Source organism: Panthera uncia, assembly GCF_023721935.1.
Source record: "Panthera uncia isolate 11264 chromosome B3 unlocalized genomic scaffold, Puncia_PCG_1.0 HiC_scaffold_1, whole genome shotgun sequence".
NCBI classification, from domain to species: domain Eukaryota; kingdom Metazoa; phylum Chordata; class Mammalia; order Carnivora; family Felidae; genus Panthera; species Panthera uncia.
Window position 1 is genome coordinate 34909007 of NW_026057582.1, and position 72089 is coordinate 34981095.

The window sequence follows — 72089 nt, forward strand, 5'->3', positions numbered from 1 at the left end:
AGTTCCAGCCCCATGTCAGGCTCTGTGCTGACAGCTTGGAGGCTGGAGCCTGCTTCAGATTCTGTGTCTCCCTCTCTCTCTGCCCCTCCCCCACTTGTGCTCTGTCTCTCTCTCTCTCTCTCTCTCAAAAATAAATAAAAATGTAAAAAAAAATTATAAAATAAAAAAAGAAGTGTTTTCAATTTAATAAGCTCTGTTGTGAACATTTTCATAGCAAAAAAAAAAAAATGTTTTAAAACTTGGAACCCCCTCACCAACCAAGTGTTCTCATTTGTCTGTTCTCCTGCCTTTTCCTTGTCTACATGCATCCATATTTGGTGTAGAGCTGTTTTCCCAACATAGATAAGTGTTCCACTTTCCTTACCAGATAACTGCTATCACTCACCCTTTCATTCTGTAGTGCAGTGGTTCTAAAAGCTGGATGTGCGTCATTTAGAGTGCTTGCTTAAAGTTCACGTGTCTGGAGTGAGACTTGATTCTATGGAACTGGGCGTCGGGCACAGGATTCCATTCCCCTCCCCTGATACAAGACCTTAACATCTATTGACAATATGTTTCTATACACATGTTACAAGGTAATATAAACAAGATGACAGAAAAGCAAATCGCTTTACTATTCTCTTTGGGGCTGGTGAAAACACACAACTGCCACTCGAGTCCCTGAGCTGTCTCTGATGGATGCTGGATTTTCTCCATTTGCCCCTCAGATCCACTCTTTACCCTTCTCCACCTGCTCTTTTCCCCAAGAGGCTGCACCACAGGGGTTTGCACTGATGGGCTCCCTTTGCTCTCCATCGTCTGGGAGGATAGGCCGACAGCTTGGCATATTTATTTCTCTGCTTCCTTCCTGTGATCCTGCCCTCCCCTTCGGCTTTCTTTCTGGGTCCCCTTAGCTGGTTCTGCCCCCCTCGCCCTATTAGACCTATTGGTGCTAATGGTTCCTGCACTTACCAAACCAAGAGGAGGGCACCATTCCCTCTTCTTTGTCTAAGCCCAGCCCATACTTTGTAAACAGTGTCTTTATTACGCTTTTCTCAAATGATTCACTCTCAGGCTTTTTTTTTGCCAGGACCCTGATTGACGTAACCTTTAGAACACTTTGCTTTTATTACTATTTCTAAATTAATATGGAGAAAATTTTTAACTTAATTTTGCCCATGCCTAAGCTTCTGCAAGTGGGATTTTATTTTCCCTTGGTAAAGCTAGAGTAGCTGATTTAAAATTTTAAATATAAAAAAATAATTTGTGGCTTTGTTGGGAAAAGTAAAAACCTGACTACGGTTGCTTTCAAGAAATAACTCTGGGGACATAGGAAAAAAAAATCTTATAAACTCTGCACCTGGAACAAGCAGGGCCCAGTGGTTTTGATGCACGCTGGTATAAGGAGCATTGGGTAAGGGGGCCCTTCAGGTTCCTCACAACACAGCCGCTTAAGTCATCAGCATCCCTTCCAAAGTGCCAGGATATTCCTCCTTTAGGACCCATACCAATGAGTTTGAGATAAAACAATTTTACGTGAAAGCCCCAGCCTGGTGGACAGATTTGGGGGAGTCTATCCTTAATGTCTGTTTTTGAAGTCCAGGAAAGCTGTGCATGCAATTTTTTTTTTTTAGTCTTAAACTCAAGGCTTTTTCTAAAATACACATTCCTCCGTATTCCCTATTTTTAAAATTACCTATTTTCTCCCATGCTCAGCAACAGCTCCTCCGTGAAGCTCTTGATCCTTGTACATCTGGAATGAGAATACCACAGGTGGCACTGCCTTGGCAGGTGGTGCTGTGCCCAAAGGAAGCCCTAGCCTGGATTCAGTCCCACATCTTCTCTCCAGCACGAGCACCTGACTCAGCCTCGGAAGTGCAGAGGAGGTTATGGGACGTCACTTTGCCCTAGTCCACTTCCTCCGACTCTAGTCCTACCCACTTACCCTCTCCCTGGTCTAAATGGACTATCTCCCAAATTCAGTCACTTTAAAGATGTTCAATAGGAGACTGATTATAAATATAATGTGCTCATTATTGTTCTGAGTTCCTCATTAGAAGCTATTGCCGAAGGGCGCCTGACTGGCTCAGTCAGTAGAGCATGTGACTCTTGAACCTCAGGGTGGTAAGTTCGAGCCCCATGCTGGGCATAGAGATCACTTAAAAAATAAAAAAAGATTTAGGAAAAAAAAAAAGGAGCGATTGCCAAGTCCTGCTAAATATTAAGCTTTGTTGCTGTTGTCCATGCCCACCCCCTAGAAGCGTCTTTTGTGGATTAGGCTAGGACAAGTTCCAACACGTGGGAACTATAGAAAAATCTGGAACAGAGGCAAAAAGTGACATTGGGAATCAAGTCTGCTTTATCTGTGTGTGTTCCCTGCCCTCCTCCACAGCTTTAGACTAGCCACTTCTTGACAGCTTACCTTAGAAATGCCTTTGGTTTTCCGACCCTTATCTGCAAGAGCTTATACCATCTCAGCTTGAGATTCCAAACACTGGTTGTCAGTCTGCCCTGGCTTCTGTCCTCCAAACCTTCCCAGTGAGCTCTGAGCAGCAAGCTGTTCCCTTGCCAGCTCAAGCCTGGCCTCAGCCTTTTTCTGATGAAAGGCAGGTCCTACCTTTCAGCTTCATCTGATCCAAAATAATGAACAGCCACAGCCTCTCACTCCCCAGTAAGCAGTAGCAGTCATTATCAAATGTTTTGAGGCAGGTGATGATTTAATCAGAGGATTGTTTAGGGAATATATTTGTTTAAAAAACTGGCCATCACGAAATACAGACTTGCCCCTGGGGTCTGTGGGGACCAGGGCATGAGTCCACAGGAGGCCCACATCACATGTCAAAAAGCTATAAACCAAACCAACAAACTATTAAATAAAAAAGTTCCACACACACCCCTCCCGCCATACTTAAACCTTAGTAACAATGTGGCAGGCCAGGTTCAAATATAGAATTATTGAATTTCTCCGAGTTCCATGCTGGGTGGAATGCTAGGGGGAAAGCTGGTTGCTGGCCCCCGGCCCATTCTCAGTTCGAGCTTTATCCCACAGGGCAAGGGGCCTTGAGCACATTCAATGGACGTGTCCAAGCTCCATCCACATCCCCACTCCCTCCTCATCCTACCCCTCTCCAACAAACAACTACCCATTAGGCACCTTTCAGGCCTAGGAATAAGTACAACAGTGGTGTGATCTGTCCTCAGAAGAATGTACGTGGAAGAAAGGCTGGCCCAGGTCCAGGAAATAAGCTCTAGAAGGGGAGCAGGGACTTTGGGTGGAAACATCCCATTGGCCCTATGGATTCCTTACCCCATGGAGAAGTATAGCCAAAGTGGGCTAGAGGGGAGCCCGCTAAACATGGGACCCAAGGCAGAGGGGATACTGTTGAAATAAAATTGCTTGGATGAAGAATACAACCAACAGTAAGGAAATCACTAATGAGGTCATGAAGGCCTCAGGTAAGATGATAACCCAAGAAAGGAGAGGAGGGGAAAGATACGAGATAACCAGGAAGCAGACGTGAGCAGACAAGGAGAGAGGAACAGACCAGTACTTCAGCCAACTCTGCCTGCCTTCCTGGGAGCCTACAAAATCCTGGGTTCAGCCCTGGCAGAAACCTACCCTCGCTTCTGCACTTGGCTTTGTAGACACTTGATAATGTAAACCTGCCCTTAGCCTAAGCTAGTTACTATTCTTGAAAGAAAATATGTCTCAACAACATATTACGTGGTCAGTGGTGAAAGAAACAAAAATTTGCCCAGAGAGAGGGAAAGTAAAGAAAGAAAAGGGCTAAAGACAGGTTTGGGGGGATCATAAATTTGCAATGCAGAAAGAAAAAAAAAAGAAAGAAACAAAGAATTGTCTAAGAAGTAGAGGGAGAATTAGCTCACTAGGGTGAGCATTTAAGAAACAGGGGCAGTCAGGTGGAAGATGAGGCCTGAGAAAAAGCCACGGAACCTGATTACTTCACGGTCACTGGTGACTGTCGAGAAAGTATAACTAGAGACAAATTGTGGGTAAATGGACACACCCAGGTGTGCTGGGGAGATTAAGCAAGCTATAGCTCTTCTCGGATGGCGGAGATCTTTCTCTTTCCCTGGTACTGGCAGCAGGTATCGCTACCCCTGCCTGCTTCCTCACCTCTTCCACCAGGCATGCTGGTGAAGCCTGGCACCCTTAGGGTCAAGGCTGGTTTGAAATGTGTCAGAGAACAGGGAAAGAGATGCTGTGATACTGGAGGGGACTCCATAAGGAGTCACTGGAAAATAAATACCAAACAAACAAGCAAAGAGCCACTGGATTCTTGGGGACCCCCAGTCTTTACCTAAAACACCTGGAATTCCATTTCCTCTTGTTCGGCATTGTTTGGAAACAAAGACAAATCCCAGACAGGTTATCAGCCTCCACTTCCCCAGCAGCCAGCCCAGACAAACCAACTTCCCATCTTCTCTCAAGGGAGGTGTGTGTGTGTGTGTGTGTGTGTGTGTGTGTTTGTATGTGTGTGTGTTCATGCGTGTATGTGTTTTGGGATGTGGGGGAGCATGATCCCCTACAGAATCTTTCTCCCAAGTCTCAACAATTCAGGAGCAACAACAAACAAGTAAAAATAACTTTTTATTTTAAGGAACCACATCTATGGCTTCCTGTTCACACAGCTGACAGCAGAAGAACCTGGGCTGTGAAGGGTGCAGAGAGTTTTCCAGGGTGGTGGATTGCTTATAGCTAGAGAAAATGAGCAGGAAGGATAGCCTATGCCCAACTTGTCCACAGTGACAGTTGCCCAGCGATAGTCACAGAAGAGAGAATTTCAGATGTGTGAGGAATGACCCTCAAGATACAACAAACACTCCAATTGGCTTCCTCTTCTTTGAGCCACCCTACTCTTACCCCATCCCACTCCACCCCACCTCACCCCCCCAGCCACAATGCCCAACGTGAGTGCTCTTCAGGCTGGGTGGCTCCCAGCACACCTCCTGCAAGGGGTAAAGGGAAGATAGAGTCCGATTACCTTCCTCCAAATGTTTATGAAAAGGGAACACAGCAACATATCATCAGCACCCCCTGACAGTGTGTTCCATGGAAAAATTTAAAAATTACTGCTCATTAGAGAAGTAGGAGAGTCTGACCTTTTCCCATTGATTTCCCCCCGTTTTTTGATTCAAATATTTGCAGCCCCTGGGTGTTGGGAGCCCCTCTTAATTTTCTCTATGGGGTCATTCCTTGAGGTCTTTCCTCCTTTCTCAGGAGACAGAATTTTTTTAACCCATGGGCTAAGTCTGAGGAACTGGAGGGAGTTTGCTAAACCACAAACTACTTGCACACATTTCACTGGATCCTCTTAATTTCCTTGTGGAACAAGTATTGTTATCTTTACCTCACAAAAGAGAAACAGATGTTCTGAAAGGTCCAGTGACTTGCCCAAGGCTTCTCAGATAATGAGTCCTGGAGCCTCGGATTGAATTTCTGCCTCTGACTCTAAACTCTGTGCGAGGCCAACCAAATCTAATGCTGGGGGGGGGGGGGGGGGGGGGGGGGGGCTGGCTTGGGGCAGGAGTGTGGGTGGGAAGTAGAACCCCAAAGCTTTGTCTTTCTCTCCTTTCAGGGATCCCAGACATTAGGAGTAGAAAAACATATACTTCAAAGAGAAAGAGAAAAGAAAACATATTGGCCCCTGAAGCACTGGCTTTAAATTTTTTTGACTGTCACCAATAATAAAAAATAAATTTTATATCTTGACCCAGAACATTATATAAACAAATTACTATATATATATATACTATATATATACACTACTTATATACACACTATATATATATATATATATATATATATATATATACATACACTATTTATACATATATAAAGTTTCACCAAGAGTGATGCATTCTGATTCTGATACAGTTTGTTCTACTCTATGGTATTCTTTTTTTTTTCCCTTTTAATAATGGTTTTTGACTCACAAAATTGATTTCACTACCCATGAACAGATCTCGACCTACAGTCTGAAAAAATGCTGCCTTAAAGCATAAACACATTCACACCGCCCTTGTATAAAGAGCCAAGTGGGATGGAGCCCAATACATAATATGTGTTCAGGAAATACTTGTTGAACTTCTGGACTTTTAAGGAATCAATAATCCACAAATTAAACAATTTGTTCTGCAGACCCTTCAGTTTGCTGTATGTGGAAAGATAATCCCAATTCCAAATCTCAGCAGACAAATCATTCACAAACACAAAACTATAAATTGGTCTCTGTTGTGAATCTGGACTTGAAACTCTAAAATAAAATACTAGCAAATAGATTTCATTCAAGGAGCATGAGTTAAGTAAGTGTCTGTACTGTGCCCTGTCCTAGGGGCTAGAGAAACAGAAACAAATCAGACCCAGTCTCTGCCCTCAAGGAGCTGGGGTGTGGCAGGAGATTGAGCAACGAAATGTGAGTTACAATGCAGTGTAATGGGGGCGGCACAGGCTGCCATAGGAGACGAAGGGAGTTAACCACCCACCCTAGAGGAGACAAAGAAGGTTACCTCCCAGCCACCCTAGCCTATACTTGAAAGATGAATGACAGATGGGAGGATAAGTAGAGGAGGGCCATATTAGGCAAAGAGAATACCATATGCAAAGTTGTGGCAATCACAGTTGATTGTCCCCCTGCAACCAGTCCACATGTCTTGTTGGCAGCACCCCAATTATTTGAGAAGTGGGGGTGGGACAACAGAGTGTCCACTTGTACTCATTATAATTCAAGGGAAAATCCTGATTCACATGAGCCAAATATGATGGTCTCAGGCTCCTTGCCAGTTATTAGTTTAGGAACGGACATAAAACTCAAGTCTGACTAATGAGATTTAAGGGCATATTTTCTAAGAAGGGACTTCAAGAAAAGTTTCCATGTTCTTAAAAAGAGGCAAATGGTAGGGCGCCTTGATGGCTCAGTCGTTTAAACACCCGACTCTTAATTTTGGCTAAGGTTATGATCTCACAAATCATGAGTTTGAGCCCCAAGTTAGATCCCCCCGCCCCCCACCCCAGCACTGAGCATCTTTCCCTCTCTCTCTCTCTCTCTGCCCCTCCCCTGCTCACAGGTACACACTGTTGATCTTTCCCTCAAAATAAATAAAAACTTTTTAAAAAGTGGCTCATGGTAAGAAACAGCCATTCTTTTACTGGATTCTGTATTGCCTCAATGGGATGCCTGGCTATGATGCAGTCTTCTCGAGAGCAGGAGGTAATCAAGTCGGAGGGTGGCAATCAAAAAGACAGAAAGACCAGGCACCTCGATGCCGTTGGTGAGTAGCTGAATTAGCCAACTCTAGAACTACTGTATCCCAGGAGATGATATCATGTAAGACAAAAGATTTTCCTTCCTCCTAAAGTCAGTTGAGTCAGGGTTTTAGGCAACTGGCAATCAAAATGAACCTGAACTGATAACAGAAGCTATGGAGATATAAAAGGAATGCCCTGGTTCTGCAAGGCAAGAATTGGATACAAAGTCCAGATCATGCCAGCTTCAAAATGAGATACAAATGACTACTGAACTTATGGAAAACTCAACCTCACTCTTAAAGAGAAACACACTTCAAAACCCAAACAGGGGTGGGGGTGGGGGGCGCCTGGGTGGCTCACTAGGTTAAGTGCCCGATTCTTGGTTTCCACTCAGGTCATGATCTCAGGTGATCTCAGGATCATAAGATAGAGCATGGATCTTGCCTTAGGATTCTCTCTCTCTCTCTCTCTCTCCCTCTACTGCTGCTTTCGGGCTATCTCTCTTAAAAAAAAAATCTAGTCACTTAGCAATTAAAAACAACAAAAACCAAATCAGATGCCATTTTGCATCTCCATATTGTCAAAGATCAAAAAGCTTGATAATCTGCCATATTGTCAAGGGGGAAACAAGCAGTCCCGTTTGTTATGAGGGGATCATGCAGAGTACAAATCTTTGAAAGGCAAATACTAACCATCACCTGACAGCCCGGCCATCCCTGAGGCCAATCTAAGGAGAGACAATGTGACTGTCAGGCTGACTTGAGCATTCTGATCCGCTCAAAGATTGTATTTGTAAATTGCTAAACCTCAGCGTCCCATTCTGTTTCCAGAGCAACTCTTTCAGCCCCCACCCCCTTCCCTCCTTCACCCCAACCAGCTACGGACCCAGTTGCAATGCACTGCAGGCTGGTTTGTTACATGTGTCTTCTGTGAAAACCTGAGACAATTTTCTATGAAACCCAATCTAAGACACTATATATGTGTGCAAACATACATACATTTCTTTACAAAGGAAGCTGCAAAACCTTCTGTGTTGTCTGAAAAGACGTGAATGAATGGAAAAATAGATGTTCCTGGATAGGAAATAAATATTACATAAATACCTGTTTCCTACAATTTCAGTTATAGATTTAGCAGACTCTTGTTTAAAAAAAAAAAAAAACGCAGAAGGATGTTTTTAAACATATGACAAAAAGAGAGAAAGGAAAATTCTAAACAGGCAAGAAAGAAAATGTGTTGAGGAGTGAAGGAGGTATTATAAGGAGGGTGAACAAGATCTATCAAAAGTGAAACGTATAAAACAATAAAAGTAAGATAGCGAAGTCTTGGTGTAAGAATAGATGGATTCCTTCAATATAATAGAAAGTTCAGAAATGCATCCTAATTCTGATAAAAATTTTAGTATATTATGAAGATGTCAAAGTACAATGAGATAAAGATTTTTTTTCTATAAATGGTGGAGGGAAACTGATGAACAATTTGGGAGGAAGAAAAGAATTTAGATCCACCTTTTACACTGTATGTCAAAAAATGAATTCCATTTTGTTTGCTTGCTTGTTTATTTATTTATTTATAAGTAATTTCTACACCCAATGTGGGGCTCAATCTCACAACCCTGAGATCAAGAGCCGCACACTCCACCAACTGAGCCAGCCAGGTGCCCCAAATTCTATTTTATTTAAAGACTTAAGTGTGCTTTAAACTAGTAAGTCTAGAAGAAAATAGCTTTAAATATCAAGGTGCTAGTGGGAAGGCCCTTCTGGTGTCTTTCTATCATAGTAGTGTACTGTATTTTCTCTTTATCACACAAACAACTTCCTGAAATTATTTGTGTTATGTTTCCTTCATTCCCACCTGTCTTTCCTCCACAAGATAATAAACTTCATGAATATAGTATCACTATAGAGAAAAGATTGAAGTACTTGACAACATGAAAATTTCAGAAAAGAAATTTTTCATGTTAAAAAAAAAAATCACCAAAATAGGGGCACCTGGGTGGCTCAGTCGGTTAAGTCTCCAACTTTAGCTGAGGTCACAATCTCACAGTTTGTGGGTTTGGGCCCCTCGTCAGGTTCTTTGCTGACAGCTCAAAGCCTGGAGCCTGCTTTGGATTCTGTGTCCCCCTCTCTCTCTGCCTCTCCCCCACTCAGGCTCTGTCTCTCTGTCTCTCTCTCTCTCTCAAAAATAGATAAAACATTAAAAAAATAATAATAAATCACCAAAATAAAGGACAAACAACATACTAGAAGATATATTTACAAAAAATATGAACAAAAAAGATTAATGGTGTTGTTATCTCAAGAATTGGACACCACTTGATAAGAATCTTATTAAGGCTTTGGCTAATATTGGAACAAAGACTTGTAAGAAAACAATTCACACAAAAATATGAATAAATGTGTGAAAAATATTTAATGCTACTAGTTATCAAAGAAGCAGATTAAGAGAAGTACAGTATTTCTTTCACTAAGTTAACTAAATTAACTTTACTAAATTAACTCTTTTCCTAAATTAACCCAAAATTACAATGTAAATTCCCAAATCTGAAGCTGGTGATGTTGATACCTTTATTCATGGGAGTAGTATCATAAATGGATACAACTGATTAGGAAACTAATTTAGAGTACCAAAATGCCCTTTGACCAAATACATCTCTTTTAAAAAATTCATGGGGCGCCAGGGTGGCTCAGTTGGTTAAGCCTCCCACATTGGCTCGGGTCATGATCTTATGGTTCATGAGTCGCGATGGGCTCTGTGCTGACAGCTCATAGCCTGGAGCCTGCTTCGGATTCTGTGTCTCCCTCTCTCTCTGCCTCACACTCTGTCTCTCTCTCTCAAAAATAAATAAACATTAAAAAAAAATTTTTTTTTAAGTTAATTCGTTCATTTATTCATTTTTAAAGTAGGTGTTATGCCTAAAGTGGGCTAGGACTCACAACTCCAAGATAAAGAGTCACATGCTCTGCCAACTGAGCCAGCCAGGTGCTCCCAGTATATCTCTTTTAGAGAATGGATCTAGAGCAGTGCAGCAGAAGCACCAAGCCATTGCCAAAACCCAGCATTCCATTCTGACTTGGCCTCCCTTCCCACACCATGTTCTTATACCAAAGGCTCAGGGGAAAGAAAAGAAAAAAACAGATCATTAATGATTGTTACATTAATTACATATTGAATTGATAATATCTTGGATATATTGGCTCAAATGAAATATACTATTCAAGTTAATTTGATCTTTTTATTTTCTTTTACTTTTTTAATATGGCTACTAGAAATTTTTATTTTATTTTATTTTTATTTTTTTTTATTTTTGAGACAGAGAGAGACAGAGCATGAGCAGGGGAGGGGCAGAAAGAGGGGGAGACACAGAATCTGAAGCGGGCTCCAGGCTCTGAGCTGTCAGCACAGAGTCTGACACGGGGCTTGAACTCACGGAGCGTGAGATCATGACCTGAGCTGAAGTTGGACGCTCAACCGACTGAGCCACCCAGGCGCCCCTAGAAAATTTTAAAGTACCTATGTGGCTCACATTTGATTTATTTTGGACAGCTCTGTCCTAGCATTTTCCTAACCTAATGTGACCAGCATCCTGGGGAATCCCCTTATTTCTAATTGGCACTATTCTTTGCATCTAGTGTTATGGCAAGGCTGGCTTTTTTTTCTACAAGAAGGAGCAAGGCAGACCAAGGGGGTGACTCAGCAGAGGAAAATGCTTCTGCCAATACTATTGCCCTGATGACCTTATCCCATGCCTGAAATTCTCAAATGAGCCACGATGTTAGGTTGGGTCCTCGAAATGAAAGGAAGTTACCTGGTAGTGATTGCTTTCCCAGACTTACAGTCCTTTGTAAGGGCTGGGTCCTCCACTCGGGTCCATCCATTATGCCACCACACAGATCCACCAACGTGAGCAGGTTGTATCATGCTCCTGCTTCACATGCTCCAATAATCCTTTCTTTCTGCCTACCGTGGCCCAAAGCCCACAGACCTGGCCTTGCTTCTCTCTCTGTCCTCTTCTTTCTCTTCTGTCCCTAGACTCTAGCCACACCAGCCTCATTTCACCTTCTCAGCCTGGGCAGCTTCTTTCTCTCTCTAAGCCTCCTGAACGTACCATTTCCCAAACTAAAGTGGTCTCCCTAGTCACTTCTTATCACATCAGTGTATTCTGGTTCCTTCATCACACATATAACTTCCTGAAATTATTTTTGCTGTGCTTCCTCCACTACCCACCCATTTTCCCTCCATAAGATAATAAACCTCATGAGAAGGAAGATCCTGTCTACCTTGTTCACCGCAGCATCCCAGACCCTAGAACAGTGCCTGGAGCATAGTATGGGCTCCACAAATATTTGTTGAATGAGTCTATGAATGAATGCCAAATTATTCCACCTACTCTTCCCTAGATATGCTTTGAGTTTTCTTTTCTCAAAGAAAATCTTGCCTCAAAGTGTCTTTGCTTTTGCTATGTCTTCCCATCTACAATCTTTATTCTTACCTAAAATGACAGACTTTCCACTTCAAATACAAACCACCCAACTCAAAAGCATTTGATGAGAAAGAGGTTTTTTGGTTTTTTTAATCACACATAATTGGGAGTCCAGAAGTGTTCCAGGGGTTGTCTAACTCAGTGCACTGCTTAATGATGTCCTCAAAGAACCATGGTCTCTCTAACCTTTCCCATCTGCCACTCTTACGTGCCGGCTACTGACCTAAGCTTCCCCCTTTATGTTTGCAACATGGTGCAACTCAAGCAGCTCAAGCACGATGTCCTTCTTACAACAACATCTTAACTCCAGAGCATCTCAGACTTAGAGAATTTCCCAGAAGTCTCTTCTGCAGCGTTCTCTTTTAGTTTCATCGCCCAGGATTATAGTACATGCTGCCCACTTCTAATCCAGCTCACTTCTAAACCAATTACTGTGAAGAGCAAGGAATGCCCATGATTGGCCTAAAGAATCAAGATGAGCTTCCCTCTGGCTGCGGCTGTGTGAGATCCTGGTTCCCGGGTATAGAGGCTGCTAAGACAATGAAAGAGTGGGATTGGGTGGGGGGATGGGGTCCAGAAAACCACTGAGAGTCTTTACAAGCCACAAAACCCTACTAGGTTTTCAAAGTACAGCTCAAATCCTGGGTCTTTCATTAATCCTCTGATTATCTTAAACAGAAGTAGTCACTCCCTCCTATGAATGTAAAACCTTGAGCTCGGGCCAAAAACTTTAGAGTCATTCCTAATTTCTCTCTTTATTCCTAACCCCATACTTTAGCTATCTTGTCTACAAAATACGTTCAGAATCCAATCTTATCTCACCCCCCCTTGGCTCCTATTACCCTGGTCTAAGCTACCATCATTCCACCCCCGGATTAGTGCCTGCTCACAAGCCTCAAGCCTCTCTTCTTGCACTCCTAGAGTCTGTCCTCACACAAAGAGATCCTTCCAATATGTATCTCAGATCCTGTTACTACTCTGCTCAAAACCCTCCAAGGGCTTCAGAATAAAATCCAAAGTTCTCACTGTGGCCTGCAGGGCACTCGGCGACGTAACTGCCACTTCTGTAACCTTATAGCCTATCCACGCCCTCTTTCTCACTGCCTTCCAGCCACACTGGCCTCCCTGTCCTTCTTAGAACACACCAAGCACACATGGCCTATGCACTATTCAGCTTGCTTGGAAAATTCCTCCCGATATACTGATGGCTTGCTCTTTCTTTTTCTACAGATTTTGACTCAAATGCCACCTTATCAGAGAGGTCTTCCCTGACCTCCTATATAAAAAAAAAAAAAAAAAATCACCTCACTCTGCTTCATTTTCCTTCAAAGCACTTGTCACAAGTTGATGAATTATGTGTTTACTCAATTACACTCTGTCTGGTCTCCTTAGAACCTAAGATCCATGAAGCCAAGGGTTTTATCTATTTTGCTAACCGGTTTAGTCTCAGTGCTTAAAACAAAACACAACCTGTAATAGGGGCTCAACACATATGTAGTGAATAGTTGCATACTCCTTTAACCTTTATCTGTTTGGTTCATTTGACATGGCCTCAAGCTGTTACCTTTGTGTGTGCACACAACCTGTCTCTTCAACAGGAACAGAAGCTTCTTAAGGGTCAGAGCTGAGTCTGAAAGCACAATTCCTGGCATAAAGAGGGCACTCAGAAGTTTATGTTGTTGACAGATTTAGAGAGGAAACACATTAGAGCAATAACAGCTGTTATCATTTTTACCTGCCCTGTACTTGGCAGGACTCTGAAAAGATGAAATATGGGACAGGACAGTACATTTAGAACAGGGTGTGGAGTTTGGGATCTGCCCGAGAAGATGGTCCAAATTAACTCCTTGAAGAAGAGGAGGGCGGCATCTCTCTGATACTGAAAGAATACAAGGGTGCCTTTCCTACGCCCACCATTTCCTCTAGAACTGGTCTTTGCAAGTTTGTTTAGGATCTAGCAGTACCTGCAACTGACTAGAAACTCACTCCTGTTCATTGGTGGCAAAGGTCTCTACTTAACAGATGCTAAACAGAAGCCGTGCAAAACTAAGACTGGTTTAAAGTCACCTAGAGTCACTGCTCAAATTTAAGGGAGGAAACTCTGGCCTACTCCAGGTCCCACCCCCCAGCTGCAGCATACTCCAACCTCCCAAGTTCGCTTTGGAGGTCCCAAGAGGGGTGTCTGAGCCCCAGGAGAGGAGATCCTGTTAGCCCATGCTCTCACGTCTGCACACAGCACTCCCACGCTAATTCTAGCAGCAAGGTCAATTACCAGACTCAAGGGAACCAGACCACTTTCACATGTCGGTAGCATTACATTTGCCAGAGGAGAAAGGGACAAATGAGGAGACAGAAGACAGTGCTTTAAGCAGAAGAAGAAAAAGATATCATTGGAAGTACACGAAGCCAAAAAAGCAAGTGCCAGGAATAACTGTGAGCATTGTCTGAAGCCAAGTCTGTGCAGAAGGGACCCAGGTGGAGGAGGCAGGCGCTAAGGTGGTCTGAGGACGCAGAGCAAATGCCCCATGGGGCGGGGCAGGAGGAGAGGGACATATTTTAAGCAACCTTAAAAGACTCAATTTAGCATCCTGCAGGAAATGAAAAGCAGATGGATTGGTTTGGAACTTGTTTACATTTTGCTGGCCTCCTGAGGCTTCCCGGGCAGTTAGGACTGGAGAGAAGGGGTGTTTTAGGCAAATATTGACAGGGTGTCCATTCTGAGAGAATGGGGCCTCTCTTCATTGATTATCTGCCCCCTGAGAAACAGACGTCGAGACGGAAGGATTCTCATTCCTCCAGTCTAGCGCAGGTCTGGCTGGGATAGATACCAATTTGATTTAACTACGGGATCTGCTTGCACCTTCTTAACCCTTAACCAAGGGTTAACACACCTTCTCTCGCGCTGTCACATAACACCCTACTGAGCAGAGCAGCAGAAACAGAGGCCTGGACATGGGGAGGATACAGAATGGTTCACACCAAAGGTCCTGAGGTTTGTAGAAGGCTCATTAGGACACAGACTACTGGGTCCTACCCCCAGAGTTTCTATTCAGTAGAGCTGGAAGGGGCCCAATGGTCACACATTGGAATCACCTGGCAATTAAAATATACTGAAAGCTGGGCCCTATTCCCTAAGATTCTGACATTAACAGTATGGGGTGTGACTTGGGCATTGTTTAAAGCTCTCCCAATATTTCTAAGGCACAATCAAAGTTGAGAATCATTGATCTTCTTGTCTTTTGCCTGCCATTGTTATTATATCCTCGGCTTAATTTCAATTTACCTTCATAACATAGCCTCTGGCAGGTAGGACCACAGGAGACCACAGGATCCAAATTAGGCTTAAACCTAGATTTGGGGGAAAGGCCTAAAAAAATATTGCTCTCTGAGACACAGACTATCAAAAATTTATGTAAATGCAGGCAGTTACCCTTTTATGTAATCTGTCCAGGAAATAGCACTCCTAAAAAATGTTGCGTAAGTAAGTTGCTGCTAAGAGGCGGCAAAAGTAATCATCTTTAATGCTTATCGAGCACTTATTATGTGCCATGTACTTTTCCTAGTGCTTTCATTTTAACCTACTTAATTCCCACAATAACTCAATGCCATGGGTACTGTCATCATCCCCCCATTTAATAAATGAGGAAACCAAGGTACTGAAAGGTGAGGTCATTTGTCCCAGATCACACAATTAACAAGTGGCAGAGCTGGCTCTCAAACTTCGGGGTACATCTGAATTACCTACAGAGACTATTCAAAATACAGATGACTGGGCCCCATCACAGACCAACTGGATCAGGATCCCTTGAGGTGAGTCTTTACCAAGATTATTTTTAACAAACTTGCTGGGGAGCCGGCTGTTCACCAAGGTAATGAGACCACTGTTGGCATTTCAAATGAAGGCTTTGGAATTAGATTATCCTAGGTTTAGTTCTTTCTCCACCACTTATAACTGGAATCTTTGAGCAAGTTACCTATCTTCTTTCTGAGCTTCCATTTCTCACCTGGAAACGAGAATGGTAGTAGTTTGGGGAATTGTTCTGAGGATGACATGGGTCTAAGGCACTTAGCACAGTGACGGGCCCGTTGCCAGTACACCAGAAGAACACTTTGAGGCATTAACCGGGTCTTCCCTGCTACCATCAACACCACACACTTCACTGCCCTCCCCCTGCAGTCCAAGACATGCCCTGTCCCAGGGAAAAGTGGGGTTGATACAGCTGGAATGCCAAGCATAATAAAGTCAGTTGCTTAGATTTTGAGATTCAAATGAGATTGCTGAACACAAGACCTAGACTTGGGAGAAAACTATTTCTGAGCATCCAGTAACTATTTGGCTCTAGCCAGTAGACAAATAAGACTAGTGCAAAAGAACGCTTCCCCTTCTCCATCCAAGGTAACCATACCTCAGGCACCATAGCAGCGTTACCTGCACTGCAGGGATGTGCGGATTCCCAAAGATTACCCCCATCATCTTCCCAGGGCAGACCGCCTCAGAAGAGAGAGGACTGTAGTGAGGGATAGAACACCAGATAAGCTTTGAGGAAACTGAGAATGGTGGAGGTTTTTGTCTACTTCCTATCTAGGGAGGGTAGCTAACCCCATAGATGTGCTTATGCCACAGTGAGATGGAGTCAACAGAGAAGAGGTGGTTGTACGGGTGATGGGAGAGATGAACTCAATGACGGCCTTGTTTCCTGTGGCCCCCAAGAGGTGTGGGAGAATAAATGGACCCTCTCAAACCCTGAAAAGGGCTCAGAAGTTAGTTAGCCAAGAGTGACAGCCAACAGCCCAAAGGAGTCCTGTTGTAGAGGAACAGCCATGGATAAGCTGAGCCAACCAGATGGGTATGCAGCCACCTTAAAGGATAACTCTGGATGCCAGTGGGGAGGGATCCTATGGTCAAAGACAAAATGGGGCAGTTATTCATCTCAGGAGCTACCAGCTCAGAGCACATGGTGTTATATGGTTCTCTCTCTCAGTCCCCACCACTGGAATTTCATCTAAAGGTGAGCAAGACAGAAAGTGTGAGTGGGAATTAATCTCCTTGGTAGTTACTGGATTAATTTTTCTGCATCAAACAGAATGGGAGTGTAAGATAAAAATTATGTTCTGTTTTAGAAAATCAAAGATACAAATGTACCCACCTGAAACTAGCTTGGAAAATTAACGTATACTAGTTAAGACCATCGAGTTTCCTAAAGCTCAGAAAGACATCTACTCTGACTCCCTACAAAGGAGCACAACAATATGAAATGGATTTAATCAGCAGATATCTTGGGGATGGCAGTATGTCAATGATAAGGAATAAGTTTTTGGTAACTTTAAACGTTTTTTTAAACTAAACGTTGGAAAAGGAGAGTTGAAGCCCAGCATTATTGCAGCACTGGCTGTGGGGAGAGACACTGTGTTTGACTGGGTTGTTATTCTAGGTTCTGGGTGGTGTTCCTGCAGTCAAAAACCCAGCGTTTTCTATGTTCTACTGCAGCCTGGATGCATAGCCCAAGAGCCTACTTAACTTGCTTTGCTACAATTTGGTATTCACCAAACAATGACAAACTTGGTTTTCCAAGCACCAAAAGAGAGTAGGCACAGGACTCGGATACATGGAAAGATGTGGCCTGCTCCGTAATTCACACATCGGTGTTCTGATTTAGAAATAAGTCTCTGGGGAGTTGATTAATGGAAGTGTCCAGGATAAGGTTGCCAGATGCCGCAAATAAAAAGACAAGTATTGTGTGGGACTATTTATACTAAAAAATTTGTTCATGGCTTATCTAAAATTCAAATTTAACTGGGTTCCCTGTAGTTTTTCTGTCAACCCTACTACAGTCAGCCCCCTGCCAGGTGGATGGATAAAATGGACGTCCTACATGTGCAAGGCTGAGGACCAATGCTGTTTCCAAGACCACCACCGCCAACATAATGCTACCCAACAGAGCACCTACCTAAGTAACCAGTCCAAGGTTAGGCTTAGTCTCCCTCTCACCTCATAATCTTTATTCCCTCAAATCCTTCTCTTCATTTATACACAAAGTAACTAACCTCCTAAAGCTTCTCGGGTCTCTTATCACCTGTTCATTCTAAGACCAAATTTACAACGTGGACAATAAATGCATAAAATTGAAAGCCACTTCTCGGTGGCATCTAAGGAGGTAATTAACATTATCAACAACATCTATTATGTTACAAGATTATTTGCTTCCTCACAGTAACTAGTTACATATGATGTTTTATTAACTTTCAACAAAGACATTTTCTAGTTCTTGACCTGAGTCTTACTTTTTCCCTTATTTTTGCCTCAATCACAACCCTAGCCTTTACCAAATCCGTTGCACACTGGGATCCCCAGCCTTCAGGTTACCTTAAAGAAAAGGGAATTGACTATTCCCTGTAGGGCCACTTCATTTGTGCCTAGGGAAAATTGAAGCAGGAAGAGATCACAGAAGAAGCAGAGGAGCAGATTTGGTTTATGATTCAATGAGCAAGGAAAGATCTTGGGCACCTGCCTGGCTCAGTCAGTAGAGCATGCAGCTCTCAAGTTCAAGCCCTGCATTGGGCATAGAGCTTATTTAAATAAATAAAAGAGGGGTGCCTGGCTGGCTCAGTCAGTAGATAGAGTAATTCTTGATCTCAGGGTTGGGAGTTCAACCCCACAATGGGTATAGAGATTACTTAAAAGTAAGATCTTTGGAAGGAAAGAAAGAAAGAGAGAGAGAGAGAGCGAGAGAGAGAAAGAAAGGAAGGAAGGAAGAAAGAAGGAAAGAAAGAAAGAAAAACATCTTGCTTTTTTTTTTTTTTTTTGAGCCAGCTCTCCTTCTCCACACTGACATATCATAAGGTGCCAGTATCTTATACTTGACTATGGTTTCCTTTTGCCGTCTACTAAAGAGGTTTCTGCCCATTGAGAGACCATATAGATTCTTTATCCTCAGACCAGTTGGAGCTAAGTTCATGCTACTTGACTCAAGACACCGTCAAGCTCCTCTATTCTAGACATAAAGTGCAATTTTTGCTAAGGAACTAGACTTTCTGGTGAAGTGTGATTTAGGCCATTCCTCTAGAATTCTGGTTTTAATTCATTGCCGGCATTTCTGAAGTAGTTTAGGGTGAACCTCTGAGATAAATGAGTCATCTTGGTCCTTCTATTTCTTCTGTTTCCCATTATTTTCCAACTTAAACATTTCAGGACTAAGGATTAATATATCCTCTCAGCGCTGGCAACGGGCAAGTCATTCTGTAAACTATATTGGGAAATTAATGGACTTCCATTTGGGAAGAAGTAAACAAAAGTAGATAATATATATGTCTGTTTATCTATAGACACACAGTATTGAGAGCTAAAGAATGGTGGCATAGTTCTAAGCCAGGCTTGTCATCAGGTTAAAAAAAAAAAAAAACAACCAGCCAACCACCAATTTGGTTTTTTTCTCAAGCTGTCAGCTGAAAGCCAAGAGAAGTAAAATGTTAAATTGAACCTAAAGGAGATGTGGAGTTTTTTCGAGGTGGGGGTTTTAAGAAGCTGAGAGGATGCTATATTTGCTCCCACATTCCCCACCAAGTCAACTTTCTTTGCGTGGAAGTGAAGTCTGCTCTCAGATTCTGGGCTCCCAGGGGAAGTTGGGAAGCTTCTCTGCCCCCACTGCGACCATGGTCTTATGGTTTGCTTTTACAGGTATGTTTAGAAAATTTCCTCGGATTAGTCACTTGGATGGTTTGGGGGACAGAGACAGCTAGAGGCAGCCAGAGGCTTTGCAGGCTCCTCCCTTCCTCAGTGGGCACTTGACAGCAGGCGAGACCAACTTCGTTATCAACCAGCGTTTGTTCTCCCGCCGTCCAAAGTGCAAACATTTCTCCTTAGCTACTGCACATGAACATTATGAGAAGTGTCCAGCCCCCTTCTGTTTCAATGTAGCCCTCACACCACATCTGATATTTTGATAACTAACCTTAGGTCAGCACCCTACAGTTTGTAAGACACTCTCATACATATGATCTTATTTGATCCAGTTGCCCACAAGCCTTATCAAGGTGAGAGACTATCATGAGCCATCAGGAAATAGGGGAAGTGTGGAAGTTCTCCAGAACTTGCAGTCAGGAAAAGCCATCGGTATTACCTTAGGCAGAATATCAGTTTATTTGATAACTGAAAAAAACTACAAGATAGTTTGCACAGTGTGAACCCATTTATGCAAAAAAAATATATGGGTATGGCTATATATGTATAGAGATAGTTTAATTGTGTACATTCACATACACAAGCATACAGATATAGGTGTGTGTGTGTACATTCAAATGTTGATGTACAATTTTATAACGGGCATTATTTTTATGTTGTTACATATTTATAATATTTATATTACATTTGTTATGTTGTGTTATGTTATGTTTTTATGTTATTTGTTACATATTTATAATAATTTATAATTAAACATAATAAGGTACATTTAAGGAAAAAGCTTTCTGTGGTGATCAGCTCACAGTGCATACAAATATTGACGCATCATGTTATAGATCTGAAACTAATATAATGTTATATGTCAATTGTACCTCCATAAAAGGTAAATAGAATAATAGATAAATAATCTGGGGCAAAAAAAAAAAAAAGAAAGAAAATAGCAAATTGGTGTTAGCATTTCTTTTTCTCACCCTCAATTAAGGGAAGTAAGGTGGTTGTTGTGTCATTAAAGGTCAAGGTCATATTCAGAGGAGCTGCCTGAGAAGGGGGATGGAGTCTAATAGGAAGATGAGGACCCCACCCCAGCAGTTTTGTCCCCCCTGCCTGATACAAACCCTGTGCTTGCCGAGTGCTAGCATGAGAGCTGTGTTGTTGAAGAAAGACATCTTCTGTTCCTGAGAACAACTCAAACACATCTACATGTGGTCCAGTGCACATCTGAATCAGAGCATCAAAAGTATCAGATGTTACATATGTTTTCTCTGGCCAGTTTAGCAGACAATCATGGGGCTTGCATATGTTAGAGCTGCAATAGAAAATGATGGCAAGTCCTGTGCCAATTTCCAGGGAAGTAATGTGATGTCGTGGGAAGAACAGGGTATTCGAATCAGGCACTTTTGCGATTGAACATCAGCATCGCTACTTACTTACATATGTCCATGGGCATGGTCTTAAGCCCTCGGGGCTTCAGTTTCCCTCTCTGTTAAATGTGACCAATAATACCTATATCACAGGATTGTTTCACAAACACATCTCAAGTTTCGCTCTCTAGACATGATGCTGAATTGCTGGTTGTCAGAGCTAGGAAGCACACACCCGGTGACCAATCAGACTTTGCCGGTATCCCACATTCACTGCATCAGATTGAATTTCCACCTCTTTGTGTACATCGTGGGGTCACTCCCGTGGCATTTGCAAATATGAATAAATTGGGTGTGTTTTCTTATAGCTAGGAAATGGCACTGTTTGTCAATACTTCCACAAACAAATGAACACACTAGAGGCTGAGGTTCTGCAAATAAACCCCACATGCCTGTGAAATGAAGGATGCTTTGAGAGACCACTAGACGAGGGAAAAAGACTCCCACGGTTGGCTCCCTTTCCTTTTCTAACGTAATCTTCATTAGAAGTCCTCCGCCCACCCCTAACCCATCAACTTCCAAAGACCAGGAGTAACATACCTGAAGAAGTAGACCCTGAAACACTACGGGTCTTCCTAACAATCTGGGGGATTCCTTAGAAACAGGAGGGTTTTGGCGCAAGAAGATTCAATTTGCAAAAGCTGCATAGTCTCTTCGGTCCTCCATTTCCTCAGCTGTAAGAGAAAGAATTAAGGATTACCAAATTCTGTTCCAGTTTTGGCGTGTTACGTCTAGAATCCTCTCGCTCAAGTCTTCGCTCCTGTATTCCCCTTGCTCCGTGTACATTTATGCAACCAACACCTCTTCCCTGGGTCGGTGCAACTGCCTCCAGTCATGCTCCTCCATAACCATGCTACACGTAGCTTGCAAGATGATCTTTCCAAAATGTACATCCACCTGAAGTGTTTTGGTGGCTCTCCATTACCTCCAAAATAAATTCCAAATTCTCTGCACAATCCTCAACGACTTATCTATCTGCCCAGCAGCATCTCCTGTCATGTCCCTTCTTATGCAACTCTGGGCGAACAGAACTCCTTAGAGTTTCTTTCTTGCCTCCATGCTTGGCATATACGATCTCCTTGAATGGAATGTCCATCCCCATGAACACCCTACATCTGCCAAGCCAATCTTTCCTTCAAGGTTAACTCAAGTAGCACCTTCTCCAAGAGGCAATTAGACGCCTCTCCTCTGAGCCCCAGTCAGACCACAGGGAAATAATTCTGTCATAGTACTCATCACATAGCATTAGAGTTGTTGTTTTCTTAAAAAAAGGCTGCCTTTCTGCTCTGGCAAAGGATTCAGTACTCAAAGCATCACCAGTACAGATGAAACTCAAGAAAGGAGGAGGTATGCAGATAGATTCCTGTTCTCCCTGGTCCTGGTGAGGCAGGGCCAGGTTGGGGTGTAGCTAAAAACACCTAGGGCAGTGCTCCCGAGGAGAAATCCCTAGTTGCTCTTCCCAAGCTTGAGTGGGGCTTTGCTGGATGGTGGTAATGGAGGGGAATATTTTGGGGTTCAGATACTAAGCAATATGAGCTTAGGGGCTCAGTGCTTAGGGAAGTGCTTGAAATGTTCAGCCAGAGGCCTTGAGTTTCCTAGTCTCATAGGAAATTCAGGTTGGGTACAGCCAGCCCCTCCAGTTGGAGAAAGAGGGAGCTAGCCCATTGTCAGGCAACCCCAGAGAAAGCCCCTAGAGCCATTCGTTGGTCAGTCCTGCTTATGACAGCATACTTCCTACCCATATCCCCCAAACCTAGCTAAGTACCCAATACATAAAAGGTACTCAATAAATATCTAGAGCTACCACTTACCGAGTGCCTATTGCATGCAAGCAACTTGACATTTTATTGCTAGTTCTCACAATGACTGTGCAAGATAGGTGTTATTAGCTCCATTCTATAGATGGGGAAATTGAGGCCAAAGAAGGCTAAATGATGTGCCTGAGATCATTTCAGTACTACAAGGTGGAGTTGGAATCTGAACTCTAGGATTCCAAAACCATTGTTCTTGTCCCCAGGTTGTGTAGCCTCTCTATATGAAGCACAAACACCCCAAACCCCCCCCCCACCCCACCCCCAACTCTCCTTCCCTATCTCTGTCTCTATCCCTGTCTCTCTGTCTCCAACTCTCTCTCTTGTCTATGGGTGGATACTCCTCCCTCCTTTTCCTGAAGTCCAAGCCTTACTGCCCTCCTACTGAGATACGCTTCTCCAGTGGGGCCTCCTAACTCATCTGCATTGTCACAGGCTGGCCTGGAGTTCTTTACCTACTCCCAGTCTAATCTAATCTCTATTTTCCAAACCCCATGTGTACTTGAAAAGCAGTTGTTAGTAAAAGCTCCAGGTAAAATGAAAGGTAAATTAGGAACAGGAACAACAAGGAAGCTAAGAGCCAGGAGCCAAACCTGGTTCCTTGGCAGGGCCCTTGGAGACAGAATGACCCGAGGTCAGTCAAGCCTGGACCCTGAAGCAGGAAAGGCCTCTGGCCTTTTCACTCCACAAGAGGTCCAGGGACCAACCCAGAACATGATGACTCTGGCAGAGGCAGCTGCTGTATTCCCCAGGGACTTGTAAACCCTAACAATCACCATCTCTCTCCCCCTCCTCCTCATGAAAAGCATTTATTAAATAGCCTAATTATTAAACAAAGCAGGTGGAAAAGAAAGATGGGAAATTGGAAGGTTGAATTGAGCTTTTGAAAAAGCCAGAAAAATGACTCAGTGTGAGTAACACCTCATTTGGAGAACAAAGTGGATGCTCCTGATCCAGCCAGGTGCATTGTTAAACCTGTAGGAGAGAGATACGGCAACAGACCATTTTTTTCCTCTCTCAGTCCTAAATGCTGTGAGCTCAGAGCTGAACTGGCAAGCTTCTAGAATAAATTCAGAGGATTTATTCTCTCAACAAGGGCCAGAAAATGGACAGAATCACAGGAAAGAAAAATACACAATATCCGTTCAAATCAATGTTTAGAATATGGGAAGACATTTTATTATCGAATTAACTAGATCATAAGCTCCTTGAGATAAGAAATTGTGCTCTGTTTATTTTTGAATTCTAAGATGGAGTCCAGTGCCTGGCATATAGTGGATATGCTGAAATGTTCGCTGGAAGAAAATCGAAGGCAGGAGCTGAGTCTCACACAATTTTGTCTTCCCCTCAGTGCCCAGCTCTAAGTGAATGAATGATGGGGGCATTAATCAATGAGAAATGCAGAGTTTTAGATTTGCCTTTGAAGGAAAACGTGTGCCTTTGCAAGCAATGGTATAATTTCCCTAATTATGCAAGAAGTCTGTGTTCACGTCCTAACATCATCTTGATTTTACCCTCTGAGAAGACAGAACTTTTGCTAAATGAATCTGGCTGCTAAAAAGAGTCAGTTCTGGTGGCTTTTCTCCCTCCTCATGATGAGTCAAACAATCCTGAACATCGAGAGCCATCAAGGCATTTCTTTTGTTCTTGCCTGGGCTCTGGTCAGGCACCTGGGATTCCTGTGAGAACTGGTTTAATTTGCCTCCAGCTTTTTTAGTCCCTCCCTACTCTCTGTCCTCTCCTCCTTGTTCTTTGTCTTGCCCCTGCTGAGTTTTGACTCTCTTCCTGCACCAGCTCCAGCTTCTGCCAATCCAGTAAATCTCCACTCTCTCCATTTAGCACATTTGCAGAGAGACTCCCGTCTGGATCATATGAATAGCCAAGAAAGGACACAGAGTGTGTGTGTGTGTGAAACTGAGGCAGGAACAGGTAGAGGCAAGAACTTTTCTCCATGAATGTCCTAAGCAGAGGGTGGTGGGACATGGGGGGGGGGCTTTCTTTCCCATTCACATATTGAGACAGGTGCAAGTCCCTAACGGGCTTCACTTGGAAGGCAAGGTGTGCTCCGATATAATACTTCCCCTCACAAATACATAGAACCTCCCTATTTCTTAGCAGAGGGACAGAAACTTACAGAAGTTAGGAGACCACCCCCTCCAAGCTCAGCAAGGTACTGTTCCAACAGGCTCCCCTCACGGGACCTCTCCATCTTGGCATTTATCATACCGTGATAAGTTATTTGCTCATATATCATTTTCTACTCTATGTTCTGTGTGCTCCCTGAGGGCAGAAGCTGTGTCTTTCATTTTTGTAATTTTCAAGGATAAAGTCCTCAATAAATGTTTGCTGAATTAATGGCTTGCCCAAGGTCATCCAACTAATATGTGGCTGAGCTGTGAACAGAACCAAATTCTCTGTCCCTCCAAATCCTATATCCTTGCTGTCTTACTAGGACACTTTCTGGAAGAAAATGCCAATTAAGCATTGGCAGGTTTATGAACTTTATGGAGAGATTTTCTTTTTAACTTTTATTTTCCTTTCTTCTTGATATTGTTGGGAACTGCAGACATGTACTCAGAGCTGAGCCAGGGTAAGGTCTATGTTCCTGTTCCTGAAATAGCTGAATTCATCACCTCTTCAGAGGGGGAAGCTTTGTCATGAAAGTGAAGGCTGCAAATCTCCACACATGGCTTTCAAGCTCCCTCTCCTACCCTCCTGCCAGGTGTGAACAACCACTTTGAAGTAATTTGAGGACGACCTGGAGGAAATGTCAAAGTCTTTGATCTGTGGTTCTTAAAACATTGGAGAGTTTTCTGGTCTTGTTGGTTCTGAACGACTAGGCTGAAAATCTGGTGGGAAAAGTTTTGTTTCTTCTCTTACCTGGTCACATGTGCTGATCACGGAGGGCCTTTCTGGTCACCCACAAGGGAGACGCCCGTATTTCACTTTGATGAGATGAACAAGGCCACTGTGAAGAGAGAGGTACCCAGGCTGCTCAGGGTGGAAGGGATTTCCTGGTTTTCTATGTACATTCTTCTTTTTCATAGAGTTGGTATCAGGTTTCAGGGAAAGGAGATACAGTCTTTTTTTCAGAAAAATGTTTTCTAACTCCAGTGGTATAGCCATTTAGCACAAGACTCATGTACCTGGAAAACACAGTTAAAATCCCCAGATGGGAGAAGTGTGCCTGGGTGGCTCAGTTGGTTAGGCATCTGACTCTTGATTTTGGCTCAGGTCATGATCTCAGTCAGGATTTTGGAATCAAGCCTCAAGTCAGGCTCCGCGCTGGGCATGGGGACAACTTGGGATTCTCTCTCTCCCTCTTTTCCTATATGGCGTGTACTCTTTCTCTCAAAAAAAAAAAAAAAAAAAAGAATAAAATTCTCAGGTAGAAGAAAGAGCCACCACCCTGTGCATTTGTCAATAAACACTTCACTTCTGTTCAGGATGCACATGAAAAAAACCCAATTTACTATGTATTCGTGCTTTTAACTGTTTTGAAGCATATCCACATGTATTCTGAAGCTCTGTGTTGTCCCCTTTCTCATTGCACCAACTCTAGAAACCCCTCTAAAGCATGAATATTTAGCTTCTGAAGCTTTGGAAATGGCATGGATGTTTCGAGAAAAAAGTAACTAAGTTTTCTCCAATGTCAAAAATTCATGAGATGTGACACTTAGATCAGTGAATTTAGTATATTAGTTGGCAAAGTATTTATTGGCCAATTTAGGCAGTATCTATTCTGCTACACAGAAGGCATTTGATAAAAATGTTTGAGTGACTGAATTAAAACGTGTTGTTTGATCCTACCTATATACCTTTTTTCAGTGTCTTCATCTTTATTCTTGTTTCCTCATGAATGAATTTCCTGATTTTTTTTTTCTTCCTTGTTTCCTTTAATTTGGAAAGTATTCTATCGGCTTGTTGTAAAACAGAAAAAAAGGGAAAATGTCCAAAATAAAAAATTAAAACCCATCCTTTCATCTACTCTGCTCTCTTTAGAGGTAAACACCATAGACAATGTGATCTTTATTTTTATTACAAAAGTGGGAGCATACAATATATATTTATTTGCTCCTCGGTTTGTCTTATTCTTTTTAATGGCCTCTTTGTATTTGTCAGCATGCATAGCAGACACTGTCAATGCTTTTCTCATATCCCCTCAGAAACTTTTATCACTCACACGTAGAACAGTCTGATTTCCCTTGGCCAGTGTGTCCACGTTTGTCCCATAGCTCCTTCCAGCCGCTAAAACCAACTTTCCCTTGGGCAGTTGGCTGTAAGTACTTGGAAATTAACATCCCTGTGGGAAACAGGCTTTAACAATGCCTAAAAGTTGTAGGAGTACAAATACCCCAGTTCCTTGGCCCCTTGGCTAGGATATTTCTGAGGCATGTGCTTTGCACTGTTTGTTCAGTTTCTCTGAAAGATTAAACTCTAGCAGCTCCCCGTGATGGCCGGCTTAGTAACACACATTTATTGGCTCTCTGCGTTTCCCTGCACCACTTCTGCTTTTCTCTACTCACACTTCCCAAACATCTTGCCCTTGAATCCTAGTCACAAGATCTGCTTCCAGAGGAACATAAGCTAAGATAGCATGGGTATGCTCTTGTTTATTTAATCTTTTTCGTATTAATGACCATTTGTGATTTTCAATAAAAATAACACTACAATGGAATTTTTTTTATTAAAAAAAATTTTTTTTACGGTTGATTTTTTATTTTTGAGACAGAGACAGAGCATGAACAGGGGAGGGGCAGAGAGAGAGAGGGAGACACAGAATCTGAAACAGGCTCCAGGCTCTGAGCTGTCAGCACAGAGCCCGACATGGGGCTCGAACCCATGGACCGTGAGACTATGATCTGAGCCAAAGTCAGATGCTTAACCGACTGAGCCACCCAGGCACCCCTACAATGGAATTTTTTTTAATGTTTTTCTTTAATTTATTTTTGAGAGAGTGCAAGTGGGGGAGGGGCAGAAAGAGAGGGAGACACAGAATCTGAAGCAGGCTCTGTGCTGACAGCAGAGAGCCCAATGTGGGGCTTGAACTCATGAACCATGAAATCATAACCTGAGCCGAAGTCAACGCTTAAATGACCAAGCCACCCAGATGCCCCAATACTGCAATGGAATTTTTATCCATGTGGCTTCAGCATGTGCACATATTCCTGAATTATAATTGCTAGGTTAAAAGGAATCACACATTTGGTATTTAAGAGATACTGCTAAACTGGCCCCCCAAGTGGCTTTATTAATAATATCCTTCGGGAGCCTGGGTGGCTAAGTAGGCTAAGGGTCCCACTCTGGCTCAGGTCATGATCCCACAGTTCATGAGTTCAAGCCCTGCATCCGGCTCTCTGCTGTCAGCACAGAGCTTGCTTTGGATCCTCTCTCCTTCTCTCTCCGCCCCTCCCCCCTCAAAAATAAATAAATAAACAAAAAAATAATAATATCCTTAACAACAATTTGCTGGCATGCACTTTACCTCACCTCTTGCCAAACTGAATATTATAAATATTTTAATTTTTTCTGATCAGTTAGACACAAATAGATGTATATTTTAATCTGTATTTTTTAGATTAATTAGGGCAAACATTGCAGCATTTCAAGTAGTTATCAGTTGATGGGAAAAAACATACACAAAACACACACCCCTGATGCAGAATACATTACAGTCTGGATTTCATTAACCAATGATGTAAAATATTATCAGTGGTGGTGTGGCCACATTGAGCAAAGGTCCCAGCACTTCCTTGGCCTCAGGCCTCCAAGTGGGGCACACTATGCCTACAAAGGGAGTCAAGCCAGATGTGGAAAACTTCAAGTCTTACTCTGCCTTAACCTTACCATCTCAGGGTTTTTGTCACCTTATACACACAAGCCATATTTCTGTCTAAAAGAAAGCATACCAGGGGCGCCTGGGTGGCTCAGTCTGTTGAGTGTCCGACTTCGGCTCAGGTCATGATCTCGCATTCTGTGAGTTTGAGCCCCGCATCGGGCTCTGTGCTGATGGCTCAGAGCCTGGAGCCTGCTTTGGATTCTGTGTCTCCCTGGCTCTCTGCCCCTCCCCCGTTCATGCTCTCTCTCTCTCTCTCTCTCTCTCTGTCAAAAATAAATAAACATTAAAAAAAAAAATTAAAAGAAGGCATACCAACCTTGGGCTTTCTTGGTTTTTCAATAAACTTAACACAGCCAGGTCTACCTGGACAATAGCTCTGCCTACACCTTTCTAGCTCTCTAAGAAGGTCCATTTCTCTGAAGACCATCCATTGCCTATGATTTAATATCTTGTCTGCATGGTTCTGCAACTGAGTGTGGTCTGAAAACCACAATTAAAATCTGCTTCTCTAAAACCATCTGTTCATATGCTCAATGATGTTTTGTGTCTCTTATGTGATTGGCTAGTTCATATCTTTTGGCTAGTTCATATCTTGTGTCTGCTTCTCTATTGACTTGTGTGTTTTTTTGTATTTATATGTTGAAATTTTTTTTGTGTATTGTGGATATCGACCCTTTGCTCGTTATATATGTCACATTCTCTCTTAATCAGTTGATTTTCATTTACTTTTTACAGTGTTCTTTTTTTTTGAAATTTGAACACTTATTAGACACTTGGTGACATTAAGGACTTGTTAACCACTTTTTTAGGTGTGAAAAGTTTTGTGATTATGTTTTAAAGAGCCCTTTCTTGGAGAGAGACATTCTGAAATACAGAACAAATAACTCAATGCCAGAGATTTGTTTCAAAATAACACAGGAGGGGGCAGGTGAGTTGTGGGTAATTGGTGGTCAGAGCTGCGTAATGGGTACACAGGGTGCCTGTACTATTCTGTGGACCACTACCCTACGTTTGAAATTCTTCCTAATTCAGAATCATAGAAAGGGACCAGGCAAGGTCTCACGTCGTACTCCCACTTCCAGTCCAGCCCCAGACTTCTCCCCCTGGGCCAAGCCCACAATTTGAGGAGCACTCATGTCTGTGTCTCTGCTTGCCACAACAACAGCGGCAGGAGAGGTCCCAGGAGAGAGAATTGCTTTAATGGGCGTCCCGCCAGCAGTTTTGTGCTCCTCGATGGCTCAGCGACTTGCTGCCTTTGTGCAAGCAGTGAAGGATGACCTGGACGCTGGCCGGCGTGCTCAAGCGCCGGGTCCAGCAGTGTCTGTGCTTGTGTTGTGTTTGATGTTGTTCAGCTGGTACTCACTCGTTTCCATGTGCCTTTCCCGGTTCTGCTGTATGGTGGGTTGTCCCCAGGTATGGGGGAGCCCCAGCCAGGCCGGGGGGCTAGAGCCACCTGTCGGGGCCCAGCTGGAGACATAGAGATCCGACCAACTGTTTACAGTGTTGAGTTTTTAAAATGTATTTATTTCTTTTTGAGAGAGAGAGAGAGAGAGAGAGAGAGAGAGCATGAGTAGGGGAGGGGCAGAGAGAGAGGGAGACACAGAATCCGAAGCAGGCTCCAGCCTCCGAGCTGTTAGCACAGAGCCTGACGGTGGGTTCGAACCCACCAACCATGAGATCATGACCTGAGCTGAAGTCAGACGCTTAACCATCTGAGCCACCCAGGCGCCCCTATACAGTGCTTTTCAATTTGTATATAGTCAGATCTGTAGAGCTCTCCATTTATGATTTTGGGTTCTGTGTCTTGCTTAGGAAGGTTATTCATTCCTACCCAAAAATCATGAAAAATATTCTCCTTTTCTTCTAGCACTTTTTATCATTTTGGGGTTTTTGTTGTTTTTATTATTGGTTTTGTTTATATTTAGATACTAATCCATCCAGAAATTCTTTTGGTGGATGATATGAAGACGACATCTACCTAGAGAATTTTATCATTTTTGTTGCTACTATAAGTGAGATATTTTCACCACTGCATTTTTCTTTTTTTTTTTAATTTTTTAATGTTTATTATTTATTCTTGAGAGAATTAGAGAGACAGAGCATGAGTGGGGGAAGGACAGAGAGAGAGGGAGACACAGAATCCAAAGCAGGCTCCAGGCTCTGAGCTGTCAGCCCAGAGCCCGACGTGGGGCTTGAACTCATGAGGTGTGAGATCATGAGCCACCCAGGCACCCCTCCCCCACTGCATTTTCTGAGTTGTTATTGCTAGTATATAGAGCACATACTTACTTTGAAGATTCAATTTCATCCTCTCCCACTGCCTCATGTCAACAGGAACTAGATCTTTGTGTTGAAGGAAGATCCTCTCATACTGGTCAGCATGCCAGCCAGGTAGCTATTAAGGTGTCTCTTTTGGCTTTTGTTTCTTCATCTGTTAAATGGGGAACTTGGACCGAACAGTCTGTGTAGTCCCTTCCTGCATTAGTAATGCTAAGGTTTTAAATAATTTCTTTTTTCTGACCAAAGAGTAGTTCAATTTTAGGAGAGAAAACTGAATCCTGTAGCTCTTCACCTTTGAAAATGATACCGAGGGTGGTAAAGATTAGCATCCCCTGGTCTTGGATTCAATACCTTGGCTATTTTTAGCTAGATCCAGCACCTTTGGGAACAGAACACTTGCAATACTGAGCTAAGAGTGGGGTAAGGCACCCATTCTGCATTTACCTGCTGACTTTCTGTGAAATACTTTGCTTCTTTCCAAAGAAGGGGCAGAAATGGTCTCTTGCTGTTAGGAAACTCTTTTTCTAGAGACCTGGCATTATAGAGTTTGCTAAGTCTGATCTGGAGGCCGTCCACCCATGACCAAGGGGTTCAGTATGTAAGTGTGTGAGCCCATCTACCTAGTGCTGTCTCCCAAGTGGTTCCAACAGTAAACGCGTGGGAAAGTTTGATGTATAGCTATCTAGGAGAAGCACAAATATTCACTGGGGGCCAAATAACCTACAGTTTCTACCAAACTTCTGGGTCAGCCTTGATTTGTGTTATATTGCTACCATTTGCTTTAAAATTTCAGCATCGAGGGGCGCCTGGGTGGCTCAGTCGGTTGAGCGTCCGACTTCAGCTCAGGTCACGATCTCACGGTTCGTGAGTTCGAGCCCGGAGTCGGGCTCTGGGCTGATGGCTCGGAGCCTGGAGCCTGCTTCTGATTCTGTGTCTCCCTTCTCTCTGCCCCTCCCCCATTCATGCTCTGTCTCTCTCTGTCTCAAAAATAAATAAACATTAAAAAAAAAATTAAAATTTCAGCATCGTTAAGATATATGTCATCTACACTGGAGGGACAGTTAATTAACATTTGGAGTCCCCACAAGGAAATTCACTCTTCAGAGATGAATAGATGATGAAGGAAGGATTCCAAACAGAACTCTAAGCAAAACAGACTCTAACAAGAGAAGGGTTCCAACTTCATACATTCCAACTTTGAATATATATATTCAAAGATATATATAGGTATATATCTTTACGTATATTAACACCAGAGGGCTTTCTTAATTAGCATGGCAAATGTTAGATATTAGTTTCCACTGGCAAAATAAGTTGCGTTCAAGGTGGATGCGTATGCACGTGCACCTTGGCCCAAGCAGCTCAGTATCTTCCACGCTTCAGGCTGGCCCAAACCAAGATCCAGTCTGCTCCAGTTTAAGCCACCCTACAAATGATCAGTAACTCGATCCCAGCTAGAAGGTTGGCTTAATCCTGCCAAGTTCTAATGGCAGGTCTAATAGTTACGGTAATTTGGAAGCAGTGATGAGCATAAAACATATTTCAAGATAACAGCCACAACAGTAAAGTGATGTGAAATATCTATGACTTCTATTGGTGACAAGGACACAAGATCTGCTAATACTACTACAGTTTATTGCCTACATCATTGTTGAAGAAAATGCTAACTCATTTAGAAGTTAGGAAAAATAAAGTTTTTTTTTTCATTCAAAAACATAAAGTAGAGTCTTTGAATTCTCTAAACTGACCTTTTGGGGGGGAGGCACAGACTTAGGATAAAAACTCCTGCACCTAGCCTAGTAAATGTTTGATTCTAGAGAATGCTTTCCAAAAGGCCTTATTGCTAACAGTGCCCCTCATGAGAATGCCAGTGTCCTGGCCAACAGAGTCTCTCTCTCCTGGAGATACCAGAACCGGTGGTGGCGTTAAACCCCACACAGAATCTCCTTGATTCTGTGTTGCTTGTTCCCAGGGTACCCACAAAGCCCTTGCAAGCACAGGTCCCTCATCTACGATGAGCTGTACAAAAACACAGGCAAGCTTCGATGGGGCATCAGCCTGGATGAGAAAGTTGTCCTTTCTCAACAAGTCCAATTTTTCCTAAAGAAGCGTAACAGAGACTTCTATCAGACTCCAACATGAAAACATTCATTCACTTTACCACCCAGAGCACTTTTCCCTTCCAACTACTGTATCTCTACATTTGCATAATTAAACGGGCCATTTCATTGGTTTTCCCAGAATTAAGTAACCATCTGCCCTAAAGCTGTATCCAAGTCTCGCTTCTTGCAAAGCCCAAGGCTCTCTTATGGATTCTTTTTTTTTTTTTTTCAAGTTTATTATTTATTTATTTTGAGAGAGAGAGAGAAAGCACAAGTTGGGGAGTAGCAGAGAGAGGAAGAGAGAGAGAATCCCAAGCAGGCTCCAGGCTGTCAGTGCAGAGTCCAATGTGGGGCTCAAACTCATGAACCATGAGGTCATGATCTGAGCCGAAGTCAAATGCTTTACCAACTGAGCCACCTAGGCGTCCCTGGACTCTTTGAAATCTGAGTTTACTATTGACTTGCCCTGTGTCTTCTATTCTCTTCACAAAGATTTCAAAAGTCTTCGGGCCAAAACTTAGTCCCCGCTCAAGCATCCCAAGTAGTCTGTGAAGCACGTAGGCATGCCTTGTGAGGACGGAGCTGAGAGTTCTCCTTCCCCTGTGTCACTGATGGCCATTGCCCCCACACCACCCAGCACCCTGATGCTGGTTTCACAGAAAAGGGAGCTGATCAGCAGGAAATTGCCACCTGTGGGGTACCACCTGGCCAGGGTACTAGTGGAGGATAGGACTGGACAATAAGACAGCAGAAGGATGGCTTCCTCCACTTCCGCTTCCTTGTCCTCTCTTGTTCCCAGGCAAGGAGGGAGTCTGGTACCCCAAGGGAGCGTGTTCTGGGCCACTTAGAAGGCAAGCAAGTACAGAATCAATCTAAATGCATGTGCTGTTCTCTGCGTGGGACAGGCTGTCCTGGGTGTGAGGGACTGGTAGGAGAAAGTTGTACAGAGGCTGTGGGCAAGGACCCAGGTGGGATCTTGGCTTTCACACCCCCCTGGAGGCACATTGGTGGGCAGTGGTTCTGGCATCAGGAGGGGCAAGAAACCAAGCCTGCCCCTCCCTGGGCGCCTCTGCATTCAGCCAGTACAGACTCTGTGCACAGGCTCACTGCTACCCTGGGCATTCTTACTTTGGCTGGGGGTAGAATTTATCATCATGTGGTCTTATCACCTAAATGGGCATGAAAAGAGAATAGGGAGGGAAAACTCTTTGCAGGAAAATGTCCTTTCTTTCCCAGATTCGTGGGCTCCTTACCCTTCCCAACATCTGACTTGATCCCCCAATTTCTCCAGATTTATGACCTTTCTTCTAAGTGATCCCTCCAGAGTCCCCACCATGGTGCTCCCTCCAGAGGTACTGCCTTCAGGGAAGCATTATGGTGTTAGCTCCCCCACCCCAGGTTACAGAGGAGCCATAATTAACCTCTACTGAAACAAAAGATTCCATCTATAGAACCTCATTTGTTTCCTTCTCTGCAGCTGGCTGGGCTGGTGGCTGGGACCCTTTCTCAGTCACGTTTTTCTTAAACCTTTCTTTTACATCCAGGAAATGACTAGTTGGTTATAGTTAAAGTGTATGTTAGGGGCCATTCCAGGAACCAGCTGACTCCTTGTATTTCCTGCTTTTTGTTCCATTAAAATACCAGAAGGGTAGAAGGGTGGTTTCACTTAGGCACTCCCTTTCTGGGGCTTGAAGACAACCCAGAGGCTCTTTCTAGCCTCCCTCTGAGCTGTGAGCTTTGTAAACACCAGCCATGGCTGCCTCACACTCATCACCCTCCACTGTGTCAGGAAGCTTCGGGCAAACACCTAAGGCTCTAGTGACAGCTAGACATCCCACACTACCTGGCCACCTCCGGTCCCCAAGCCCCCACCACCAAAGTATTCATCTTGGAGCTTGGAGTCAGAGGAGCCCTGGCTGTCTGCCTTCCTAGCTGTGTGATCACAGATGAGTTAGTTAAACTCTCTGAGCCTCAGAAGAGGGATCATGATAATGATAATACCAACTTGCAGAGATTAAACCAAGTGGGTTTTGTAAACGGTGCTAAATAGGCTCTAGAAGCCTATTCAAAATTTAGCCACATCGTTTCTCAGAATGTTGGGCTGAAAAGGAGCTTTTCAGAATTCTCCCTGGGAGCCCAGAATGGAAGCATCGGCAGTGGTACGGAACAAGGACCCTCTGGAGAAGGAGCCCTGATGAGATAAGACTAAAGCCCTGACACATCAAGGAAACTCAGTGCTTGACACACAGTAGGCTGTCAGCAAACATGCGTCAGTTTCCCGATGGTTCTGGGTGCCTGCGTGAGCACAGGCCAAGGGGCTTCAGAAAGCATGTGAAACACCTACACCTGCTTTATAGATCATCAGCATTGACAGCATCGCCCACAGCCCCCAGAGTTGTGGTTGCCCAGGAATGGCAGTAGAGAAAAACACCCCGGTTTCAGTCTGACTGAACCCCATGCCGGGCCCCTCCCACCCTATGCCATTTTGCCCTCTCTCTAGCCCTGTCCCACCGACGCGGTGACCGGCCAGTCTGTCCACAAAGGGTTAATCTGCAGGCTGGCATCCAGGCGACTGCTTAACTGGAGCCCAGACTTCTATTTACCGGCACATAATTCTTTGCTTTGACAATCGTGTCTGAGTGTTTTAACACCTGGCTGGCCCTGACGGAGTTTGACCATGTTTTGAAAAGTGACTTCAGCGCTGGCGGTGGTAATTGGCACGGCACCATGGGCTGGCGACGTGGCAGCGTGACAAACTGGAGCAATCCGAACTCCACAGCTGATTTCTTTTCTGTGGCTTCCTGCTGCTGCTGCTGCGTGTCCATAGGGCACCGACAGTCCAGGAAGAACACTGGGCCTGGGGCCTTCCGTCCGATGGGTCTGTTGTGTGAGGTGCGGGGGCGGTGTTTTTCTCTTAGACATCCTTCTACAAATAGCCAGGTATTTTCCAGTGGCTCACGGTGGAAAGGCTCTGATGCAATGGTCCGGCCTGTGACATTCCTCCGGGTTCCGTGGGTACCAGGTTAACCTGAGACAAACCTTGAGAGGAATGTGGGCACAAAGACCACCCGCATGTGACAAGCAGAGGCTGTTCACGCACAGCTTGCTGGGGCAATGAGGTCAGCCGCCATCACTTGCTTTTGGCAGAGGCTCAAAGACAGGTGGGGCAGTGGAAAAGCTACACGGTGGAAAACAGAGAAGGCTTCAGATACGCTCTGACTCGAGGCTGCCGGCGTCGGGGAGCTGGCGGCAGCCTAAGCAGAAGCGGGGCACATTGTGTGATTGGTTCAGAGAGTCCGTTTGGCTTTCTCTGGTTGGTCCTGAGTTGGAAGCTTAGGCAAAATTTAGGGAAGTTGATGATTCCGGGCCGATTACTACAGAGGTTGTGTTTTGGCTTCCTGGGCTGGTTGCCATAGAGGTTGGGGGTCAGAGTTCAACTTTTACATATGGTCTGGCCATCGTTCATTTACTCCGTCAGTCTCTCAAGAATTTGAGAATCCTTGTTAGTCTGGATCACCTCATTTTATTCGGGGACGGTTAAAGTGCTGCTCAGTAAAAGTGGATGCACAAACAAAACGAGGCTGGAAACACCCAGAACGCCCAATTTTGCGCCGTTCAGAAAATTAATTCTGTGCGTAAATAATTGTGCGTAAATTTTAAAAGTTTGTTTCTGAAGAGATTCCAATGACATTGGAAGTGTTTACAAATGTGAGGCCGACACTGCCTCAGACCTGTGCCATGTCACACACCCCACAGGCTGTGGGGCTCGGCCCCTTTCCTTAAATTCGACAAAGACTCCCTCACCCAAGGCATGGAGGGATTTACATCCGGTTAAGCGGACTCTAAAATGAATACCGTTTCTCTGAGTGTCTTGGTCACCAGGCTTCTTCCGTGGTTCCAGCTCTGATCTCCCGCCATGCTCACCGGCCTCCTCTTCTTTCTCTTCTGCCCTCTTTCTTTGCCCACCCTCAAAGGGAAACACAGGTTCTTCCTATTATCTTCTGCACCCAATTCACCTCTCTCTAGTCCCTCCCTGCAAAAGCCACTCTCCCTTAACATGTGCAAAAGCTCTATCAAAACTCTAAAATTACCCCTTGTGAAGGTACATTCGCTCTGAGACAAAGCTTTTTTTCCTCCAGGGGCCCTGTCTGCTGAGTAGGGGAGAGAGTGGGTGTGGGCAGGTGGTTTTTTTCCAGTAACACGGGGTTGTTTGAAGATTAGAGATAGTGTACTGAAAAGTTCCTAGCAGGGGCCATAGCACTGTGATTGCCCTTGCTTTATCAAACAGCCCCAAAGAGGGCCTCCTCCAGGTCCTCTGAGTGCTTAGCAATGGCAGGTCACAGAGGCCGGCTCTGCAGATAACTCCTTTTTTACTGGTTTTGGTGCAATTCCGCCCATCTGTTCTCAAAGGCTAGGGCTTTTTATCTTTGCATTTAACAATTTTCTCAATCAGTGTCCCCCCCCCCCCACCTTCTAATGTTCATCCAAGAGGTTCTTATATTGTCATTTCAGCCCTAATTGCCTGTTGATCCGTTCTGAAGATTCCAAGAAAGTTACGCTTTTAACTTAAAAGTTATTTTTTTCTATATTTCTATCTAATAGATAGAATAGTCTAATAGATATTTCTATCTATTTTTTCCCCTTTAAAAGTGCTGAAAATCCGGGCTGGGGATCACCATCTTGATGCTGGGGCTCAGACATGTCCAGGCTTGTCTAGAGAACCAGTAGGGAGGCCTGTCAGGAACCTATATGTACGAGGGACCAAGAGGCCAGCGAAGAAGGTCACTTTCTAAGGGAGACACTGGCAAACACAAGCTGCCGCTGATGATAATGCCCTTGACTTCTGGGGGAAGCAGTGGTTTTGAGTAGCAGCTGGTGCATGCCTCCCAGATTGTTCCCATCCAGCATCCTGTGGATGTGGCTAAATCCTAAAGAGAGGGCTGGGGTGGTGTAGAGCCGAAGTAGGCGGAGTCACACGAAATTTCCTTAAGATATTGGGGGTACACAAACAGCACTCTGGGGACAAGCGGGAATGAATGTAGATAGGGAATAGTCCTCAATTTGCAGAGTCATTTGGGACCGGGGTAATAGGAGCAACTTCAGCAGGTGGTTCTCATCCTAGGAAGCAAGAGCCCAGTGAGGTGGCCTAGCGCAGAGGCACAAGGCAATTTTAATGGGCGACCATGGTGCCTCTGGTGAACACCTAAAGCTGCAGGGAACGGCAGCAGTGGCAGCCGAGCTCAGTGCTGTTAACTTAGCATTGACATCATTGGCTTCAAGTAGGAGGCAGTGCCATTAGCTCAGATGCTCTGTTCTTAGCACAGTGGACCTTCCTATTCCAGAAGGACTTGGGGTTTTAAATGGCTGAGTGCTGGGTTCTCTACTCAAGTACTAGGGTGTGGAAGTTTGTCCATTTAACTCCTTTAACTTCTTAAGAACCACGGTTGTTCTTGTTTTTGTTTTTGTTTTTTATACCACTGAAAGCAATCCATATTTTTAAGGAACAGTAAAACACTCTTTCTTCCTGCGGAAGCTGGATCTCGGCAGAAAGTCTTGCCCCTAGTTTTCCAAACGCCACTCTCACTCATTCTATTACACCCGGACTCACCAGATTTCCTTCTGTTTTGACAGCCTTTCCCTTTCATGGCCCCGTCTCCATGAAATATATAGTCTGCTTAAAATATTAATGTTTCCCTTTTCTAGAATTTTATTGCACTTACAACTTACACTGACACTTAATAATCATGAGGCCTTGTTTCGGGGACCTCTTTTAGACTTCCACAAAACCCAGTGCAGCACTAGGCCTCAAGTAGATGGCCTATAAATATTTACTGAATTAACTTTCTAGGCAATGTATTTAAGCTCAGGCTTGCCACATCCATGACCCTTTCTTCCCAGAGCAGGTCTGTGGCTAAAGACAGTTGGATGGAAACACTACTGTGCTCTGGCCTGGATGAATTAGGGCACTTTTCTCCATGCTCATTAGGAAGGTAGATATGTGTGTTGTAGGTTAGAGAACTGGGAAGGGGTAAGAGAATCAGGGAGTTGACACAACTTTTATTTCCACTTCCTTATACACTGCTTAATAAACATAGTTAAGTTCTTATCAGACATTTGGTATATATCCTGTCTCTACCGGTAAGCCATAAAGTTCTCTAAAGACAGGGACCATGTTTTCTACAGATCCTTTATTTCAAGCAAGGCCCAGTGAAAAGACCTTGTATTTGTGTAATTATTTTAAATAATTACACAACTTTAATTGTTTAATTAAATTACACAACTTGAGGTACTTTCTAATTTATTGTCTCATGGGCTCTTTATAATAACCAAAGCTCCAAATACTTGGTTCAGGACTCAAGTTCAGAAAGAGGTTTTGCAAATGCCTCTTAGGGTTCCTTTTGTGTTTCTATGTCCCCAGCAACCATTTTTCTCACTTGAAATTTCGTTCCGGGCACATTTCAGTGGCCACTGCTAAGAGTGGCACCTTACAAGTGCTACTAATCTTGGCCGGTGTTGTTTACAAGAGGAGAGGCAGCTTCCTGTTTCCTTAGCCACAGTGGCTAGGCAAATGCACAGTTGTTTACCCTCTTAAACTCCCCCTTGGCACAAGCAGAAAATGATCACAGACTTAGAACTAGTTATCCAGGGCATCACTTTAAGTCCCCAGACACCAGAATCTAAGGGCTCATACTAACCCTAACCAACTGGTTGGAGCTGGGACCTCAGCCCTGGAACCAAACAAATCACCCAGCTTATCAGGAAGCCATCACCTTTTGCTGAGAGGTGGGGTGGGGGAAGCTCAGAGGTAATTCAGCCTTCCTGGGCTCAGAAGGTCAGAACCAAACTGGTCGAAGACCAGAGAAGGAGAAGGGAGATCTCTCCTGACCAAAGTCTTCCCCTTCCTTGAGTTCTGTGAGGAAGCTCCAGACTGCTTGTCCTCTATCTTTTCCAACCCGTCCTCCCCCTCCTTCTTCCTCAATGGAAGGGACTTCTTAGGGTGACCAACTACTGCAGTTTGCCTGAGACTGAGTGGTTCTTAGCTAGACTTTAAGGATTTTTTTTTAAAGTGTATTTATTTATTTTGAGGGGGTTGTGCATAGACAGAAGGAGAGAATTCCCAGCAGGCTCCGGGCCACCAGCGCAGAGCATGATGCGGGGCTTGAACTCATGACCCGAGATCATGACCTAAGTCAAAGCCAGAAGTCAGACACTTAACCAACTGAGCGACCCAGGCACTCCTAGACTTTTAGTTTTTAAACCAGGAAACTCCTGGGCAAACAGAGACTAGTTGGCCCCCTAGACTCTCTCCAGGGCCCTGTCCGCAGGTCTCATCATGGCCTCCTCAGAGCCGGACTTCACGGACTCCACCACAGCAGCCACCAGCCTTTGAAGCAAAATTTCTCTCTAGACCTCCACCTCTGGCTTCCCCTGAGCTCCGGACCAGCACTTCAACCACAAGCCTGATATTGCTGTTTGCACATCTAACTTCAAGTTCTGCAGGGTCTGAACTGACTCACTACCTCACTCCTCCGCCCCAGCAACCCTGGTCCCACTCCTCTCTCAGTGTTTCTGTTTCTGCCAGCACCCCATCATTGTCCCAGTTGTTCAAGATTTCTTTCTCTGTAAAATTTTGTGCCAGATTCTGTCCTAAGTTCTGGGGACTCGGCAGTGAACAAAAGTCACTGCTTTCAGGGAGCCTGCATCTTAGTCGAGGGAGATGGAAAAGAAATATATACATAATCAGTGAGGAGCTATGCACTATGGAGAAAGATTAAGCAGGCGTAAGACATGCTGAGGATGGATGAGGGGCGCCTGGGTGGCTCAGTCGGTTAAGCGTCCAACCTTGGCTCAGGTCATGATCTCACAGTTTGTGGTTCGAGCCCCACGTCGGGCTCTGTGCTGACAGCTTGGAGCCTGGAGCCTGCTTCGAGTCTGTGTCTCCTTCTCTCTCTGCCCCTTCCCAACTTGTGCTCTGTCTATGTCTCTCAAAAAATAAATAAACGTTTAAAAAAAAAAAAAAAAGACACGCTGAGGATGAAAGCCATAATCACAGGCTTTCACGGGTTCGGGGGCACTTCAGGGAAGCCTTTCTGATGCAACGTCATCTGAGTGGAGGCTTGAAGGAAGTGAGACAGGAACCAGGGACTATCTGGAGTAAAAGTGTGCCAAGCAGAGGGCACCGTGAATTCAAAGGCCAGAGTCGCTGGGCAGACTCGCAAAGGAAAGAGTTAGTAAGAGAGAAATGAGGAACAATGCAGGAAGGCAAGTCAGGTCCTGTAGAGCCTTGTAGATGAAAACACTTTACTTTTTACTCCTTTACCCTCTAATCTGTTGCCAGACCATGATAATCCACCCTCTGCAGGGTCTTTCCTTTCTATTTCTGGGGCTCCCACCTCATGAAGATCCTCATTACTTCTCATTTGAATCATTAAATCGGCCTCCTGAGTAGTCTTTCTGCCTCTTGTCTCTCCCTACTCTAATCCTACTCCTGACTGCTATAGTCTTCTTCGAGTACAGTTCTGATTGTCATCATAAGATCATTAGCATACATTTATGTAGCTCTGAATAAAAGGAGGGGGGCAGACACAGGGGATGTGTTCCCACAACTTCCCAGCACGTCTTTGTCAGAAATAGATAGAACTGTCAAAAATATGTTGTCAAACATGTCAGAGTTCTGTTTTTATGCTACAGTGTAAAAATTGCAAATTTTCCATCGAAATAAAAAATAAATAGAAGGATGAATTAGTCAGAACCCCTCTGGTTGTCATTAACAGAAACCCAATGTAAGCGCTGCCTTTAAAAATGTAATATGTTAGCTCATGTATTTTAAAGCCCTGCATCTTCGGGAATGGCTAGTTCCACCTGCTCAGCAAGGGGAATAAGAAATGCATGTGTCTCCACCTCTCAGATCTGCTTTTTCTCTCTGTCTTTGTTCTTGGGCAGACTGCCCATGCAGTGACAAAGATGGCCACCACTGCTTTTTCACTTACACCTTCCCAGCTTAGCAACTCCACTGAAAAAAGGGTATCTCTTTCAGCAAAAGTCTCAGTGTTGACTCTCACTGACCCTCCCTGGACAAAAGACTTAGTCCTCAACAAATCACTATGACTATAGTTAGCCAAGCCTGGGTCACAAACCCGCCCTGGATCTGGAGGTGGGGAGGTTTCCGCCTGAACTACATGGAAAGAGAATAAAAGGTGGGTGGTTTCCAAAAACCATTTGGTACTTAGGGTGGGGGAGGGGAGGGGGGAGGTAGGCGAAAACCACAGGTGTCGGCAACCAAAGCCTAACAGCACCTTATTGGTGATCCCTGAACCCCAAACACGTCTACATAGTCACTAAGTCTCCCCCCTCAAAAGGTTTTAATCCTACTGTGCCAATATTTGATTATTTCAATGCTGCTCTTGCTCCATCATCTTAAATTGCTCCCCACTGCCCCTGCCCCTTGCCAGCCTGCTCTCTTCCTTCTCTAGGTCTACATCACTTGCTTGACAACAGGGCGAGAGGAGGAAAAGGGTCTTTGTTTCCATGACCAAGCTTTCGATAAACTGAAGTCGATGGTTATAGACAGCTACAGCCAAAGGCACAGGCAGGATTACTGACCCCTAAATTATCATTGGTACCCTTGATATGAGAGGTATCTATGAGATGTTGGCAGGAAAGGAAAAGCCATTTGTGTAGACTGAGGACAACCCCCCACCTCGCTGGCATAAAAGGAGGGTCATTAATAAGAGTAGTGTGAGAACAACTGAGAGAGGTCAATATTACTAGTTCCTGTCCTGCATTATATGTGTAGATAATATGTGTTTATGTTTATAAATACATATATAATCTCATTTACTGCTCACACAATAGCTTTCTGAAGTAGGCCGCATTTTCTCATTTCACACGTGCACCTCTCCCATGGGAAAGGTGAGGCACAAAGATGTTGACCACCTTGCCAGCTAGGGAGTGGAGCGTGTAGGATTTGAACCCAGGGCTCTCCGACTCCTGAGTGCTGTCGTGAACCCACACGTCCTTCCGTTTCTACGAAGGGGAGGGAAAGGGCGCCTCACCTGAGTCTGTCCACAGCTCCCCTGGAAACGCACCGGCGCAGTGCCTGCCTCCCAGGCAAGAAGGCGGCCAGCCTTCCCCTGTCCTGGAGGAGAACCAGAACGGGTGGTCCACACTCAGAAACGTAGAGGAAGTGGTGGTTGCTCAGGCCTCCTGCCGCCCTCTCACCTCGAAGATGCTTCCAGCAGAGAGCTGCCGCCCACCCCAAAAACGGCCGCTGCCGTGAAACGGGGTCCGTGTAAAAATAGCCAGGCCCTCCCTGCTCCCCCGGCTCTGCGCCTGCGACAGGGGCCTGCGGGCGGTGCTCCCTGGGCCCGGCTGCTTCCACCGCCTCCCGCCGCCATGGGCTCGGGGGCGGGGGATTCGGCCGAACCCGACAGGCTGCCCCTCACCCTCGTGTCTGGAGACCACGTGCAGCCTGCCGAGCCCTCTCGGCCCAGAACTCTCGACAGCAGTTGCCTGCAGCTCAGAGGCCCCTCCTCCACCGTCCACCCTGACTGACCCCAGGCGGACTCGGGTGATAAGGTAACCCAGCCACTAGGGAGGCCCGACCAAACCGCGTGAGGCCCAGAGCCTTGGGAGGATCAGGGGGACCCCGGAGTCCGTCTCAGGAGAAACCCCCAGGGAAGAGTGAGCCCCACGGGGGCCTGGAGTACCCTGAGCAGGTGACCAAGTGAGGCAGCAGGTGGTCAAGTGAAACAGCTGGCTGAGGAGATGGGCACAGGTGTGGTGCGTGTTTAAAGAGAGTGGGCTGGGCTGGGGCTTGGCCAGGGCGAAAGGTGTCTGCAAACAGCGAAAGCCGATGGGCTAGACTCTGCAGGATGAGCAAGACAGGGCCCTAACGAATCTGGCTGTAAACACACTCCCTCCCGCCTGGAGATTTGGGACTTGGGGAGGAGGCCCATAGAGCACTGGTGCCAGGCAGCATCAGGTGTGAGGTCACCAGGCAATTTAAATAGGCCCAAGTGGAGCCCCTGGCTGAGGAATGTCCCCAGTAGAGCTGAGTTAGTCATGTGGGAGAGAGGGCCTGCCCTGCTCACAGTCAGAAAGGCCCGGGGCCTTGGGTGTTAAGAGTCATGTAGGAGACATGAGACAAGATCTTGAACCAAGGAAGGTAAATATTTGCTTTTTTTTTAATCCAGTATATTCAGATTTTGTAGTGACAAGAGATTTCACAATGAGTCCACCATATTGACAGACAAGTACAAGTAGACTCAAATTTTTTAGCTGTATTTTAGACTTTTCATTATGAAACAGTTTACCCACTCCCATCACATAGATTATTTCGAAGCAAAACCCAAACATCAAATCATTTCACCCAGAAATATTCTAGTAAGCCTCTCGAAAATTTCCCTAAATTTTAGAGCAGTAGTTCTTAACCCAGACCAAGTGTGCCCCCACAACCCCCCACTGCCAGGGGACATTTGACTATGTCCGGAGATACTACTGATTGTCATAATTTGGGGGAGGGGTGTGCTGCTAGTATCTCGTGAGTACAATCCAGGGATGTTGTTAAACATCCCACGGTGTATGGGAGAGCTCCCCACAACCAAGGGTTATTTGAGACACGGATGGACCTAGAGGATAGTATGCTAAGTGAAATAAGTCAGACTGAGAAAGACAAATACCGTATGATTTCACTCATAAGTGCAACCTAACCACCAACAACAACATGAACAAACAAAAGCAGAATGAGACCTATAAATGCTGAGAACAAATTGATGGTGGCTAGGGGGCTGGGGAAAGGACAAAATGGGTGAAGGGGAGAGGGAGATAGACAGGCTTCCAGTTATGGAATGAATAAGTCATTCATATGGAATAAAAAGCACAGCATAGGGAATATAATCAATGATACTATGAAAGCATTGTATGATGACGGATGGTACTTACACTTGTGGTGAACACAGCATAATATATAAATTGTCAAATCACTATGTTGTACACCTGAAACTAATGTAACATTGTGTGTCAACTGTACTCAAAAAAAAATTCTTTGGCCCAAAATAAAAATAGTCTTGAGGGTGCAAAACAATGTTTTAGAGCCTAAAAGATAAGAGCACCTTAAATATACGACCATGGTATTATTAGCATGCATAAAAATTAATATTAAGTCCATAATGGCAACTATCCAATTAATATTAAATTTTCCCTGATTAGCTCATAGGTTTAAAAAAATTTTTTGTTTTAAGTCAAGATCCAAATCAGGTTCGTGCACTGCGATTGGTTGATACATTTCTTAGGCCTCTCTTTTTTTTTTTTTTTTTTAACGTTTATTTATTTTTGAGACAGAGAGAGACAAAGCATGAACGGGGGAGGGTCAGAGAGAGGGAGATACAGAATCTGAAACAGGCTCCAGGCTCTGAGCTGTCAGCACAGAGCCCGACGCGGGGCTCGAACTCACGGACCGCAAGATCATGACCTGAGCCGAAGTCGGCTGCTTAACTGACTGAGCCACCCAGGCGCCCCAGGCCTCTCTTAATCTGTATGTTGTCATCCCTCTTTTTTTTCTTTGTAACTTATTTATTATAAAATGTTTAATTAGAAAATAATACATGAATACATTCTGCTATCAAAATTGAAACATTACAGGTAAAGCTAAAATTCCCCTACCAGATATTCCAATCTTCATCCTCTCCCAGAGAATCACTAATTTATCAAAACTATGTATCAGTTAGGATTATGTTCAGCTACGTTTCAGAAAACAAACCATAACAACAACAAAACCTTCAAGATTACTTATTTTTCAGGAAAAAAAGCCCAAAGGTAGGCAGAACAGGGCTAGTCTGAAAGTTTCTTGAAGTTTTAGGGTCCCAGACTGCATTTAGCTCTCTGCTCTCCCTCATCCTCATGGACCAAGATGGCTAATGGAGGACCAGCCCTCTTATCTGCCTTCCATGCAGCAATATGGAAGCTTGGTGAAGGAGGACATATCTGTCTGTGTTAGTTTGCTGGGGCTGCTGTAACAACCTACTGCAAACTGAGTGGCTTATACAACAGAAATGTACTTATTGTCTCATGGTTCTGCAAGCCAAATGTCTGCAATTAAGTTGTCAGCAGGGCTGATTCTTTCTGAGGACTATAAGGCCAAATCTATTCCATGCCTCTCCCCTTTCTACAGGGAATCTGCTCACAATTCTTGATGTTCCTTAGTTTTGCACAAGCATCACTGCATTCTCTGCCTCGTGTGGTTCTCGGTTCAAATATCCCCTTTTTATAAGGACACCATTCATGTTGTACTATGGCCCACCCTAATGACCTCATCTTAACTAATTATACCTGCAATTACCCTATTTCCAAATAAGGTCATCGTCTTAGATACTAAGGATTAAGATTTCAACGTATGAATGGTGGTTGAGGGAGGCACAATTCAGTTGCGAACACGCTCCCTTAAGAAGATTGTATGGAAGTGTCTTACCTCTATTTGCTTATACTTCTTGGGCCAGAGCTTTGTCTCCTGGCCACACCTCTTTGCAAGAGATGCTTGGAAAGCTAGGTGTTAGCTGAGCACATGGGCATGCCCCAAAATGTCAGTTTTCTGTTACAGAAAAGAAAGGAAAAACGGACGTCAAGCCATCAACTAGCAACCCGCCATGGAATGTATTCTATCATACATTTTTCTGTGTGTTACAAAAATATCTGTGTGCCTTTCAGTAGACACTTCAGTGTTGGATTCTTCATCCAGATAGCTTTACCTCTTGCAAAGCACTCGCTAGGAGCCAGGGCTGCCTAGGGCTTCATGCTTTTATCTGTAACCCTCGGAACACCCTGGAAGCTGAGGCGGGTTAGTGTAAGCCTTGGAGCCCCTCCCTAGCACAAGGCCCCACTCCTAATTTTGGATTTGAAGCTTTCTTCTTCTTTAAACGTGTCTCTAAAAATACGCAGGCTTCATCCCGCATCTGCTCCTGCCTATAAGGTAGGAGCTATTATCCTCATTTTATAGATGAGGAAGTTGGAACACAGAGAGGGCAAGTAGTTCATCTGGAGTCACAAAGCTCACAGTGGAGTTGAGTTTTAAACCAAAGTCTGTCTAGTTCCAAAGTTAGGCCATTTCTGCAATGCCTTGGCCGCCAAGAGATGCTGGAAGCATCCCAGCATGCTTTCTCCAGTGTGGATCCTCAGCCACAGCTCCATCTGAGTGCACTTCCCAAGAACTGGTTGCCCACCTGGCCACTGAGACTGGTGCTCTGGCAAATCGTCCCAGAGAGAGAAGGAGCATCTCCTGTGACAGAAGTACCCGAGCCGGGGTCCATCCTTGGGAGCACGTCCGCAGCGGTTTCCTACAGCTGCTGTCACAAATTGCCACAAACTAAGTGGCTTAACACAAGAGAAATGTAGTCTCTCATAGTTCTGGAGGCCAAAGGTCTGAAGACACTGTTGGCCAGGCCACACTCCCTCCCAAGGCTCTAGAGAATAATCCTGGCTTGCCTCTTTCAGCTTCTGGTGGCCCAGCGACTCCTTGGCCTGTGGCTGCAGCTCTCTGCTTGCATCTCCATATGGACTTCTCTGTGTCTGTGTTTTCTCCTCCTGACTGTATAGGGACACTTTGCATTGGGTCAGGGTCCACCCGGGAATCCAGGATGATCTCATCTCAAGATCCTTCATTTAATTGCATCTGTACGAACCCTTTTTCCAAGGAAGGTCACATGCACGGGTTCTGGATGTGGATTATCTTCTTGGGGACCGCCATTCAACCCCCTACACAGTATTCCAGAGCAGCAGAGATCATTTCTAGGACCAAGGGAAGTGGCAGGAAAACATGGGTACACACACACTGTCCTTCCAGTCCATTTTCATGCAATGGCAAAAGTGGAGCTGCAGGGACAAGGTTACTCACTTTGGAAAAGCACAAGTGGACCCAATTGCCCAGGGCCTGCTTCAAGTTAGAGACACTGAAGTTGCTGTTAAGTGTGAGAGTGTAGATGCCAAGCTTTCTTCGTAGAATGGTAAGCCATGCTGGCATGTTTTTCTGTTTACTGTCCACTTTCGAAAGGTGCCCTGTGAAGTGAATTTTAAATTCAGAGGCCAAGTCAGGAGGGGCACAGGAAGACAGAGGGATGTGAGAACCATTTCCAGTCAAGCTGTTGAGTTCCGTGGCCTCGCTTCTTACTTAAAGAGCCAGGTGTTGGCTACAGGTAGTGGTGGATGCCAGATTCTGGAGGCGGGAGAAGGAAATCGTTTCAGACCTATACCTGCCACCGTGACCTTTAGCTGATTCGAATTCAGTTTCACCAAGTATTTACTGAGAACATACAGGGCACCAGGTCAGCCTTATTTCCCTCAAACCTCACAACCAACTAGGTATATTACTTTCTCCACTTCCCAGATGGGATGCAGATTCAGAGGGATTAAGGGATTTACCCAAGATCATACAGCTGTAGGTGGCAGTGAGTGTAGATGTGTCTTGATTCCTAACTAGGCGCTCGAGCACAAAAGATGAATATTCCCTCCTATGTGCCAGCTCCCATCCTGGTGAGGGGGCAGGGATGAGAGCAGACCCATCACCCACCCACCAGAGCTTGACCCCCCCCCCCACAACCGAAAGCAGAGCATTCTGCAGGAGGAGGCATGTAATCAGCATTTCTGCCACTCTCCAGTACCAGTGGAAGAAACTGGCTAATTAAAGTCTGCAGCATGCCCAGAAGCCTCTGCAGCCGCTAGAGTTGTTTCCTGTGCGTTCTCGGTGCCTGATGATACATATTCTTCATGTTTATGTGGCGCAATACACCGTGCTCCATGAGCATGAGGTATTAGTGAGCCAATTTTCCCATCCACGCAGCTCCAGAGCAACTAGGAGGCATCCCTGTTATAATTTATGAGGGACCAGCATGTGCAATCAATAGGTGCCCCACAGGTTATTAAAGAAGAGAAAGATGGCCCAGGAGGCCCTGTTTACTAACAGGGAAATGGTCTCCCGGCAGCTTCTGGCACGTGGCCTGTGAGAGATTTACATTTCCTTTTCAGTCCAGAAACAGGGGCCTTCCCTTCTCATCTTGGGCCTAAACCTCACAACAGGGGCTGGTGGAGGCACAATCTGATAGTGCCTTTCCCTGCATTGTAACCCAGAGACGGTACTGGGAGCGAGGGCTGTGGAGTGCCAAGCCGCCCAAGGCTTTAACACATCCATGTATGTTTCGAGGCCCCAGAGAACAGCATTCTGGGACAGGGTTGAGGCTTAGGGAGTGGGCATGAGGCCAGGCCCATGATGCAAAAAGAAATAGCAACTCCCACCAGGCTGCAGGGAGGGGAGTCCTGGTCAACCTTGCACAGCTCTGGAGAAACTCATTTATTTGCTTCTGTTGCCTTCTCCCATTGTTTTTGTTCCTTTGATTTCAGGAATCTGTAGTTCTTTTTGCAGTTTTCTTTACTTCTTAACAGTTCTCAAGGAAGAGGACTGGTTGGATTTAAAAAAAAAACAACAGTAGTTTTAGAGGCGCCTGGGTAGTTCAGTCAGTTAAGCGTCTGACTCTTGGTTTCGGCTCAGGTCATGATCTCATGGTTTGTGAGATCTCATCTGGTTCTGCGCTGACAGCAAGGAGCCTGCTTGGGATTCTCTCTCTCCCTCTCCCTCTCCCTCTCTCTCTCTCTCTCTCTGAAAATAAATAAACTTTAAAATAAAATAAAACAATAATAGCACGGGCTTATTTGTGTAAAGGAGAAAAGAAGTACATCTCCAGTCTACTTTCTAGAAGGCTGCCTGGTATGATGTAGCAGTTCTCAAACTTTTTAGTCTTAGGACCATTTTACACTCTTAAAACTTATGTAGATTATGTTGATCAGGAGAAAAGTTTTATTGAAATGTTTATTCATTAATTAAAACTAACAAAAATAAATCCATTACATGTTAACATAAATGACATTTTACCATAATAGAAATAACATAAATATTTTCCTTTTTTTAAAAATGTTTTTTATTTATTTTTGAGAGAGAGACAGAGTGCAAACAGGGGAGGGGCAGAGAAAGAGGGGGACACAGAATCTGAAGCAGGCTCCAGGCCCCGAGCTGTCAGCATAGAGCTCGATGCGGGGCTCAAACCCACAAACTGCAAGATTACAACCTGAGCCAGTCGGACGCTCAGCCGACTGAGCCACCCGGGTGCCCCATAAATAAATATTTTCATTTAAAAAAACTTCCAAAATAAAAAAGAATTAGTGGGAAGAGTAATAGTGCATTCCATTTTTGCAGCTTTTTTTGCAATTTTTGCAATATGGATTCCCATATCTACTTTTGTACTCAATAGGTTGCAATGTGTTGTTTTGGTTGAAGTATATGAAGAAAGTCTGACTTTACACAGATAATAGCTGGAAAAACAGAGTATTTAATAGTATTTTGAATATTTTTAGATATTCTTTCTGATGCTGCACCAAAATGTAGCAAGTTAAAGGGTAGTTGCAGTGTGAAATCTGAAAGCATATATTTTTGTATACTGTTACATTAAAATCCATTGCTTTATTATGAACTTTGATTGGATCTTTTATCCATGTATGATTTGTAATACCGTGCATTGGAAAATGCTGGTTTATTGAATTATACAAATATTCTAAATGTTCATAATTTCATTAGACAGTATTTAAAAATCACATTCATTAATATCACCATCGATCTCATTAGAAAAGTCCAAATATTAGGAAGCTGTCAAGCTCCACAGTAATAGATACGAGTTTTCCAAAATTCTCGTTTTCCCTTGGAAGTTCAAATTTTATCATTGGCAACAAATACCATCAGTTGTTTTCCTCGAAGTGACAGACTCCCTTTGTTCACTTAAAGAAAATATCTGCCAAATACCCGGTCTGAAAAAGCACTCTTTGTCATTTAGTCTTTCAAGCAAAGAAAGAAAGAAAGAGAGAGAGAGAGAAAGGGAAAGAAAAGATGCTCCATGGAAAAAAAAAAATGGCTAGTTCAACACACAGATTTATCACCTCAGTACACTTCCTAGGGGTAACCATCATACCCCGAAATGCGATAAAAGTATTTATGCATACTCCCCATTTTGTTACATAGAATATTTTGAAAAGTGTTGGTACTTAAAAAGACTAATCAGGGGCACCTGGGGGCTCAGTCAGTTACACGTCCGACTTTGGCTCAGGTCATGATCTCGCGGCTCATGGGTTCAAGCCCCACGTTGGGCTCAGCAGAGCCCGCTTTTGGATCCTCTGCCCCTCCTCTGCTTGTGCTCTCTCAAAAATAAATAAAACATTAAAAATAAATAAATAAATAAGGTAATCATTTTTACTGCTTCATCAAGGACATCCTTAAATGAAACTGGCATTTGTTTTTAAGTGTGTGGCAAGGATGACTAGTACACCCTGATGCCTGCCTCGATTCGCGCCCAGAAGCTAGGAGTTTTACCCACCATTGCTTTTGTACCTTCAGTGTAAATGTTAACATAGTGCAAAGGGCAAAACAATCATAGTATTATTATGAAAATATTTTTTAAATGTTTATTCATTTTTTGAGAGAGAGAAAGAAAGAGAGAGAGAGAGGGAGCATGAGCAGGGGATGGGCAGAGAGAGGGAGACACAGAATCCAAAGCAGGCTCTAGGCTCTGAGCTGTCAGCACAGAGCCCAACACAGGGCTCGAACTCAAGGACCACGAGATCGTGACCTGAGCCGAAGTCGGATGTCCAACCGACTGAGACACCCAGGTGCCCTGAAAATCTTTTCTTTTAATGTTTATTTCTGAGAGAGAAAGTGCGAGAGGGGGAGGGGCAGAGAGAGAGGGAGACAGAGGCTTTGGGCCTCCCAGGTGCCCCCATGAGAATCATTTTGACTTCATGAACCCCTCAGAAGTGTTGCAGGGATCCCCAGGAGTCTGTGGACCCTCCTTTGAGAACAGCAGGTATAGTAGAGGGAACCAATGACTGACTGCCAGAGACTTCTTACTCCCGCTTTGCCTCAGGCTAGCTCTGTCTTCCGCAAGTCATTTTTTCAAGTGTCTGAGGTTCCGTGTTTGTAACATTAAGCAGATCTATTAAGCAATCTCTATCACGTCACTGTCATTTTAGGAGCACTGTGGGACACCGGACAACCTTTATCCTTGACTTCTCATCATGATGGCCTGTTTGTTCCTCACATGGCTCTTTCTGGTGAGCTGTTGTCGGGACACACAGGGACATACTCTCTTCTCTCCTTTTACAAACGAGAGGACAACGGGCTCTCCCATTGAGCAGGCGTTTGCTACAGAGGATGAACTGAATACTTACCCTCTGCTATCGGGGAGAAACGTGGTCATCAGAGATCGACTACTTGAGCCCTGCACCGTTTGTCATGAATGGTTCTGGACGGGGCATTTTCAGCTAGTAAATAGGAGGTCTCTTTGCCGTGAAATCCAGGCCAGGAGAACAGTTGCCAAGCCATAGCAATAAGAGAAATATGCAGTTTTATAAAAACAGAGTAACACCTAAGCATAACTCCTAGTTTCCCCCATCCTTGTAAAGCTTTGGAATAAGTACTTGAGCCCTTTAATAAAATACTGCAGTCTCAAAGCTCAGTATATATTTGGTCTGGAGAGGACCAGGGAGTCAGTGTGGCAGAAGCTTTTAAAACTGACCTCCTCCTGACCAAGTCACCAGGTTAATGGAGGCTCTCTGCTTCCTCTAGAAAACCCAGTGTGCCCACGGCATGCCGGATGCTCGACTAGGAGAGGTTCCCTCAAGTGCTTCTGTTCCCACAGGTTGAGCTGAGTGCTTCCAATGGGTCAGGGCCATTTGTTCCCACAGTTCTGCCCATTGTCCTTGCAATTCTGGTTGTGTGACTTAATTATTGTGAAAACCAATGAAATGTGAGTACAAAGAAAGAGGCTTGGGGAGCCTGGGTGGCTCAGTCAGTTGAGCATCCATCTCTTGACTTCAGCTCAGGTCATGATCCCGCGGTTGTGGGATCGAGCCCCACGTTGGGTTCTGCACAGAGCCTGCTGGGGACTCTCTCTCTCTCTCTCTCTCTCTTTCCTTCTGCCCCTTTCCCCTGCTTGTGTACTCTCTCTCTCTCTCTAAAAAATTTTTAATTAAAAAAAGTTTTTGTTCCTATGAAAACATTTAATGTTTTGTCCTTAAATTAACATTTAAGGACAAGTCACACAAAAAGTCCTGTTGAACTGGTATGGGAGACATTTGAGAAAGACTGGGGAAAAAATCATAAACATCTTAGGATGATTCTGTACTCCGATTGTCTTGTGTCTTTAAGTTCTCCCTCTTCTTTAAAGAAACCTGAACTGGAACTTACCGAAGATTCCGATAGAATGTAAACTCCACAAGTGTGGAGACTTTGTGTTGGTCACTGCTATATCTCCAGCACCTAGAATATGCCAGGTGCATAGAATGAACACAGTAAATATATATAGGATAAATGGATTGTTAGTATAGTCAATACAAGAAAGATAAAACAAATTCCAATTAATAGAAGCCTGCACCAAGAAAATGCCTTGAACCTACTTAAAAAAAAAAAAATGGTGCCTGAACATACCTGTATATGTTTTAAATTAAAATAAGAAGTTTAAGGTATGTTTCTCATGGTTACCCTTTAAATAATATTTTATTGAAAAAAGTTTTTTAAGGTTTATTCATTTTTGAGAGAGACAGAGACAGAGACAGAACACGAGTGGAGGCGGGGTGGGGGTGGGGGGTCGGCGCAGAAAGAGAGGGAGACACAGGACCAGAAGCAGGCTCCAGGCTCTGAGCTATCAGCACAGATCCCGGTGCGGGGTTCGAACCCACGGACCATGAGATCACGACCCGGGCGGAAGTCGGACGTTCAATTGACCGAGCCACCCAGGCTCCCCTAAATAATATTCTAAATTAATCTACTGTTTTCCATCTACTGTTTTCATCACATTGGAGATGAGGGCTTTGCCTGTATTTAGAAATAGGGAAGCACCTTAGCTATCCAGTAGGTACTGTCTCCCTGTGGCAGAGCACTAGACCAGATCAAGGAGACCTTAATACAGACTCCTCTGAACTCCCTTCTCCAGAAGGTAACTAGAAACATCTGCTCCAGTTCAGAAAGGGGGAGACCCGACAGGAAGCAGACTGCATCCCTGGATAGGGATTGGTCCAGTCGACACAGACCAGATGAGAGGCCATCACTTTGAACCTTCCCTGACCCAGCAAGCCAGAGGGAACATGAATGATGGTAACAACTGCCTCCCCCATTTCAGACTGTGTTTGAGATTCTTTAGAGTTAGACTCAGAGGATCTGGTTTCAAATTCTGTATATTAACTGTGTGGCCTTGAACTAGTTAGCATGCTTCTAGCTAGAACTTTCCAACTGGTAGGCAAAGAATGGGTTTACAGGTATGCTGATATATTGCTCTTCTCACTGCTTTCAATAAGCAGGTAAGGCCTTGGACAGCCAAGATCTCTGAGCTTGTCCCCTCTGGTGCCAGCAGCCTCATCGCTTCTCCGTGGTGAGGCATGGATATGGGTACAGATGCATAGATTGATATGCATGTAGGTGTATACTTTTTTTTCAACTTCCTGTGTGTATCGCAATATGGAATAGGCTGGAAGCACTAATAGTTGCAGTCTTAGCTCCTCAGCTGATAAATCCAGTCCTGCCCTTGCCAACAGGTTGCTATAAGGAGCACGTGGGAAATGGGTGTGCAATGTTTCAAGAGTGACTGAGTCATCCCAACAGCAGGCATCATGGCAGACAGAAGCACAAGGAGAGTTTGCATCCATGTCACCAGATCTAGTTTCCTCACCGGATTCTCAATCAACAGGGAAACAAGAAAAAGAAAGGAAAAAGTTGGCATATCAAATTCAAACCATTACCTTTATTTCCTATAAATCTGTATTAGCAAGTGTTACTATAGGCAAGTAAGCTTCCTAACACTGAACTCCAACATCAGACCAATTTACCAAGCCAGGCTCAGGCCACACTGGGAAACCACATTCCTACCTGGCAGGGGAAACCTTGTCCCTAGAAATGCCGAGCAGAAGACACATTCCCAGGGGGCGACTTACTCCCAAAAGAAAGAGAAGAGGTGGGGACTCTTGCATTCATGTCAAGTTTCTTCTTCCAACTTGCCAATCGGCTCTGTCATTCCACCTCCCCTGGGAAGGAGAATGTGAAGGGATGCAGGGAGGGCAGGTGTGTTGCACTAACAGAGCTCCTCCCATATGGAAAAATGCACAACAGAAGCACCCTCTTGAGATGTGAGATGAGACTATGGGCCACTTTGTCTGCTGTTTCCTGGCAAACGTGGTTGGAGGTACTGGACCAGTACCCCATCACCAGTTTCCTGGGTACAGAGAATCAGGAGTGGGCACCCATTTTTGCCTACACAGATCTTGCAGGCGTAGTCTGGCTCCAGAAGTGATTTCCTGATCCCTGCCAGATCCTTTCTGTTTGTAAAGGTAAGGGCTGTGTTTGTTTGAATCATTTTTTAATAGTTAACATAGCTAATCTGTAAACTCACAAAAGCAGGGACTTGATAACACCACTCACCTGTGTATCTGCAGTTGCCCAGCCCATTCTAGATGCCTGGCAAAGACTAATAGATTCAGGAAAGAATGAAGGAATGGGTGATAGAGCACAAGACAAAGTACTCAACACATGCTTCAGATGGAACAGTTTGACCTTCACCTACCCTGTTCACCTTGACCACGGTTATTACTTCCAGCCACGTTCAGCCATTACACCTGTTTCCATGTCATCAGTAGCTTCTGATAATATTGAAAATCCTTTGAGGACTTCCCACCTATGAAAATAAACTCCTGTAATAACAGACAAAACGGTGATTTGGAGGAGAGATAGAACTTTCAAAATTCTTTAAGCCAACATGAGATTTTCTTTTTAAGCATTTCACCTGATGAGCTCCCAGTCCAATGCATGGCAGTGAATCTGTGTACATGATAAAACCTTTCAATGTCAATGGAGGGACACCATTAATATCCAAGGATGTGACTGGGATCCTTTTCATGTAGTATAGGATAAATGGGTCCTAAATACTTGTTATGTGCTGAATTGTATCCCCCGAATTCATAAGTCGGAGTCCTCACTTCAATGTATGAATTCCCTCAGACATCTGAGTTACCTCAAAAGGTAACAGTATTTGGAGATAAGTTTTTAAAAAGGTGATTAAGGTAAAATGAGGCCATTAGGACGAGCTCTCATCTAATCTGGGGTCCTTAGAAAAGGAAATTTGGACACACAGAGACATCAGACATATCCACTCACAGAAGAAGACCATGTGAAGACAGCAGGAAGGTGCCCACCTGAAAGACAAGGAGAGAGGTCTCAGGAAAAACCAAACCAGTCCACATCTTGATCTTGAACTTCTAACCTCCAGAACTGTGAGAAAATATACTTCTGTTGTTTAAAGCAGTCAGTCTGTGGTATTTCATTACGGTAGCCCTAGAAAATTCATACACTTATTGCAGAATTCTTCGTTGTGGTGTTACTACAAAGATGTGTTTGTACAACACACCCATGTCCACATTGGGCACTGTGTAATGTGGATTGCATAAGAAAGCACAACTGACAGATAACACATGAGACCAGGTTTTGCAAGAAGGAAGCAATTAGCAAGACTTTAGAAGTCTCAGGAAATTGGACTCTCCTTGACACCTATAGCTAAATTTTCTTACCCCTAAAATTATTCTTTTAAAGGTGTCTTTTTCTCTTCTCTCCCCACATCCCCTGCCTTCCACTCTCCCCTATCAACCACACCCCTACTGCCACCACATCCACTTGCTGTCCAGCCAGACTTGACATCCCTTTCTGCCTTTGAGTCATAAAAAATAAAACAGCTGTTTTGTTTTGTTGGTTGGTTTGTTAAGGCTTCAAGCAGGTTTCCCCAACTGAAAGTTGGGAGCAAATGTAAAAACCTGTTTGTGAGGGCAAGATTTTCAACTTGGCCTCAAATCCGGGAATATGGATCCAGAAACGCAGCCAGTCCTTCAGAGGTATGGAGAGGGATTTCCATTCTGCAAGAAAAGCAATCGCAAGGCTTGGTTGGGAGTCCACAACCCAGTGTCCTTGATTGGGACATTGTTTTGGGAGGACCACCCATCTGGGAGGAGCCCTGAAGATGGCTCCCATGAGTGTCTATGGGAGCTGTCTCCGGCTATGAGGAGCCCCTCGTGTTGGCTCCCTCCCATAACTCAGTGGACTAGGCTTTGCAGGACCTAGAGCAAGTCACTTCCCTCCTCTGGATCCAAACTATAAAAAGTTCCATTTCCTGAACTGTAATTAGTCACTTTCCATTACTTTTAATTGTGGAAAGAACTTTACTCAGACAAACTTTTGTATATAAGTTTATATTAAAAACAAACAACTGTGCCGTTGGCCTAGTTCGGGGCTGGGGCCATGGGGAGAGCCCCACCTGTTCTCACTTTGCCCAACACCTCCTCTGCTTCCTCATTCAGGCAGCAACCAAAGACTCTCAGGGGATCTCCTTGGCTGAAACATAGTGAAATTCGCCAGATGTGATTATCTCTAGGGGCAGTGTGCAAGGAAATGTTTAATTATAGTCTGGGGAGTGGGGAGTGCTGATTTGTAGTGTTTGCTGATTTCTGTGGTGTAAATACTACCACCATGGCTACACTCAAGCCACCAATGTCACATCATTGAATGCAGAGTTGAGCATGCCATAGCATACCATGTGGGGAAGTAATTATGAAGCAATGAGTTTTGAGTATTCATTACCTTTGCTTTTAATATAATTTATTCACCTGTAAGTTTATATGATGTAATTTTTGATAATGGCTGTGTTAGCAATTGGCTTGTTAAATTCTGGAAAATTTAACAATCAATTCTTACAAGTTACTATGAGCCAGCTCCAGGATACCACTATCTAGAATCTTTTTAGTGCCAACATTCTAAAACTTTATATCAAAGCATAAGCCGTTTAAAGCTGGGAAGGGCTAAGTGGAATAATCCTAGAGATTTAGGAAGTGTGCTCAGGAGAGGGGCAGAAAAACGTGTTTTCAGGGTAGTATCCAGCACAGCACACAGAACTAAAAAATAGATAGCCAGCCAGTGAATGATTCAATGACCCAATGGGGCAATGACCCAACCCATACTCAGGAGGCTTTGTACTTTGAGTTATTTTTTCAACCAGTAGTGGGGTGGGTTTGTATACCCACCAATCACATTATGTCATCCAGCCTCATGGGACAGGTGGCACCGACTGTGGCCAGGAGGTATCAGCAATGCACTAAGTTAATGGGGTCTTGGAGAGTCTACAATAGGGATGTCATCTGATACACAAGTTGGTCACAGCTGACAATCCAGGCACGTCCAGAGGCCTACGCGGGTTCTACCTAGACTTCCAGGCAGCATGATCCCCCTTGGGTGGGTATGATCTTTTTTAAGTATCTTGTCCCTCCTCCTGGTTACTATCTCCCTGCAGACTGGTGTTTAATTCATACTTTGTCCTTCAGTTCTTCCCAGAGTCTTTGAAAATAGCATGGATGTTCAACAGCCAAGGAGTTAAGAACCCGGAATCTGAACCAAATTCCTTGGAACCAAAATTCTAGTTTTGCACTTATGAATTATGTGACCTCGGGCAAACTGCTTAACTTCTCTGAATTTCAATTTCATCCTAGATAAAATGTGGATGATAATAATACCTACTTCAAAGCATTATTGGGAAGATCAAATGAGTTTCACATATATTAAGTACTTAAAACAATGTTTGACATAGAATATGCTATTTAAATGTTACCTATTATTATATTATGATTATATATAATCTATAATATGTGCACTTATGTATAATTATTACATATATGTACTAGTGAATGAATGCAGGTGAACAAATGCATGGGAAAGAAAGGCCTGGATGAATGTGCAATGAGATTCTTCTGGAAAACAAATGCCAAATATACATAATAAATACTAGCAGCAACCTTAGCTGGCATTTATTGTGTGTTTAAAGTGCATTTTATAAGCATTATTTTGTTAATTCCTCATAAAAATTCTAATAGAAAGGAACTGCCTTTAGCTGTATTACACAGATAAGAAAACCCAGACCTGTTGAAGGCAAGAAACTTTCCCAAGATCGCATAGTTTGTTAATGACTCAAATCCACATCCTTTGACTCCAGAGCTTGAGCTTTTAACCACTTAACCCACCAGCAAGCTCCTAACCTAATGCCGTCTCTCCTCAGTGTTGTACCCCACACCTGCCTTTCTTCCAACCCTACCCCTCCATGTCCTCAGCAATCCCTTCAGGTCTATCTGAGACGTACATGCTTTCTGAAGATTTCCCAGACCGTTCCCCTTAATATGATGCTCCCAGCACTTCCATATACTGTGTGCCCCTCACTCTCTCCTGTCCCTGGCTGTTATCTCTCTGTGTCACACAAGTAGCTGTGTGGAGATTTTGCAAGATCTAGGTTAAATTCATGCCCAAGCTAAGACGTGGTCCCAAGCTCCATGACACAGCCAATTCCTGCTGAAAGCTGCCCTATATATGCATCATGGCTCCCCAGAAACTGCACTTTGCTGTTAGCCTTAGTGTCAGGGACTGTAAAATGGGAACAATGGGAAGTTTAGCTGGCTAGATCAAGCCCTGCTCTAACCAAGCACCCTTGACTTCTCAGTCACGGGCTCAGTGGTTCAGAGAGAAGAATGGAGAGTCGAAGGCAGCTGTTTCTATGGAAGAGATGATCCAGCCTCTACCCTCAAGGTGCCTACTGCATATTCACAGATGCAAAACCCCTCTAAGAGCATCTACAGAACAACTCACAAGAGAGTGCAAGTGGAGTACAGAGCACAAAGAAGTGCCTAGTGGGGCAGGGAGTTCAAAGGAGTGCTCAGAGTGCAGTAGAACACTTCAGGGAAAATTTCTAGAGACAGCAAGCAGATTTTATAAAAATTAAAAATAATATTGTCTTGGTACAAATGCTGCACATGCCCATGGCAAACAAATCAGAAAATACAGACAAGCAAAGAAAGGAAATTCTAAAAACCCACCTACAACCTCGCCCACCCAAAGACAACTTCTATTAACACCCTCAACACCTTGACAACCAGTTTTTACAGGAGGCAATGCACAGAGCTGAAGCACAGGTTGTGTATGTGTGTGTGTGGCTGAGGGGTGGTGGGAGAGCAGAGACAGTCCTGGCATTTCAGTCTATCCTGGGGAGTAAGAGATGAGAAATCTATCTGATAGGATTGGGAAGTAGATGGTTGAAGAAGAGATCTCCAACAGATCTCTCAGACCAGGCAGAGATTTGAAGCAGGCAGCCATACCAAGGAGCCTAGCTGAACAGTGACCCAGTTAAAATAATCATAGCAGCAATAACAGTGAACTTGTGTTGAGTGTTTCCCATTGCATGATATTGTACTAAAGACATTACATTCCATCATCTTATGTAATCCTCACAACCATGCTATGAAGTGGATATTCTCATCCATATTTTATGGTGGGTAAGGGGTTTGCCCAAGCTCACCAGCCCAATACACAAGAGTTTCTTAGATTGTGTACTCTATAGGTTACCTGAATCAGAATTCCCTGAGGTGTTTGTTAGACCAATCAAGACAATAGGGGTCAAGAAACCCCCGACTTGTTGGCTCCATGGTTTGATTGAAGGTCATCTTCAGGCTGAAATGCTTCTGGTCTGAAAGTCACCAGTGAGTATGCCCAGAAGATACCTGTAAACTGAGAAATGCCCAGAGCTATCTTCTGAGTAATCCATAGTCCCATTTCTTTCCAAAAATACTCTGAGGATGACAGTGAGAAGGAGCAAGGACCCAGCCCAAGATCTGAGTCCCGTGGGCTCTGCATGCCTTTCTTCTCCTTGGATTAATCATCTTGCAGCCCCAAAGCCTGGAGAGAGCCTTCTGAAGGAGGTGTGCTGCCCTCAAAGGCAGCCACAAGATAGTGTTGGTCAATCATTCAAAGGCACCAGAGGGGACAGTCAGGATCAAGGGGCAAAAACCGTATTGGGAGATTAGGATGACAAGGGAAGGCTGGGAACAAAGAGCTCACACCCTAATGTTGTCCCTTTATGTCTTCACCTGACTTTAGCCAAGTCCCCTGGCCTTCTAACCTCAGGAATCTTATCTGTAAAATTAAGGAGTTGCCCTTAATGGTCTCAAAGGTCCTTTCAGCTAGGTGGGAAGATACTGTCTAAATCCAGCATGTACTTCTGCTGCCCTTGTTTACCTGGGGGCAAGTCCAGAAGCCCAGGAGTCTCACAGCCACCTGGAGGGCCGTGGAGGATACCTGCTGATGGGGACCACCAGGGCCATAAGAAAGGTGACCTTCACAAAGGAGGCTGGGGAAGACCAGGAGTGGCTCCAGCCCTGGGTGAGATGCCGGCGCCTCCATACCTGTTGAACAATTCTAAGACCTTTCATGTACATTATCCCCATTTGATCCTTCCCACTCCCTCGTAGGTGAGCATTTATTGTAGCTCCATGTGTGATCACAAGGCAGACAGAATGCTTTGGGAATGAAAATGTATTTTCAAGAACACCCAGGGACAAGGTAGAAAAGTGGCAACTGGGAAGAGGCAACTGGTTGCCAGGGTTTCAATTCCAGACTGTGAGGCAGGTTTTGCAAGTTACCAGGAAAGTTTCCCCATCGGTGCTCAGGATCCACCTTCTTTCTCTTTGTCCCACTCTCATTGGTTGGCTGGCTGCCACTCAGCATGGAGCCAGCCCTCTATTGGGCTGAGTTCTCCCCTGTCACCTCTGAGGTACCTGTGACAAGATAATTGCCATATTAATAAATTTGCTGTATTTTTCCACTGCCTTCTCTTTACAAGCAGGCACTGCTAGTCAGGCTTTTTGTTTTTTCTTGCCTTAGGAATTCTTGCAGGACTGAAAACAGAAGCTGCTTAAAGCTAATAGATCTTCTTGTCTTTGCTAAAAAGCCCTGGCTCATTTATGAGATGATGCAGACACCCTGAGGGAGAAGGGGGTGGACGAAGGAGGGCTTTGAAGGGCAAGGAAAGAGAAAGCAGTGTGCTCAAAGACCAGAGAGTTAGAAAACAACTCTGATTATGAGAACAGAGTCCATCAGAGTCTTGGGTAAGGGCCAGATCTCAGGGGATGCAAGGCCTTCGGCATTGGGTTTCCAGCCTCAACAAAGATCCCTGGGCCCTAAAGTATGACTCAGAAACACTAAAATCACCAAATTGGATGAGACCTGAGGCACCAAAGTGTGGACTATCGGCCGATGAGTGAGATGCCTCTACACTTTTGCCCAATTAGGCACAATTTTTCAAGGGGTTGAGCTCCCACAATGACCGATTAATAATCTGCCCACTGAATAGGATTGGGAGTTCAGAGTCAGATTTACTTTGATTAAAGGGAAAAAAGCAGAGGAGTACAATATTCCTAGCTCAGCTGGGCTGTACAGTAAGAGTCGCACCTGACACGTATAGAAGCATGAATGACCCCACTGTACTGGTGCCACCAGTCTGTAAGGATACCAGTTACAGCTTGTTAATACTCAAATCTTATTAGCTCTAAGCTCTCCTCAGCTAATGTAAGAATTCCAGTCCAGTTCTTGGACTGTTGATTAGGATGCATTAGCCGCAAGTAATAGAAAACCCAGATTCAAACATATAAGGAAATACATTATTTCACTACAGGGAATTGCAGCAGTTGTGGGCTCCAGGTGCAGTACAATGAGCAGCTCAAGGTATTAGGGACCCAGGTTGTCTTTATCTCTCTGATTTTCTGCCCTCAAGATGTTGGCTTTGTCCTCCAGCTGGTCCCCTTTGTAGTAATAAGATGTCTTCACCAGACACAATAATATCTAGAGGAAGAAAAGGACACTCTTTCTGTATCTGCTTCTTAGAAGCACAGAAACTTTCCGAAAATGTCCTGTAGAATTCCATTCATATCTCATTGGCCAGAATTGGGTACATGCCTATTCTTAAGCCAATCTCTGGCAAGGAGAAATGAGTCGCTGGCTTGATGGGAAGCTGAAGAGTCCATCACAACACTGATACTTTCCATCTCTCAAATACAGGCTTGCTCACTGCAAGGTCACACAGACACCTCCCCTTCCCATGGTTGGGTTTGGGTCTGTCTTCATTTATGTTAAATGCTTTCTCAGGGACCCTAGCATCTCCTACAGAATGGAAAGCTCTCAGACTTACTTATCTAATTCTGAAACCCAAATGCGAATGCTGCTCAAGCTTTGGTAGAAATTCAGAATTCTTTGGTAGAAACAGGTTCTTAGAGGAAGTGGGGAGCTGGGGGACCCATACTCCTTTTGCCTGACAAATCCAACTTCAGCTCTGGCCCAGCCAAGGCCTCCATTGTGTGGTTGAGTCCAGCTTGTGTCCCAGACCTTATCTTGTCCCAGACCTTATCTTGACTCCCAAGGGAGTCAAGTTGGGCCACTAGCAAAGTATGCTGCACAAGGCATGGCAGCCACATTGGGGAAAGACTAGTGGTGCTACTTTTCTCAGAAGGAGGCTGTGTATACGGCATTTTGATTTCCCCTTCAGATTATTCACCACATTGATATTAATGCCATTTTACTTTAGAGGAAAGAGGTACCGAGTGGTAAAGTACAGGCTTAAGGTCACTCAGCTAGTTAGGCAGCAGAGCCCAGAACATTCTTATATAAGTCTTTTTGTGGACATATGTTTTTATTTCTCTTGGGTAAATGCCTAGAAATTTAATTGCTGGTTCAGAGTATGAGCACGAGCTCCTCTATGAAAAACTAACTGCCAAACTGTTTTCCAAAATGGTGTATGAGTGTTCCAGTTGCTCCACATCCTCATCAACATTTGGTGTTGTCAGTATCTTGTTTTTAGCTATTCTAGTGGGTGTGTTTAATTTGTTTTAATTTGTATTTCCCTGCTGACTAGTGACAGTGAGCCCTTTTTGATGTGCTTACCAGCCATTTGTATATCTTCTTATATGAAGTATCTGCCCATTCTCTTTAATTGGGTTACTGTTCTTATTAAGTTTCAGAAATGTTTTATACTCTATTGATAACATTCTTTGTTTTGCAATACTTTCTCCCAGTCTGTGGTCTACCTAGTCATTTTTCTCAAGGGCGCAGAAATTTTTAATTTTGATATGATCTAATAGATTGATATTTTTCTTTTATAGCTATTGTTTTCTGTAAGCTGTCCAAAAACACCTTTGACTACTCAGAGATTGTGAAGATATTCTCCTATTTATCCTTCTAGAAGCTTTATGGTTTATCTTTTACATTTAGGTCTATGATTTCTCTCAAATTAATGTTTATGTATGGTGTGAAGTGCTGGTCAAAGTTCATGGTTTTTTTAAAAATTTTTTAATGTTTATTTATTTTTGAGAGAGAGACAGAGCACAAGTTGGGGAGGGGCAGTGAGGGAGAGGGAGAGGGAGACAGTACAGAGCCCGATGCAGGGCTCGAACCCACAAGATGTGAGATCATGACCTGAGTCAAAGTTGGATGCTTAACTAACTGAGCCACCCAAGTGCCCCAAAGTTCATGTTTTTAGTATGGAATCCAACTGTTACAGCATCATCTGTTGAAAAGCCTATCGTCCCATAGAAGTGAGTTGGCCATACTGTCAAAAATTACTTAGCCATAAAAATATAGGTCTTTTTCTAGACCTTCTTTTAGTTTTGATGTATATACCTATCCTTACCCCAATACCCTAGCTCCTCAATTACTGTAGCTTTAAAGTAAGTAAGTTTTGAACACAGCTTGAGTTCCCTCATTTTGTTCTTCTTTTCCAATATTGTTTTGGTTATTCTAGATGCTTGGCTTTCTTATACACTTTAGAACTGGTTTCCATACACACACACACACACACACACACACACACACACACACACCCCTACTAGGACTTTGGGATTTCACTGAGCTAGGTAGGCATAAAAGGAAAAACCCAATTCTTCTACTATGTCTTTCTTCCCTGTGAGTCTACTTTACACAGAACACTTCATGTCTGACACTTCTGGTCACCAAATGTGTGGTTTTTTTCCCCCACAATAACAAGCAAGTCTTGGATACCAGCAGAGTATCCTACAATTTAACTCAATTCTGACACTACCTACCTGGAGATAACATCAGGTAAGGGCTCAATCTCACAAGACTGCCCCCCCCTTCAGATGCCAGTTAAAACCTGTGCTTCTTAGTGACCACTATGAATCAGAGCTTCCAAAGACCCCTTCTTCAGGTTCGATTAATTTGCTAGAACTCAGGGAAACACTTACTTACATTTACCAGTTTATTAAAGGAGACAGATGAACATCCAGATGAAGAGATACTTGGCACAAGATGTGAGAGGGTCCTGAGGGCAGGAGATTCTGTCTCTATGGAGTTGGGATGTGTCACCCTCCTAGCATGGACATGTTGGCCAGCTTAGAAGCCCTTCAAACTCCATACTATTGGGATTTTATGGAGGCTTCCTCACATAGGTATGCTCAATCATTAACTGTTTCTAGCCTGTCTCCCCTCTCTGGAGGACAAGGGATAGGGCTAAAAATCCAAACTTCTAATCAGGGCTTGGTCTTTCTGGTGACCAGCCCCCACCCGGGAGACCACCCAGAATTGCCTCATCAGAACAGACAATGCTCCCAGTTTTCTTATCACTTAGGAAATTACAGGGGTTTTAAGAGCTCTATGCCAGGAACCAGGATGAATTCCAAATACATATTTCTTATTGTAAATTATAAAAACATGCTTCACTTCAGTTTGTTTCTCTGCTTGTGTACCAATCCTCTCCAGCTTCTTTCCCGTCACAAAAGGAAGGATTTCTCCACATTTTGAGGGCTAACTCCTCTGCCAAACTTTTGATTTCATCTCAGTCTGGCTTATCTGTCCTTTTGTTCTTTCTCCAACATTTCAAGCCCTCCTTCACCAGTGGCTCCTGCCCTGTCTTCACACTTTCCTGTGTGTGTGTGTGTGTGTGTGTGTGTGTGTGTGTGTGTTCTTTTTAATCTTGAATTAAATTCAGGGGTGCCTGGGTGGCTCAGTCAGTTAAGCACCCGACTCTTGATTTCATCTCAGGTCATCATCTCATGGCTCATGAGTTCGAGCCCCACACTGGGCTCCGTGCTGAACCTGCTTGGTATTCTCTCTCTCTGCCTCTCCTCCACCTCTCCTCCGCTCATGCTCTCTCTCAAATTTTGAATTTGAATTATTTATTCAAAAATAAATAAATAAAATTTTTTTACAATCTTGAATTAAATTCAAATGACCTTTAGTACCCTTCCACCCCTGTCTTCCCCTTCCAGATTCTCTCTGGTCACATATAACTGCTGCCTTCCCTTCCCACATGTCTGCTTATTTCTTTAAACCTTGTAGTAGAGGGTCCACCTTCTATCAGTTTCCAGAAGTTCTCAATTATGAATTCCAATCTACCAGACCCAATGATTCATCCGTCTTCAGGTTCTCCTGTCTGTGGTGCTGTGCTCCGGTGACTTGCTCTGTCTCCTTGGTGGCCCTCTCTCTGCCTATGACTGCTTCTCCTTCCTTTATAGCCATTCCTGCCATTGTTTGGTGGCTTCAAGAGAGACTGGAAGCCATCAGACAAATACCCCCAACTTCCCACCTGCAGATCTGAAAAACCATCAATTTCCTGGTCAAAATGGAACATTTGTCTCTTCCTTGATCCACAGCAGTTGCTCCAACTTGAAGGAAATCCCATCTTTTCCCACCTTCTCAGGGACCTCTCTCTAACAATTAGCTTCACTTGTTCTTGAATCTTAAACCTCTGCTCTGCTGTTCTTTCTCAACATCACGAAAACACTGTCTCCATCTCTTTTTTTAAAAATAGCCTTATTTTCACTTCCTCTTATACCTAGTTTACAGCGAAACTTTCTAAAAGAGTTGTGTGCACCCACTGTCTTCTCTTACATCCTTTTTGGTCACTCTTCAGTCCTCTAAAATGAGACCTTTGTTTCCAGTGTGTCAGTAGAAAAACCTCACCAAGGTTGCCAATGATCTCCTTGTTGTGAAAATCCCTTGGACCTTTGTGGCCCCTTGACTTATTCTTGATAGCGTTGACATTGTTCACCACTTCCTCCTCCTCCTGCATCCCCCCTCCCATGACAGCTTCCTCTCTGCACCATGGACAAGTCTCTCCTTTGGATTCTGTCCTGGGCTTCCTTCTTTTCTCAGTTTCCCTGAGTGATCTCACCTATTCCTTCACTCCACGACTATTTATTTAAAAATTATTTTTCATTTTATTTATCTGAGAGACAGAGAGAGGGTGTGCACACAAGAAAGAAGGGACAAGAGGGGGAGAGAGAGAATCTTAAGCAGGCTCCACACTCAGCTCATCCCATGACCCTGGGATCATGACCTGAGGCAAAACCAAGACTCAGACACTCAACCAACTGAGCCACCTAGGCACCCCCACAAGTATTTATTGAGCACCCACTGTAAGTCAGGCACTGATCTAAGCCCTAAAGATACACGAGTGCCTGCTCTCATGGACTTGACAGTTGCCAGTGGTATCAATTCCATCTGGATACTGATGACATATAAATTGGCCTCTAGCCCAGATATCTCTCTTTTGTCTACTTGGTCTGCTTGGCTATTCCACATACATCTCACATTCAGTATTTCCAAAGCTAAAATTTCTATCCTCAGCCCACCTCCAGACCAGCTCCTCTTCCTATCTCAGTCATACAAGCCACAAAGTGCTCATCATCTTTGTTCACTATTGTTGATTCTTCACTTTCCTTCTCCTCCTAATATAATTTATAAGCAAGTCCTATCAATTATACCTTCTAATCATCTGAGGTGCCTCTGGAATCCATTCACTGATCTTCATGCCCAACACCTTTGCTCTAGTTTAGGCCAACATCCCCGCCCCTTTGATTGCCAACAGGTCCCTCCAGTCTTGATCATCTCCTCACCCCACCCCGTCTTTGATCCATTGTCTGCACTATGGCCAGAGTCATTTTCTAGTGTAACTCTGATCACAAGACCTCCCTGCTTAAAATTCCTCGTTGCCTTTAAAATAGAAGCCGACCCCTTTAACATGGCCCAGAGAGCTCCTGCCTACCTCTCTATCCCATCTTTTCCTACTACCCTCCTCCATCTCAACTCTCCTGCCACACAGACTTTCTCTCCCAGGGCCTGGGTATGCCATGGTCCCTCACACCTCCTAGACTTCAGAAGTGCTCCACTGCTAGCCTGAAACACTTCCCCACTCAGAAGCCCACCCCTTCACCTAGCTAACTGCTACCTACTCCAGTCTCAGTTTAAATGTTACTTCCAGAACACTTTCCTTAAAATCTCTAGTCTGTATTTCAGTGCCATCCTGTCCTATCCATCATAGGATGATTTTTTTATTTCTTTTGTTGTTCTCTGTGCCCTTTCCCCTCCCCTATTGGACTCTAAGCAACAGGAAGGTAGCGACAAGGTCTATGTCACACATGTCGTGTTGTATTCCCGACTTTTAGAAAGTACCAGTCAACACATATTTGTCAAATGAATGAATAATTTCTTGCCCTTCTCCTTCTGCCTTCTAAATACAGACATTGTTTAAGATTCATGTCTTAAACATGAATCTTTGCTCAATTTTCTTCTTTCTCGCTGATTCCTATGACTTCAATGATCAGGTCTGCGTGAAGAAGTCTCAAATCTACCCACATGCTGGATATCTCTGAGCACCAAGTCTGCATTTCCAACATTATGCTAGACATTCATGCCTGTAGGGTTTTTTCATCACCTCAGATAAAGGATATAAAACATTAAAAGCATGAAGGATATATATTCAAGGATGTGTAATGTAACACTGTCTATAATATTGAAAAATTGGAAGCAACACAAATACCCATCAAGAGAGAATTGGGCAAATAAATTCCAATCCTACTGTAGAGCCTTAGAAAGACTAAAAAGATTTATATACTGACATGAAAAGATGTCCTTGATATACTGTTAAGTAAAAAAGCAGGTTTCAGAATGATATAGTTTCATTTCATCTTATTCAATTATTCAACATGCATAGATCGAGCATCTACTACGTGCCAGTGTCTATTCCAGGTGCTAGGGGTGTACAAAGACTAAGACAATGTCTTTGCATTTAGAGAGCTTTCAAGACAGACAATAAACCAATTATACATATATGAAATGTCAGGTGATGATAAGTGCTATGAAGAAATAGCATTTGGGGCACCTGTCTGGCTCATTCAGTAGGATATGTGACTCTTGATCTCAGGATCATAAGTTCAAGTCCCATGTTGGGCATGGATCCTACTAAAAAAAGAAGAAGAAGAAGAAGAAGAAGGAGGAGGAGGAGGAGGAGGAGGAGGAGGAGGAGATAGAGAAGGAGACAGAGAAGGAGACAGAGAAGGAGAAGAAGGAGGAGAAAAAGGAGAAGGAGAAGAAAGAAAACAAATAGTGTTATGAGATGTGCTATTTTAGGTGGGTGGTCAGGGAAGGCCCTTCTGAAATAGTGACAGTTGAGCAGAATCCTGAAAAGAGTGAGGGCAGGAATCTTGTGAATATTTGAGGAAAGGACATTCCAATCAGAAGCTCAGCCACCATGAGGCCTGTCATAGTAGCAAATTTAGGTGGCCCTAGAAATAGCCAGGAGACTTGTGCAGCTGGGACAAGTAAGGGGAGGAGAGTAATAGGACATGGGGCCACACAGCCAACCTGGACCCAGGCCCAGGCTCTGGAGTCAATTCTAAGTGTGATGGAAAGTCAGTCTTTGGAGATGTGTCTGTTAAAACATGTCGGTGTCTCATTGAAAAAAGTTAGGAAAATATATACCAACTGTTATCAGAAAATATTTCTGGGACATGGGATTACAGGACACTTTCATTTTTCAAAACCATACCCTGTTGTGTTTGAATATTTAATAGTGTATATTAATTCAGTAATCAGAAAAGGAAATGATGATTTAAAACATTTGTGCATACCCTTGACTCATCAACTCCCTTTCAAGATAAACATCCTTTAAAAAAGTTAAATTCATAAAATGTATGTATAAGGATGTTCATTAGGGTGTTTGGGTGGCACGGTCAGTTAAGTGTCTGACTCCAGCTCAGGTCATGATCTCACGGTTCGTGAGTTCGAGCCCTGCGTCAGGCTCTGTGCTGACAGCTCAGAGCCTGGAACCTGCTTCAGATTCTGTGTCTCCCCCTCTCTCTGCCCCTCCCCGACTCATGCTCTGTCTGTCTCTCTCTCTCAAAAATAAATAAACATTAATTTTTTTTAAAAAAAAGGATGTTCATTATAGTGTTATTTACCAAAAACTGGAAATAACTTAAATGTTCAACAATAGAGAAGTGCTTGACTAAATTATGGTAAATTATACAATGAAATAGGATTCCCTGACAAAGTACATCAGAGAATATCACCCCAGGCTCAAAGCTAGTTCAATACTCAACTCTGAAATCTTTTCTGGACACATCTGCCTAAAACGACCTCTTCCTCCTTGAACCTTATTTGTGCCTATTGTCTATTGCACTCTTCTGGCCCTTCCCACATACTATTCCATTATGGAACAACAAATTTAGTCCACACTTGGCTCACCATAAGCTTTGCTAATGGAAGGAGAGCAGGCAGAACAATTCCAAACAAAAGATAATTCATTCCTTTATAAACACATCACACCATTTATTTTGCAGTAGATTCACCATTCTAATTAGCTTTCCTTATGCTAATATGAAAAGTAATGAGCTTCTCCCAACACATACACAGGTGGCAAAGACCAGAGACCCAGAAAAAGACTGAAGAGTGAAGTTCTTCTGGGTGGGCCCCCGGAGTCGACAACCAGCCCTGGGGTCCAGAGTGTTGTCAGGGCCCTTCCCCTACACAATCACCATGCCCAAATCACTGAGAGACTGGAATACACCCTTCTCCTCAGGTTTTTGTGCCCTGGGTTCTGGGCTTGCAAGGCTGGGCTACCTGAGCTCAGTGATGAGCCCCCGTGTGTGTGTGTGTGTGTGTGTGTGTGTGTGTGTGTGTTTCTCCTGGCCTGGCCTAGCCTTGGAGCAGTGAAATAGCCCCTACTGAGTCAGGGGCTCAGTCAGGGGCAGGGGGAGAGGGCTTCTTGCACCAATCTGTGTGGCCTCACAGCTGACTTAGCAGCTCCCACAGAGGCGAGGACAGTCTTTCCACCCACCCCACAGTGGGCAGGGTGGGAAGGGGGCAGGACTGCCCTCAAGAAAAAGGAGCCACAGTAACTCGCTTATCCCACAGCGATCCCAAACTTTCTTTTGTGTGACATGAGGGCATACTGGGGAAGCCTCTTCCTCCTGGCAGCCCTGAGAGGCAGGCAGGATTTACTACCAGGTAGGGCATTTGAAGGGGCCTGTCCATAATACCCCTCTTTCCTGCCCAGGCTTCTGCCAACTGACAACTCATGGGTTACACAGGAGTTAACCAATTGAGGGCATATTTATTCCTGCTGAGCCCTGGCACTGGTGGTTGTGTTTTTCTTAGGGTTGCCTAATTGTTGTTGTTTTGTTTTGTTTTGTTTTTTAGGGCTGCCTAATTCTGAAGCCCAGAAAGGTCCTCTACATGGATGGTTAGTCTCTTAAACTTTTTATTGATCCCAAAATGAGTGGTTGGGTGCCCTGTTCAACACCCTGTGCACTAACTCACCAGCTCTTGTTATGAAAAAGAAGGGGAAGATATTTGGAGTTTGTGGGTTTTTGTTTTAGGGGGTTGTTTGCTTTTGAAAATTCCCAGGAGAAAAAAAAATCTATTGCTACAATGAATCTTTTTCCTTTGCCTCTCTCCCCCCACCCTCTTCTCTCAATCCCTCCTTTCCCTTCTCACATTCCTACCTCTCCTTCCCCATTTGCTAGTTCAGCCCAGAAGTTCTCTCTCCCCACTCCGGGCTTCCTATCTCACCTCCCCACCCAGACAGGAGATGGGGGTGGTTCTAACAGGAGAGGAAGGGCTATAATGCCCCACAGATCCAAGGAACCAGCACTCTTGTCTCTTGTCACCTGACTTGGGCACCATCGCATGGTCGCAACTCCCTCTGAATAGAAAGAATTCTCAATTATTTTAAACTCCTTAAGAAGGCAGAGTTCACAGCCCCACTGGCTGAAGCACTCACAATCAATCCTTTCCATGAGCCAACATGGTGCCTCTCACAGTGGGATCTGGGAGGCCAGAGCTAAAACAAAACAAAACAAAACAAAACAAAACAAAACAAAACAAAGCAAAACAATCCTTCCCTCCATATAAAAACAAAACAAAACAAAACAAAACCAAAAACCCCTCATTCCAGAGTCCCTTTGTTCAGCTAAACAAAGATTTAGGTGCCAGACTCTATGCCTGGGCAGA

The 72089-nt window shown here is 44.2% G+C and overlaps 1 long non-coding RNA gene across 1 annotated transcript; it reads right to left on the bottom strand.

The window, feature by feature from the left end:
* Positions 1-45389: 45389 nt before the first annotated feature.
* Positions 45390-56703, bottom strand: LOC125909441 (uncharacterized). Its single transcript, XR_007453692.1, has 3 exons — positions 56129-56703; positions 55501-55627; positions 45390-49307 (listed from the first exon to the last, which is right to left on the bottom strand). It is a non-coding gene; the product is annotated as an uncharacterized LOC125909441 (long non-coding RNA).
* Between the last annotated feature and the right edge of the window lie 15386 nt (positions 56704-72089).